The sequence below is a fragment of the Pinus tabuliformis genome, chromosome 1_1 (assembly GCF_031772625.1).
Source record: "Pinus tabuliformis cultivar Carrire ecotype Pingquan chromosome 1_1, CPIR1, whole genome shotgun sequence".
Classification (NCBI taxonomy): domain Eukaryota; kingdom Viridiplantae; phylum Streptophyta; class Pinopsida; order Pinales; family Pinaceae; genus Pinus; species Pinus tabuliformis.
The window spans coordinates 209,508,843-209,580,931 of record NC_142297.1 but is presented as its reverse complement, the minus strand read 5'-3'; the positions used below and the strand labels follow the sequence as shown (position 1 = coordinate 209,580,931).

Sequence of the window (72,089 nt, the reverse complement as noted above, 5' to 3'; positions counted from 1 at the left end):
ATTTGGGCCTCACACATACAACAAAATGAAGGTCCCTGAATCCCTCTTTTCTGTAGTTGGTCCCATGTGAGAGCTCGACCATGGAGGACCACCCAGAGGAAAAAAATCTATCTTCGGCTATAACTGTTCCTTCCATATTCGTCCCCATCTGGGTAAACCTTGCTACTGTTGGTGTTATGCTTTCAGGTAGTAGCCCTCCTATATTGTAAACATACCCTTAATTTTGTATCCCCACCTTATGATATCCATTCCTTCAGATATCCTTATTCTTCTGGAATTGACCTCTTTGGCATATGCTATCCATTGGAGAGAATCTGGTGTTGCTGGCTAGTGTTGTCTCCTTTTCCACTCTATCCATGTTTATCTTTCATCTAATTCCCAAAATTTATTCACAGTTCAATTTGCTGGTTGATTTGTGTAAAGGAAAATTTCCGCCAGGTCTTGTCGACTAAAGGGTTTTTCCCTCTGTTGTCAAGCATCTTGCCAAGACTTGGCCTTATCCCCTCCCTTGATCTCCCAAAATTCTATGGTTCCTTATCAAATCTTTGTTTTTTGCTGCTAAGTTCCATATGGTCGATCCCCTTGTATTCTCATGAGTTCTCAGTCTTCCTTCTGTTGTCCTTGACATTCTATATTTCCTTTCCCAGATTTCTTTCCATAAGTCATTACCTCCCTGTATCCATGTCCACCAAATCTTTTCCCCCATAACCTGGTTCAGAGTATAAGGGTCCCGAAGGCCCATACCCCCTGCTATTCTTGGCTTAGTTAACCAGTTCCAAGAGAGGAGAGCCCATTTCTTTGATGTTTGAGGTCCTTGCCATAAGAATTCGTTGAAGATATTTGTCATGTCATTGCATACTATTTTGGGCGCTACTAGACCTGAAAGCTGGTAAATAGGGATGGATTGTAGCATCGACTTTAGAAGGATGACTCTGCTAGCCATGTTAAGGGCTCAAAAGGTCCAGTTTTGAAGGCGACCTTGAATCTGATCCAAGAGAGCCTTCCAATTTTCCACTCTGAGAGGATTGAGGCTTAAGGGGATACCCAGGTATTTCGAGGGTAGGGTTCCTATTCAAAAGCCCATAATTCTTGCCAAGAAGGCTTGGGATTGAGAAACAATGTTGAAGAAAAAGATATCAGACTTATCTTTATTGATCTGGGTTCCTGAGGCATTCATGAAATCTTGAAGGATAGCCAAGAGAGATCTTGCTTCCCTGAGGGTGGCTTGGAAGAACATCATAATGTCATCAACAAACTGTTGATGAGTTAAAGGAAGGTCATTTCCCCACATGCGAAGGCCTTTGAATTTTCCTTCTTGGACTTTAGCTTTGACATATCTTCCAAGGCCTTCTGCTGCTAGGATGAACAAGAAAGGGGAAATCAGGTCACCTTGTCTTAGCCCCCTAGTTGTGTTGAAAGCCTCAGAGGGTGCTCCATTAAGAAGGATGGAGAACACAAGGGTCGATATAAAAGACGAGATCCAATGTATCCATTAGGAATCAAAGCCAAAGGCTTTCAGGATACTCAAAAGATAGGTCCAGCTTAGGTGGTCGTAGGCTTTTGACATGTCTAACTTGATCATCATACCTTTATATTTGAGACTCTTTAGGGAGTGGATGGCTTCTTGGGCTATTACTATTCCATCCAAAATTTGATAGCCTTTGACAAATCTAGTTTGTTCTTGGGAGATTAATGCCGGAAGGATCGGTTTGAGTCGATTTACCATTATAGTTGAGAGGATTTTATATATGACGTTGCACAATGATATAGGTCTGAACCCCTGAGACTCTTCTGAGTGATCTGATTTAGGAATAAGGGCTATGAAAATGGATTTTAGGGTAGGATGTACCTTTTTCGTTCTTCTGGATTCTTCAACTACCTCTAGAATGTCTTTACCTAGAATGGGCCAGGTTGCTTGAAAGAATTCTGTAGTAAATCCATCCGGTCCTGCCGCTTTTTTTTTTGCTAGTCCTTTGACCACCTCCTCCACATATTCCAAAGTGATAGCTCTCATGAGGGCCAGGTTCTAATCCTTGCTTACCAACTGAGGTATGTGCCTGGTTATCCGGTCTATGGCTTCTGATCTGTCGAGATTCGGTTCTGACATGATGTTTTGGAAGTGGCTCATCAGTAAATTTTCCATCTCATCATTTTGAACCAGCCAATTTCCTCCCAGATCTAGCAATGAGAATATTCGATTATACTGTCTATGTTGTATCATGGCTTTGTGGAAGAAGTGGGTGTTTCTTTCTCCCTCCCAGAGCCATTGGAATCTCGACTTTTGTTTCCATAAGATCTCTTCTTGTTTCCTTCTTTCCTCGATCTTGGTTAGAAGTCTGCCTTCTTCCTCCACTAAGGAGCCCAAGCAACCATTTTTTATCATTTGTTGTTGGACTTGTTGCATCCTAGCCTGAAGTTGTTCCTGATCATGCTGGATGTTGCCAAATTCCTCTTTGTTCCATTTCTTAATCTTGCCCTTGATCTCCTTTAGGCGTAGTTGGAATGTATGTATTATGTTGCTCCCCTATTCTGTACTCGATGTCCACCATTCCTTTATTTTGTCAAGGAAATCTGGATCCCATAGCCAAAAGGCTTCGAATCAGAATGGTCGTTTTTGTTGATCCTGTTTCAGGTCTACTTGCAACCAAATAGGTCAGTGGTCAAAGCACATGCAAAGCAAGATTGAAGCTTCGTAGTAGACATCTTGCTTATCAAGCCTTCAGTTGCAGGAAAACGATCCAAAAAATTCTTATATTTAAACCTTAATAAACAAAAATATAAATTACGCAAACGTTGAAGCTACACTCGGAAAACGAGAATTTCAAATAATTAAAAAAACTAAAACTAATTTAAAACTCTCCCAATTAGATATCATGTCACATGTATTTGATACCCATGCTTATGGTATGTTAAATTATACCAATAGCGTTTATAAAATATCATTATATTATTATAAAATGTAAAAACTGACATTTTTTTATGTCTAGAAATAAAACAACCAATTCAAAACTGGTCAAGCAGAAAATATTTATGATAAATTTATTTTTATTTGAATTTATAGGAAAAAATTTGAAAATAATTTTTAAATATAATGGCGAAGAAGAAAATTTTAATAAGAAATTATTTACTAACACGTTTACATAGAAAAAATGTGAAGTCAAATTGGTTCAACTAGAAACTTGTCATATTTGAATGCAAAGAAAAAGATAACTAGCAATTGCACCAAGAGGTGCAAAGGAATGCCAATGGGAAGTTGTTAGGATATTCCGACACATAGGAAATAGTTAAGTATAGTTTGATCTAGTGCAGAGTTAGGTAAAGTGTGTTTCTTTACTATGTACATTTGTAACTTACAATCCGATGGTAACGATATGTTCTAGACATGAAGTGATCTGATGGTTCATTCTCTCCTCGGTATTATCGACACTTGATTCGTGGCTTAACACCCGATTGGTCCATGATCTCTATTTAAATAACATGGAGGGTCATTTGTAGGGTGACTGTTCATGAGAGAATCTTAAGTAAATTTTCTTTCTTTTATTAATAAATTGCCTGAAGTGGTCACGTTGGCCCAAGCTGTGGATTGTTTCCCTCTTTGAGGGTTTTAACCACGTCAATAATATTGGTGTATTGATTTGTGATCTATTTCTGAGCAGTGTCCTTTGGTGTTCTATCTGAGGAACTTACCCTGTAAATTCCTACATGGTATCAGAGCTATTTGAGGGTCGCAACTATTGGTGATCCAAATCCGAAGCCGATACAACTGCATCCGACTGTCGTTTCCTAGATCTACTGTTTCTGACTGCTTCCGGGTCGAGAGGACTACTCTATTGTGTTAGGAGCATCTATTCCAATGAAGAACCCCTTTCATTTCACGCGAAAAAGGTTTCTGGTAGCCCTAGCTACGTCATTTTTAAGATCTGGAGGTATACAAACTTTATTTGCAGTTTTAGTTATTCATCTCTCTGTTTTTTTCGGTTTATTTAGCTCTTTGTTTTTGAATACCGGATCTATACCTTTCATGTTCGTGTATGCTCTTTGCCCCACAACTCTGTGCAATTTCGGCAAATTAGAAACATAAAGAAATGATTTTTCTCATGCGTATGCTCTTTTCCGCTGCGCCTAAGTGTGATCTTGGAAAATCAGAAACATTGAGGAGAATATCTAGTTTATGGCGAAAACTAATTTCAAGCCATAAGGTTTGGTTTCTTTTGCATGCATGTTGGGTTGTGTGGTTTTTTGTTTTGCAGACAAAAATAGCTTTTTCAAGTAAGCACACACCCCAAAGCTCCAGTGACAAAAAAAAACCCTTCCTCTTTTCCCAAAATTACTAACCCTTTAAACTAGCTCACTTGGTCCAAAGTTAATTTATGAGAATAGAGGTCTCAATGGGTTCAAGCCTTTCTTTTTGTTGAGTTACTTTTTCAAAAAGCACATGTAACTTATGTTTTAAAGTTACTTTATGTAAAAGTGTTCTCACCCATTATAAAAAGTGAGTCACTTATAATTCTAAAGTCTCTTTATCTTTTTTTTTTAAGTTACAATTTAGGGAGTAGCTCATAAAGTACCATTGTAAAAGTAACTTTCACTTATTTATAAAAGTGGGTCACATAAATCGTTTTTAAAATGAACTAATTAAATTAAGTTTGGAAAGAGGGGGGGATTTTTTTTAAAATTAACATTATCATTCATTTCCGTACATTCACGCACTTCGTCGGCATCTTCAACAACTTTTCTTCAAAAATCCATAACTTCTTTATCCGGAAGCGGTTTTCAGAGCCATTTTTTTTAATTGGCCTAATTTTTCGAGATCTTTCCATTGGAGCACTTAGTTTCAACATCTACATCTCCAACTTCTGTTAAAATGGAAAGTCCATTCCAAGGTATTTTTGACAACACCAACTACTTCCAATGGTGGTCTACATTGTGGATTTACTTAGAAGTAAAGGTCTTTACAGAATAGCCTCAGGTCAAGAAACTAAACCTAAAGATGAAGATAAGACAGCCAAATGGGAAAATAGGCAAGATCAAGCACGTGGGTTAATAGGGATGTCTATTTCTCCAGACATTAGATTCCATATCGCAAAACTTGATACCCCTAATGAAGCAACGAAACAACTCATTAAAGTTTTTGGAATTAAAAATAAAATTAGAGCCCATCAACTCGAAAATGAGTTGCTTACGTTGGACCCCAATAATTTTTCTTCCATTGCAATTTTTTTGTCCAAGCTCAAGACCCTTAGACTTCTCTTGGAAGGTGTTAAGGTTAAGAAAGAAGATGGTAGCCTTAGCTATTCCATTCTTACTAAGTTGGGACCAACCTACTTTGTGTTTGTTTCCACCTTCCATTCTACTAGAGAAGACTTCATTTCTCAAGGACAAGACTACAAGTCTCCCTCTTTTGATGCCTTTTGTGATTCTTTAATAAGAGAATAAGAAAAAATCTTACATCTTGGTCTTCTTAATCTTTGAAACTCTTCTAAGAAAGCCTTAGCCGCCGAGCAACAACCAAATTCAAAGAATCCTAAGAAGCAGTATCCTAAAAAGAATGGTCCTAAACCAAACAAGGGTCTTGAGCAATTTTAGTCTCAAAATGAAAAAGCAATTCAACAAAATGATAAGGCAAATAAAAACAAAGGAAGAAGACTGATAAACATTGTGACTTTTGTAATCGATATGGCCACTTAGAATCCAAATGCTTTAAGAAGATGGAAGCCTTGGAAGCAGCAATGAAGAAGCATAACATCTATTTGGAGCATTTTTCATCTTCAGGAATAACACTTTTTGCATGTGGTTTTCAAGTATCTCGATCTGGTTGTGCACTAAACTTATCTTCTTCTTCTCATTCTCATGATTGGCTCATTGATTCTGGAGCTTGTTATCACATGGCCAAAAATAAAGCCACGTTTTCTTCTTTAAATGATTGTAACACCAAAAATATATATGTTGGTGATGATAGATCTCTTAGTGGTGTAGGGATTGGAACTATTCATCTAAACAATGGTCAATTTAATGATGTATTATGTGTTCCAACCTTATCATGCAACCTTCTATCTGTATATCAAATAACTCATTCAGGTGAAGGTAAAATCATTGAATTTTCACCTCATGATGTTGTAATTAAGGAACTAAGAGATCCTAGACAAATTTTAGCCACTGGCATTGCTGATGATTCTACAAGGTTGCATAAGTTTAACAACTTTGGGTCATCAACTCTTCCCTCGGTATTTTTTGCTCATAATGATGAAGTGAACAAACTTTGGCATGAGCGATTTGGTTACTTAAACTATCGCTCCCTTCAAAATCTATGTAAAGAAAATATGGTGATAGGTCTTCCTATGGTAACTTGCAGAGATGGTGTTTTTTCCGGATGTGTACTTGGAAAACATCATCGTGATATTTTTGAAAAACATGCCTCTTGGCATACCTCAACCCCTTTACAACTTGTGCATAGTGATTTATGTGGTCCACTTCTAGTTGTTTCATTCTCTAGCTACAAGTATTTCTTAACTTTCATTGATGATTTCTCCAAACGTAGTTGGGTATACTTGTTAAAAGTCAAGAGTGAAATATTTAACATGTTCTTGGCCTTTAAGGTCTTTGTTGAGAAACAATCTAGACATCAAATTCTTAAGCTAAGATCTGATAATGGCGGAAAATATGTTAACAACGAATTCATCAAAATTTGCGCTGAGAATGGAATTCAAATGCAACATATTGTTCCATATACTCCACAACAAAATGGTGTAGCTGAAAGGAAGAATCACACCTTAAAGGAAATGGCTAATTGTATGCTTTAATCTAAAGGACTTAGTCTTAATTTTTGGGCAGAAGCAATTAACTGTGCAAATTACATAGTAAATCACACTCCTACTAAGGTTTTAAAGAATATCACTCCAGAAGAAGCATAAAGCTTAATTAAACGGGATGTAAGTCACTTTCGTGTTTTTGGAAGTGAAGCATGGGATTCCGGATGAGAAACATAAAGCCTTAGAACCTAAGAGTGAAAATGTATTTTTGTTGGATATTTTGAAGATGTCAAAGGATATAGACTTATTCCACTCAAGTCCAAAAATGTTATCATTAGAAGGTATGTAAATTTTGTTGAAAATATATCGTCCTATGAGCCTATTCGGTGGATGTGCCACTTCTCTCTATCACTTCTACTTCTGAAAATATTTCTTCTTCAGATGATGAAAACGAGGATGACAATCCTCCCCCACCTTCTTAGGATCCTCCTTTAGCTCATCAGCTTCCAAAATGGGTCTGTGCTACTCGGGATGCAGCAGGTGCTCTTGCAGGTGATCCTACAGATCAATGACGTACACGTTCTCAGTTCGATAGAGCCTCTTCTTTACTAGTTCGAGCTTCAATGAATTATGATCCTGACACCTTTGCAGAAGCTTCAGGCCATCTAGATTGGGACACAACTATGAATGAATAATATCGTTCATTATTGGAAAATGATACATGGGATCTTGTTTCTCTTCGAAAGAGACGAAAACTTGTTAGATGCAAATGGGTTTACAGAACCAAGTATGGTCCGGATGGAAAAGTTGATAAACATAAAGCTCGTCTTGTTGCTAAGGGTTTTTCACATGTTGAAGGCATTGACTATATTGAAACCTTCTCCCCTGTTGCAAAAATGAACTCTATCTGCCTTGTTCTTTCCCTTGTTGCCTCTTTCAAATGGGAAGTACATCAGATGGATGTTAAATCTGCTTTATTGCATGGGGACTTGCATGAATAAATCCATATGGAACAACCTCCTGGCTTTATACAAACATACTCCAGCCTTGTATGTCGACTTAAGAAATCTCTTTATGGTTTCAAGCAAGCCCCTAGGGCTTGGTATGACAAAATGGATAGCTTTCTTTTAAATACTGGCTTTTCTAGGCTTTATTATGACAATACTGTCTACACTAAGAAAGTGGGTACGTATCTTATCATTCTTGTTCTTTATGTTGATGATCTTATCCTTACTGGTAGTGATCCCAACCTTATAAATCATGTGAAGTCCAACCTTAAAAAGCAATTTGAAATGAAAGACTTAGGACACTTGCATTATTTTCTTGGTCTTCAAGTCTTGCAATCCAAAGAAGGTATTTCCCTTTCCCAGTCCAAGTATGCTTGTGATCTTGTACGCCACTTTCACATGGAAGACTGTATGCCAACACGTTCTCCCTTTCAGTCTGGAGCCAAACTTTTAGTCACTTGTACTTCCCCTGAAGTTGATGCTACCTTATACCGTCAACTTCTAGGAAAACTTTTGTATTTGACCCATACCCATCCCGACCTTTCCTTTGTTGTTGGCCTTATTGCTCGGTTTATGCAAAACCCACATGAAAGTAATTGGAAAACAGCTAAAAGAATAATTCGTTATGTTCGAGGTATAGTTCAGTTCGGGATTCATTACAGTGCATAAGCATCTCCTCTTTTGGTTGGTTTCAATGATTCCAATTGGGCTGGTGACCTTGATGATCAAAAGTCTAATGCAGGTTATGTCTTCACTCTTGGTTCTGGACCTATTACATGGGATTGCAAGAAACAAAGTGCCATTTCTCTTTCTTCAACAGAAGCAGAGTATCGTGGCGCCGTAGAAGCTAGTAAGGAAGCCCTGTGGCTTCGTTAGATCCTGTCAAAGTTTGGCTTTCAGGAGCAGCATCCGACTACAATTTGGTGTGATAATCAAAGTGCCATTCAACTATGCAAAGATCCAGTCGAACATCAGCGCATCAAACACATTCAACTAAACATGCACTTCATCAAAAATCTCATTCATGGCCATGTTCTTGAAGTGCAATATTGTTCAACTGATGATCAAGTTGCAGACATATTTACAAAGGCTTTCACAAAGGTGAAGTTTACTAAACTTTGATTTATGGTTGGAGTTCAGGAAGTTGTCACTAAGGGGGAATAGGTTCTAATACCTCATTCCTTCTCCTATTGCATCATATTTGTACATCCTTCAATCCTATCCCAAGTTGTTCTTAAGGGGGGATGTTAGGATATTCTGACACATAGGAAATAGTTAAGTATAACTTGGTCCAGTGTAGAGTTAGGTAAAGTGTGTTTTTTTTACTATGTACATTTGTAACTTACAATCCGACGGTCATGATATGTTCTAGACATGAAGTGATCCGACAATTCATTCTCTCCTCGGTATTATCGACACTTGTTTTGTGGCTTAGCACCCGATTGGTCCATGATCTCTATTTAAAGAGCATGGAGGGTCACTTGTAGGGCGACTGTTCATGAGAGAAACTTCTGTAAATTTTATTTCTTTTATTAATAAATTGCCTGAAGTGGTCGTGTTGGCTCAGGCCATGGACTGTTTCCCTCTTTGAAGGTTTTAACCACGTCAAGAATACTAGTGTATTGATCTGTGATCTGTTTGTGAGCGGTGTCCTTTGGTGTTCTATCTGAGGAAATTACCCTATAAATTCCTAAAGAAATATAAAAAATGTGGCAAACAAGAATAAAGCTAAATATATAGACAATGAAATACAATCGAAATTTGAGATTTTATATATCTACAAAAAAAGTATAACATGAGGAAGAAAGTTACACTAACACAAATGCCTCAAAACAAGCACAATTGTTGTAAACAGAAGATTTATTTTAAATGACATGAAATAAATTTTAAATGAGGAAATTATGATTTTTTTTTAAATAATAAATTTATTACTAACCAATAAATTTTTACTATTTTTTAAAAAGATAGACATTAATAATTAAAAACTAATCTACTAGCCACTATCATCTCTACCATTTATCTAGTAATACTATTTATAAATAATAAAATTATAGATAAAACATAAAAATAGTGATTAATTATTGACATATTAACAAAAGAAACTAATCTATCAATCACCATCATTGGTACCATTTATTTATTAATAAAATAAAAATTAAAAACATAAGAATACTCATAAACTATTAAATAAACATATTTAACAAATTTACTCAACTAAAATATTTAAACATCTCTACCATTTATCTCTTAATAAATTATGAATAAATACATAAAAATAATCATAAACCATTCAATGAACATCTCTAACAAATTTCTTCAAATAAAACATTTCAATAAAAAAAAAATTAACCTTTAAATAAATTATAACCAATATTAATAAAATATTCATCTATCCACACATTCCTCATAGGACAATTCTTGGCCATCCAGATTTTTTTTTGTCAAATTTGCATTCTTCTGAAATACATACTTAGTAGCTTACCCATTCTCTGTCTGGAAAATTTGTTTTTCCACGTATCAAGGAAAATTGAGGCATATACAGACTAGCAATTGTCCCAAAAGGTACAAAGAGAGGCCGATAGGATTATTAAATTGAAATTGTTGAATTTTTCTAGAAGAGTTAATTGGTTTGTGGAAAACCTTGTTTTCTTGGACTGGATCATTGTGCAATTACTTTTCTTTAGATGTTTTGTTTATATCTATATTACAAGGAACACATTGAAAAATCAAGAGGTTAAGTTAATTACCCAAAATCAAGAAACCTCTATAAATGGCCATTATAGGTGGATTTCTGGTGTCAGTGGCTTTCACAAGCTCAAATTCAAACGTCCACCACATATTCAAACGTCCCAAGCATTGACACATGCCAGTTGATTCTCGCAATTTAATTATAAAATCACGTCAAAACGTACGGGGGGATTAAGTCTGCAGAGATACAGCTAAAGAGTTGGCCGCAGGTAGTTTTAATTGGTGTATGGGGTATATAATTTAATACTAATCAGTGCTTGCCAAAAGCCAGGGAAGAAGAACAGCAACAACAATTGGCATACCAAAGAAACAATTAACTCTGAGGCCAAGAGTGACATAAAAGAATGGGAAAAGCAGTTAAAATATCTTCAAGAGTGACATAAAAGAATGGGAAAAAGCAGTAAAAATATCTTTCCATGCCATGGAGCGCACAATAGAACTCAGAGGTGAAAAGAAGGCAACTCAACCGATATTTGGAAACATGATCGTCCAGTGATCTGCAACTTGTATGGAAATGATAGAACAGTCTCAGATAGTTTCATAGGAGAGATTCCTACAATATCTCATAACAAAATATTCTTAAAACTCAAATAGTTCTTGACCTTTATTTATGTGATATTTCCTCCTGGATTTCTTCCAACATATGTCAATACAGACCATTAATGTTAAAGCGATCATCAAAGATCATCAAAGCTCCGAGTATCGTTATTCCAGGAATAATGTTCACTTTGGAATTTTTTAGATTTTGATTGAACGGTACATTCCCCTTTATGCATACAGAGGTAGCGATTACCAAAGAATCTGCAACGCATTGAAATAAAAGTATTTTCAATAAGCCTAAGATTATATGGCCCTTCAACTGTTTAGGTATTAGCATTGTCTGCAGAATACATTGCACTAGTTGGAAACAAAATACAACGAAAATTGCTGATGAATACCAAAATGAAATATCAGATTGCATGAGTTTCAGCGAAGGCTTGCGGAGAAGTTGTACTGGAATTGTTGTTCTCTATATATCTGCACCATAACGCTAAACACGATTGTTATACAATTTTGGTAATGGAAATCCATTTTATTTTGAATAATTGTCACAAAAAGTGCAAAGAGCAACATACAGCTCTTTAAGGTTTTTTAGTTCTGATAGCCAATCTGGAACTGTGCCATTCACGTTGTTGTTTTGTAGATGTCTACACAACCAGTGAACAAATAATCACAACTTTCTTTGTAATATTCGTGCTCTTTTTCCAAATATACATAATTGGCTAAAGATCAAATGACCTAGAAAGTGGAGGTTTATGTTTAAAGAAAATACTTACATTCTCTCCAATATGGTTAAATTGGAAAGGTCCAGTCAGATGGTTATTGTTAGGTGACCTGCTAATTTCAACACAGTAAAATATTCAAATGGAAGCGGCACAATCAGATTTTATTTTAACAACCAAATACTTTTAACCCAAAATTAAGAATCCTAATCAACACAATTTCTATTTTATTTTAACCCAAAATTAATACCATTGCTATGAATTTTTAGTTTGTACGCACAACCCTCCAGCCAAAAGTTGGATGTAGGCTAGTATATATGTATATCATAGACTGTATGTTGATAATATTATCTGCAGTTTCACCATGCATCAATATGGAATAATATATGCAAATTTAATAAACTCCACCGCGACACTTTATACTTGCAGTGCTGTTGGTATTTTTAAAATATGAACTTTTCAGAAAGCATTCTAACAGGTAAACAATAATAAAACGTGTTACATGCCTAAGCACTCCCTTCCCTGTGACAAATCTAAAGGTGACATTTAAATAGCTGGTCCATTATTTCATAACCAAGGGGTCTGATACACCAAATTTGGGGTAGAGTACGTATGCCTTGGTAAACTTAGCAGTCAAATTGCTCTGCAGAAGTGGATCTCTTGTCGCACAAACAAGGGATCTCATACACCAATTTAGTGTCTGGCTTTGCTGTGACCTTAAAATTACATTATTATTATTATATGTGTTTTCTCATCTAAGCAATTTTCCATTATAAGCAGACAACAATGATAATGATTATTATATATGTTTTCTCATCTAAGCAATTTTCCATTATAAGCAGACAGCAATGAAGAGTAGTTTCTCTCAAGTGGTTTGAATGTCGAAGCTGTGATATCCTTTTAAGATCGTGCTGCATTGAATACAAGAGCCGTCATCAACAGAAGGCAACCTATCAGCTTTCCATGGAAAATTCTTGTGATTAATCTGCGAGGTTTCTTTAATGGTGATTTATTCAATCCTGAATATGAAACCGAGTTAGTTTTGAAACGTCCATATGAAGAAATCAAACATAGAGTATTATCAAATTACTTCTTCCGACGGAAATTGGAAATCACAAAGGTTACTTTGTAGGCCTAGTCAGTTGATTGCAGGTAAATTAGTATTAAAAGACACTAAAGGCACTTAATTAGGTTAACCATTTTTAAGCAGATGCTTGAAGTCAAATCATTCTCAATGATTCTATAAATAGGAAAATTCAGAAAAAAGTATGAAAAAGAAAATCAGGAAGCTTGGTAGTAATCTTACAGGAATTTATCTGTGTGCTCAAGCTTTTGACTTCCTTCAATGACAGACTCCTTATCTTGAACTTCATAAAGACCAGACTTATCACGTGGAACAGGGATGTTCCATTTTCGAAATGATGCAACTAACACCTGGGCTATCCGGGTCAAGGGACTGCCCCCTGGCTTTTGATGTCGGTATAAACGGGTACCTGAAAAGAAGCTGCACACCGCTATTCCCATGGCCACAGTAGGAATTCCAAAACCCCACCCCCAACCAACATTCTCTTGGACCCAAACAAGAACACTAGCTACAACAAGAGCACCAATGTTAATTGAAAAATAAAACCAGTTGAAAAAAGAACTTTTCTTTTTCTTTTCTACATCATCTGTCTCATCAAACTGGTCTGCTCCTAACGATGATACGCATGGCTTGATACCACCAGTCCCTAGCGCAATAATGTAAATTGCCAAAAAGAAAACACCAGTTTGAGTCGTTGTTGCATGGCAATTAAGGTCTGAAGCTTTGCAGGGAGGCTTAAGATTAGGCACAGATGCAGATATAGTCAACAAGGCCATTCCCTGAAAATGGACAAAAATATTCTTCAACCAAAATGTGTTGCAAACAATGTCAAAACATGATAAATTGACAGAAAGGTGTTGAGAGAATTTGCTTCTAAATATGTTACTATTCATTTCTCAATTAACAGAAAAACTTGATAGAACAACAATGAACTTACAAAAAAATACACAATAGAAAATACAGCAATTGTTTTATAACGTCCCCAGTATGCATCAGCCATAAAAGCTCCAATCAAAGGAGTTATGTAACAAGTTCCAGACCAATTTGTGACATTATTGGCTGCAGTTGAATTGCCATGCTTGAACTTATCTGTCAAATAGTTCACCAGATTTGAACTGAATCCATAGTATGCCAATCTTTCGCAGCACTCATTCCCTGTAAAATAAATCCGTTATGGAGACCATTATCCAATTGAAGGTATATAAATATAAAATAAGAGTGTTTCCTTGCCCAAATTTCAAAACCAGTTCTGCAATTACTAGTTATTTTCTGGTTAGTTTGTCAATAAATATGTGTGCTAACTACTCGTTGAGAAAGATATTAGTATGCTGAAAAGAACATTTTGACGTTTAAAGGTCATCACATATACCCAAAATAAATGGACAAGCCTTCCAGTTCCCCGATTTGTTCTTGACTGAACGTTTTCCATGAATATCTACAGACCCATCTTGAGTGTACTCATCATCAAGATTCACTGAAGAGTTCATACTTCTTATTGGTCGAGTGTTGACCTATAACATAAAAACCAATAAAATGTTAGCAAAGAATGAAAGAACAGGAATTATATTTATTTATAATTACTGGATAAACAGTTCCATAAAAAAAACCATGACAACTCTGTATCATACATTTCACGTAGTTACACCAGGCATACAGATTTGGCAAGCACACACAATAGTTTAAGTCATTGTGCAAAACGTAGTATATACATAGTTTTTCCTTCATCTCCCATATTTCATAAATATCCCAAACCTCAGCCAAAATTGCTCCTAACAAATCAAAAACCATAAGCCCGTAGAAAATTGAAAATTGAGAAGAGGAGAAAAGCAGATTCTAAACAAATCAAAAACCCTAATCAGCAAAAAATTAACGAAGTATAATTGCCTTAGCAAACCCACATCGCCAGTAAATCTTCAAATAAATACTCTAGACATATTCATGGCTAAACCATTTCCTTTTTTAAAGGAGAAAACTTAGTGAAGCCGTCAGTTGGTGATGCATGTAAAATGGTCATCATGATTCAGAACAGTTCTATGAATGTATGTCCTCATCCGGCTTTGCAATATTAAAGTAAGAAACCTGTATGATGATGATAATGATGAACTGCGTGATGGCGCTTTGCTGTTGTGATACGAGCCGCCCATAATTCAGCGTCCATGGCGTCTGGAGCTTAACAATTTCTCGCCTGACACAAGACCAAAATGTATTCGGCCCCAAAAGACCATTTCCAGAGCTCATAGTCGAAAGTAAAGGGCTTTCCTTGAAAGCCACAACAAAAATGTAGCTTCTAGGAACTTTCAAGACCTTCAACAAAAATTCATGTGGACAAGTCACTTGCAGGTAAATACTTGCCTAAAGGGCTTTCCTTGAAAGCCATAACAAAAATGTAGCTTCTAGGCACTTTCAAGACCTTCAACTAAATTCATGTGGACAAGTCTCATGTGGACAAGTCACTTGCAGGTAAGTACTTGCCTTATTTGGGCAAGTATCGAAAGAACTACCCCGACTGAACTCTCTGTTCAAACATAAGAAAGAGCTCGATATTACAGAATCGAATAGATAAAATCTAAATGGTAAATGGTAATTACCAAAACAGAAAATTCCAATTGACCTTCGTCGAAACAATATAATGGCTAAAACACCTGGAACGAAAAAGCATATAAACAAATGAAAAACAACCCAACAAATCAAAAATTCTTACAACATGCAAAAAGTTTGAGAATAGTGTGAGATACATGTGATCAAATATTCATGTTACCATAGGAAAACGATGCTCGCTAGAAGCTCCAAAATATTTATGTCAGCAACAATCCTGATTAAAGAGGGCGAGGAGACCCCATCAGGGTCTTATACGCCTTGGAAAACCATTAAAACTGATAATACCCAATAAACAAAAGAACAAAAATGCACTTGCAAATGTTAAGGCGTTTCGAGAAACAATCAAGCAACAAGAACAGAAGATAAATTTGAGAAACAAAGGACATTTATATAGCTAGGGAAACCGTCAGCTGGTGATGCATGTTGAATCTTCAATATTATATGATCCATAACAGGTCTATGAATTCACTCCTCATCTGGTGCGCTGGCTATATACATAGTTTTTCCTTCATCTCCCATATTTCATAAATATCCCAAACCTCGGCCAAAATTGCTCCTAACAAATCAAAAACCATAAGCCCGTAGAAAATTGAAAATTGAGAAGAGGAGAAAAGCAGATTCTAAACAAATCAAAAACCCTAATCAGCAAAAAATAAACGAAGTATAATTGCCTTAGCAAACCCACATCGCCAGTAAATCCGCAAATAAATACTCTGGACATATTCATGGCTAAACCATTTCCTTTTTTAAAGCAAACCCACATCGCCAGTAAATCCGCAAATAAATACTCTGGACATATTCATGGCTAAACCATTTCCTTTTTTAAAGGAGAAAACTTAGTGAAGCCGTCAGTTGGTGATGCATGTAAAATGGTCATCATGATTCAGAACAGTTCTATGAATGTATGTCCTCATCCGGCTTTGCAATATTAAAGTTTCAATCCTGCAAAACCACAAAATGTATACAAAAGAACTATCACTGTAACCCTCAAATTACAAAACCCTGAAGAATCTCATGTATTTTAATAAAAAAGAGCCAGGAAAGAAAAGATGCAGAGAAACACCCGCCTTAGATGTGATAAGGTTCCGCATTTGTCAACAGATATTGGTTTTGTTTCCTTTCCCCATCTGAGCCGTCCTCCTCCGCTCCGCCCCTTGCAGCGAGGCCGATACGCAGGGGCTGACGTGTTGCTGAACAAGTACGAAAACGAATTGCCCACAAATTGCCCGCTCTATGCCCGACGCCAGGTGTCAGCTCTATGCCCGACGCCAGGTGTCAGCCTGAGAAACAAAAGGACGACGAAAGTCCCTTTCAAAGGAAAGCCTATCGGCCTAAAAATTGCTTCAAGCACATCAAGAAAATTATACCCTTTAGTTGGAAATCATGCCTTGCCACTTTTTAGATATGGGACAATGATAATCTTCGCAAAGACATAAGAATGGTTATTTTAATTATTATGGAAAGTTGTGGATGATGGACTATCAATGACAATAGGAAGATATCTTGAGAAGAGATTTGTATACAGTGGAACATTAAAATGAGTTTGCTTAATTAGCTTTTCATTATTTGGAGATGTAGAAAATCTTTTAAGGCGAAGCAAAACTATAATGATTCTAATTGAATGATTCTTTGACAATTGGAAATATAAACACTTCCCAAATTACTGGTTTCAACAATTTCGTCTACAAACAAAACCCTTCATATAATTAGTCACTGTGAAAGGCAAGCCTAAGGGGTAAGAAACTTGTGGATGCGGATATGTTAAAAATCGGAAATTTATGAAATAATAATTATTGGCATTGGTTTTCCTAGAAAGGAGAACCTTTGACTATGGTGGCCAACAATGCAATGTGACAAATCAAGATTTCAGGGAGCTGATCATTTTTCTTTGAAATCGTATTTATTCCCATAAATAGTTTTGAATGACGTAAGTGCTCAAAACAAGACAATGCTATCAATCTCACATTTATTTTTTGAAGAACCTTAGAAGATGATTTTCAAAAAAATGGTACCAATGAAAAGTTTATATAAATAATGAGTTATCAATTACAATTTATTTTATTAATATTGATTACAATTTATTTAAAGGTTACTTATTTTTTTTTATGAGGAAAATTGTTACTTATTTTTTTATGAGGAAAATTGTTATAGATGTTCATTGAATGGTTTATGATTATTTTTATATATCTATTAATAATTTATTAGGAGATAAATGATAGAGATGTTTAAATATTTTAGTTGAGTAAATTTGTTAGAAATGTTTATTTAATAGTTTACTATTGTTTTTATGTTTTTATTCTTAATTTGTTAAAGATAAATGGTAGAGATGTTTATTTAATGGTTTATGATTATTCTTATGTTTTTATTTTTTATTTTATTAATAGATAATGGTACTCATTGATAGATTAATTTTTTTTTTTTAATATGTCAATAATTAATCACTATTTTTATGTTTTTCTATAATTTTATTATTATATAAATAGTATTACTAGATAAATGGTAGAGATGATAGTGGTTGGTAGATTAGTTTTATTATTATTAATATGTGTATTATATTTATGTTTGAATATATATATATATAATTTGTAAAATTGTATATGTTAGTAATAGATTTATTATTTTAAAATAAGGTTTAATTATATTTCATAATTTCCTCATTTAAAATAAATACTATTGCTTTGATGCATTTATGTTATTGTAATTTTCTTCCTCCTGCTATCCTTTTTTTGTTTTGAAGATATATAAAATCTCAAATTCCAATTGTATTTCATTGGCTATATATTTAGCTTGATTCTTGCAAGCCACATTTCCCACATTTCCTATAGGGGTTCCTTGCACCTCTGATTGCAATTGCGAGTTTTAGTTATAAAAAGTTATGGTTGTATGTGAGAATAAGGTGGTAATCACAATACAAAAAAATTTACTTTGGTCCTTCGAAAATAATTCACTCTGAAACTATTCCACTTTTAACAAGGTTTATTTCGAGGCATAAAATATAATTCAAACTAAAATAGTGTGATATACAGTAATATGATAAGAGGTTATAGCCATGGACATGCGCATATAATTACTTAGCAATGCCCATAAGCTCTACCCAAACATATGCATATAATTACTTAGCAATGCCAATAAGCTCTACCCCTGTGCATATGTGGCTCATTTTTTCAAACTTAAATTCAATTTTTTCAATTGAATTAATATCGTTTATCCCCAGCAAAAATAAAAAAAATTTAGTATAGGTATTGAGTAGATTTTTATAGTTTACAATATATTATAAATATAAAAAAGCCATTATCTTTATAAAAAAAAATCATATTAAAAAGTATAAAAAGCAGAATCGTTATAAATTTAAAAAATAATTTTAAAAACATTCAATGAAAGAAATTTAAATTTCATATAACTGTGAAGGGAAGGAATGTGAATCATGTGAATGAAAGACTTTTAAATTTCATATAATTGTGAAGGGAAGGAATGTGAATTAATTGATTTAAGTTGGGTAAGTTTTTTGGGTTTTAGTTTCAAACTAAATGGGGAAGGGTTTAGGATGAAAGCCCCATAAAAAGGGATTAAACTATTTTAAAAGACATGCAAACTCAATTTTAAACTATCCAAAAAGACATTCAAATTCAACCTAACTTAATTGGATATTAATAAATAAAAAATAATCTCTCAAAACTTACTCTTGCACAATCTTGATAATAAAAAATAATGTCTTAAAGTTTACTTAGTTTTTCTAATAAGTAATAGTGACTTCACATCCAACCATGAACAAACAATTAAACGAACCAATCACACATAAATATAAACATGCATATAATTCCACTTCCACATAACCAACATATATATAAATATAAATATGAAGGTATAATTTTAATGTGAATAATTTTTTCCCGAATCAACAAATTCACAATATACCAAAAAAAAAATACATATAGAGATAAATATGCAACTTTATAGAGCAAATTTGTTTCAAAATAAACCTCACCATATACTAAAGGAATATAACTAAATTAACCACTTCAAAGCTAATAAACCTTAGATGAATTTTGTTAACAATATAACAAGAGGCATATAATTGAATGAACCACTTCAAATCTAAATGAGATTTTTACCTTCACATGAAAATGGACAGGCCTTGTGTTGTACTTGTTAAAGAAGGGCATTAAGCTAACCTTGTGCTGGCACTAGTTAAGAGAAAGCATTAAGCCTTGTGCTATAACTAGTTAAGAGAAAGCATTAAGCTTGTGCTTGTCCTAGTTGGAAGCAATATTGAGATTGGCTTTGTAGTACATTTTGTCTTAGTTGGAAGCAACATTGAGATTGGCTTTGTAGTGCATTTTATCTTATTTCATGCATTCTAGTTGTGCACATTAATAATCTTATTTAATTTCTTGTACCACTAAAGACCATGTCAGAACCAAAGAAAGAGACCTATTGATACTGGTTTAGAGATGTATTAAGATAGCATTGTGTTGATCCTAGTTAGAAGCATTGAGATAGGCTTTGCACTGCAATATATATTATGCATTCCAGTTATACACACATTAATAATCTAATTTTATTTTGTTGTCAGAACAAAAGAAACCTGCCTTCTACTGGTATTGGTTAAGAGAAGCATTAAAGTTGGCCTTATGCTGGTCCTAATTAAAGCTGGCCTTGTGCTAGTCCTATAGTTAGAAGCAAAATAAAAATGGGCTTTGTACTACAGTCAATGTTATGTATTCCAACGATATACATTATTAATATTATTTCTTCTCATTAAAACCAGAGACTTAAAATGATCCAAGATAACATACAACCAGACCAACATAGAGCCACACCGGTGGCTTGCCTGTTAGAAATAATAATCCCAACTACCGCAATAAACAGCATGACAGCAGCTATACCTGTCAGATGTATTTGCAGGTTGCGTCTCTGCTTGAAGATAGAAGGACGGAAGCCAGATGCGAACCATTCAAAAACTTAGCAAAGGCATTTAAAGAAGTTATGTAATTTGGTAAACAGATATGGGCAAGCATTCATTCAGCAACCTTTGCCCACACTCCAGAAACACCTGCGCGATTCTGAACACACTCAACAACAACATCATATTAATTATTTTGCTCTGTCATGAATTAAATGTAAAATTGTATGTTGAGTTAAATATGAATGTAAAATTCATTTTGACTGTGTAGAGAGGTTAGTGAGTAAGAGGGAAAAAAGAAAAAGAGCGCAAGTCTCTGTGGAGAAAATGGTGGAGCAAATTTTGGTGGGCGCCTGAAAACAACAGTTACTCTGTTTTACTGTGTGTTATTCCACGTAAGTTTAAATCACTGTAACTTTTATTTTACTTGATGAATGAGCGGCAGTCTCATCTAAATGTATTTCATGTTTTAGAATTCAATACTAAGTTTTTATTGTGTTGCTCCAAAACCTACTTCCTCATTTTTGTTGTGAGTAAATATTATTCATAAGTCTTTGAAATAGCTGGCCATGCGTGAAATCCAAGTCTGGAAAATAGTCTCGCGGTGCACGAAAGTAGCTCCGCGAAATCAGCCTCACGGTACACGAACCTAGTTTGGCAAAAATAGCTTCGCGAACGTCATAACTCTCTGCGTCTCCCCTCCACAAAAATGAAAATTAAATTCCTAAATTTTTCTAACATTGCCCTTCCATCCACAGATAACATATTTACAAAGATCGCAAATGACAATATTGACAAACTCCACTGCCCGCTGGAAACGGCCAAGCACGCTCACCTCTTGTGCTCACATAAAACCACTGACTGGGTGAAGAAACCCTGGAAAATAGTGAATACATCAAATTGTACAAAGACCTGTCACACAACCCCAAACTGACTACTGAATTTCTTTTGTCGCTGCATAGATACGGAATATGTGATGTTAATATAAAAGCATATTGCGAACAAAATGTAAACATGTATTGATAAAAACTTCCATATTTGAAAAGAAGACGAAATTTGAATGTGTGATTAGGCTTTGGAACTTACGTTTTACGAAAGGTTTTTCCTATTTTTAAACCTATTTGACGTGGATATAAAAATTTGTGAGGTAATCAGGATTGGAATTTAATGTTTTATAAAGGTTTGTCTTTTGTGTGTGTTTTTTTTAACATATTAGATGTAGAAAGACAAGTTTTCGGGTCCAGATGGATGGACCATTGATATTTTTTTACACTTTTTCGACCTGATGAAAAATGATATCCTAGGTATGATTGAGGAGACCAGAATAAGTGGCAATATAAATCATGTTATATCATCTACTTTCATTGCTTTGATTCCTAAGAAAAAGGACTCTCTTACCTTTGCTGATTATAGACCTATTTCCCTATGTAACACCATATATAAAATCATTTCAAAAATCATTGCAGGAAGAATCCGGAACACTTTGTCTAATTTTCTGTCCAATGAACAACATGGGTTCTTAGTAGGAAGAAATATCTTGGATGCGGTTGCCATTACTCAAGAATGTCTTCATTCTATTCACTCCAAGAATATTGAGGCGGCCATTCTCAAAATCGACCTAAAAAAAGCATATGACTGTCTTGACTGGGGCTTTTTGAGATGCCTCCTTATCAAAATAGGGCTCAATAGTCAATGCACCAACTGGATTATGGCCTGCGTGGAGAATGTCAATTATGTTGTTCTTGTAAATGGTATTCCATCTACCTTTTTCACTGCTGGCAGGGGGCTCCGACAGGGATGCTCCCTCTCGCCCCTCCTTTTCATTCTGGTTATGGATTCGCTCAGCCTTCATATTAAAAGAGCTATTAGTGAAGGTCATTGTCGTCCTCTCACTATCAACAGGGGTAGCAATTTTTCTCATAATCTATTCGTTGATGATATTCTGATATTTGCCATGCTATGTAGACAGACCTGGATTTATTTGCACATGATATTATTTTATTTTCAAAGGGCTACAGGTCTGCGTATTAATGAGGGGAAATCATCATTTTACCATGGAGAGATTAATATGACAGATATGGATTTCCTCACTCAACTCTTCAATATACAAGCCAAATCTATCTATGTGGGTATGAAATATTTGGGCTTTCACTTGAAGCCAATTGGTTATACTTCGTCAGATTGGTCATGGATCCCCAACAAATTTTATAAAAGGATCGCAGGATGGGAGTGTAAATGTCTCTCATTGGCTGGCAGAATGATTATATCACAATCGGTTCTCGCCCAACTTTTAGTCTATTGGGCTCACCTATTTTACATTCCTGCCAATATCATTCAAAAATTAAATAAAATGATGGCTTTCTTCATTTGGGGGGATGTAAGGAAAAAAGAAAATTCACCTGGCAAAGATCTCTTACCTTACCCTCCCAAAGAAGATGGGAGGTTGGGGTATAATGAATCTTCGAAATTTTGGTATGGCCCTACTGTGCAAATCCTTATGGAAAGCTGTTTTTGGTGACAGTTTATGGAGTAAGGCAGTCAATTTTAAATACTTGGGGAACAGAGACTTTTCTTTCTGGTACAGGCTCGGTTCATTTGGACCTGCTCGGGGATCCGCTATATGGAGGAGTTTTCATAAGATCCAAGTTTTCTTTTTCAAAAATCTCATATGGAAATTACAGTCGGGAAACAACATTCTTATTGGTATCGATCCATTTATTGGTGGAGAAGAAGTTTCACATTTTCCTCAACAACTTCTACAGGTGCTTCATCAAAAAGGCATCTTTTATTGGGCTCAGGTTATAAGTATTGGCAGGGTGCTATCCCAATATGGAAATCCGCTAATGATTTGGGTCTATATGGTCATGCCGCATCCCAATGGAATAGGATATTCTGGAAAATGAAGCTCTGTGGTTTTTACAGATCTGAAGCAGAAGACATTATAGTATGGTGGGGGAGAAATGGTAAGAATATGGTAATTGTTAAAGATATATATCTCTCGATCATTGAGGAGCAATTTTCATGTGCCGACATTTTTCCATTCACTTTCTGGAAAGCTGGTTGCCCAAACAAAATTATCTTATTCGGATGGCTTGTATTTCATAACAAAAATCTCACTTGGGTCAACCTTCAAAAGAGGAATTGGCACGACCCTACCATTTGCTCTATTTGCCTGTCTGAGACAGAAGATAACTCACACATCTTTCTCCATTGTTCTCTCACACAGGCTCTATGGAAGAGACTGGCCTCACATTTTGGTTTCTCGTTCTTCTCTCATACTTCTATAAAAGATGCTTTAGATTGGTGGAGTAAGCAGAAAGGGATATGGAGGCCTATCCCTCTTATAGTTTTCTGGTACATATGGAAATGGAGGAACCGGGTCATTTTCCAAAATTATAGGGAGGACTTTATGCTCATATTTGACCAAATTATCTCATTATACCTCTCGCTCTCTCCCTACATTCCTCAACAAAGGAATGGTTTATCTAAAGTGCCTTCCAATCCTCTATTATCTTTTCCGAGGGCATTCTTTGATGGCGCTGCTCAAGAAGGTAATTGCGGCTGTGGAGTGTACATAAATATTATGGAGGACCTGCACTACAAATTTTTTTGGAACGGGGTGCTGGAACTAACAATAAAGCTGAAGCAATGGCATTATATGGCCTTCTAAATTTCTGCACTTTCCTGGATATTGGTGGCCTTCAAATCTATGGAAACTCAATAATTATTATAAATCATGTGATTGGCAATCATTCCATTAAAAATGCCAACCTTTCCGGATGGCTGCAAAGAATCTCCTCACTCTGGATTTCTACAAAGGAGTTCTCCATTGCTCATATAAATCGCTCCCAGAACATGATTGCGGATGACTTATCAAAGAAGGGCCTATCCTCTCAATGCGGAATATGGTACATGTGCATCACTATGGGATCCGTCACGCATCATGTTCAGCGTTTCTCAATGCCTCGTATATAATGTCATAGCCCTGGTAGACCCTGTTTTATTTAACAGCTGCTACATGCACAGGTACCTTTTGCTCCATTTTCACTGAATATTATGTTTCCTAGTTAGAGCCTAATGCACATGTATCTTTGTATTAGTTTTCTCATGTAGTTGGCGGAACAATATTTTCCCTATTTCATATATTTTCTGTACCAGACCTCTGTTGCAGATTATATTAATATATACCGCGTTTTTTCGTACTGGGAAAAAATAAAAATTTGAAACGTAATTGATTAGTAAAAAAAATTTGACACGGTCAATTTGATGTTTAAATATCTAAATTGACGCTGATAAATTTTAATGAGTGATTTAGAAAACCCCTTTCGGCGTAAATATCGGATTCTGGATATGTATTATGACTTAATATCGTGATCAAGGGTTGAACACTACCTCTACGTTTATGAATTGGACAAGTCACAATGATCATATTGACTTTAAGTTAATTTGTAATTATATCTTTTTTTAAAGCTTGGCGGGGTGTACTAATATGTAATCATATCTACACATATGTTATGCCCTAGGCATATGAAGCTCATGCACCAACTTATTTGTGTGATTTCTCGAGCTTTTTACGACTTTTGGATCTACATGCCAGAATCATATTGGAATCCTGCGCAGGAAGAGCCTTGAAACAACGCACTCAGTGCAGATGTTGAGCCATATAAGCTATTATCCCTTGAAACATGCAAATTTTAACCAAACAACTGCAATCCTCGACCTGTTGGCCTTCATTGGTTGGCTTCTTGTGATCCAACCAACCGTGGCTGTAATTCCAGACCCCAAGCTCAATCTCATGGGCAACTGTTTTCAAGCCGTAAAGGCATCACAAACTATTGCAGCTACCGGAAGCCAGTAGAGGGAGCTTGCCGAGGCAGAGGTGCCTGAAGGCTAATGACCATACACTACAAATTGCAAATACGAGGAGCCTAAATCCCGATATCCCACAAAGAAGGGCTTGAAATCTGTAATTGGGTAACTTGGTTTGCTCTTGAAATTCCAGGATTTGGTTAGTAAATATTTTGAATTAGGTTTGATTTAGAGAAGATTACAGTTTGGGTAACTTGGTTTGCTCTTGAGATTCCAGGATTTGGTTAGTAAATATTTTGAATTAGGGTTGATTCAGAGAAGATTATGTTGAAAATTCTAGTTAGATAAGGTCGTTGGACCTACTTTCATGTAATGAAAAGGCAATGCAGAAACTTTGCAGTCATAAAATTCATCAATGAAGGGAAAAGGTTCTGAAGAATGAATTTATGGAGGCCCAGTCCCCTGATCAGAGAACGACCATTGCACCTCTGTCTTGAATTTGAGAATGTTCGATTTCACGAGGCATAATGTTTTATCGCTCTCTCTAACTACGAGAACGAAGGGAATTTTCTTAGGTTCTACCCGAGGTAGAGGTAGCGTGTTGCTTTCGGTTTCGATCCCTTATCAAGTACTGCGGGAGCTGCAAGTATCATCACAGGAAGCTCTTCGAAGGCGTTGGGAGGAGATGAAGAGGCTCAGACGCTGAGATGGCGTGGAGAGGAACTATAATAAATCTGGACGAACCACATATCGAAACCCCAAACCGACGTGGCCTGAAGAATTAAGGAATGGTGGCAGGCTGAAAGAATCTACACTTCATTATGGGTTCATAAATGTCTGCGAGGACGATGATTGACCAAAATTTTGCAAAACGTGGCAACATATAATTCGATTGAAGGGCGAAAATGAATCTCTAAGATTGGTGGGGCAAACAGTGTTGGCTTATCTAACCTCGTAAAAAAATGCCGTTCGGCATAATTATCCACGAAACATGGAATTTTACCATTGAAGGATGGGCCACCAGTCATTTCTATTTACCTAGGTTTTAGTGAATAAAGATAATAAATCAGCGTTGTAGTCATAGATAAAGTTCAACGTTCCATGTAACTCCACCTGTACAACCCACATTACAATTGATTGTTCAAACTGAAAATAATACATTTCATAAATTATTTTTAATAAATTAAAGAGACCGGCATATTTATGAAATTGAAAAATGATTGGCAAATTTTTCATATGGTTTATTGGATTATATATTAAAAATTAAATTCTAATATAAATCATATTTTAGCCTAATTAAAACACAAATATGGTTTTAAAAATAATTTTTTGGTAAAAGATTTTATTTCATAGAATAGTCGTTAAATGATTTTTTGGTTTTTATATGCACACTTTATTTAAGCATGTGTCATTATTTGCATCTTCTTCTGGTCTTGATCATTTTGATCATTAATTACACTAGCTGATTCTAAATAATTTTCTCCTATATAATTTGTACCGAAAAACTCATCTCAATGTAATATAAATAAAAAAAAATCCTCCATTTAAAAACAAATATAGCTTAATTAAAACACAAATAAATTACATAATGGAGGTTCCAATATAGACCACGTCTAGGCGTAATTGAGAGGCAAGTTTTAAAAAACGTACATGGTGCAGGAGGAATAGATTTTACTCGTTATACCTTTGACTCTAGGCATATCGAGAAGGTCATCCACATTACTCACTACATTAACAGCTTTTTCTAAAGAGGCGTGGGAAATTAAAACGCATAGTATACTACAAAATATATACTTTTTGATCCTCGCTATATCTAGAGGTTCATTCGCATTTCCATACATATTTATCTCCCCGATAACATTGATAACCTAAGCCTTGTTAAAGAGGTATAGAGACTTTAAACTTAAACTAGTAAACTAGTATTTGTACCAGATGTTGCAAAGGAAACGCCGTAAGGCATAAATTCAATAAGAATCATGACATAAAAAATAATTAAAGATAAAAATTAGTAAACAAAATGTCATTCAAAGCTAGAAGATAAAGAGAAATCACTTATGCTATGCCAAATTTGACAAATTCTATAACATTTTCGAACATAGATTGCCTCTTAATCTTCAAAGATGGTATTTCAAGTTCCAATAGCAAATATTTCATGGATTTTGAAAAAATACTAGTAGATGAGATAAACTAAATAAAATCATATTAATTCATGAACAATATGATAAATAATTAAACATGAATATCTGCACAAGGTGAATATATGCACAGGGTGATGATGAGAGTTAGCATGGAGGTATTGGTTAGTGTGAGTTTTTTTGTGATAAGCTTAAAAGGAAAGAGAGACGAGTAACAAGGACATCTAGGAAGGGTAGGGATGAGTGCTCTTCCAATTCCCTTGTAAATTGGATATGCAAGGAAACGTTGTTGAGGTGATGAAGAAAAGCTTGGAGGGATGGAAGCCCATGAGGCCACACTACGAATGTGTCATCAATAAAATTGTACCAACTTTTGGGTTTCTGATGCCAAGAATTAAGGACCATAGAATCGAAATGCTCCATAAAGATATTTGCCACAAGAAAATATAGGGATGACCCCATTGTTATTATTTATGTCTGTTCATAGAAAATACCATTGTAAGAGAAGAAGGTCGAGGATAGACAAATTTTAATAAAGTTAAGGGTTTCAAGGTCGACCAACTTGGATATTAATTCTAACTGGGATATTAATTCTAAAGCTTCAGGAACAAGGATTTTGGTAAAGAAGGAGACGACATCAAAGCTGACGAAGATGTCATTGAGGTCAAAATGAATGGATTTTGCCTTTTGGATGAAGTGGGGGAATATTTAATGAAAGAATAAGATGTGTCATTAAAGGGTTGAAGCTTGGTGGCTAAGAAGCCAAAGAGTGCTAAATATCCAAGAAGCGAGAGAGTGAAAAATATCCAACACAAGGTATCCAACACATGGTCAAAACCTTGAGAGAAATTAACTAGCCACTGAGGACATTATGTATTGTACAAATCGAATCTGCGACATGGTGGAGACACCAAAAAAACATATTATGCTAAACGAAATTAAGATTGTTAAACAGGGGCTAACTCCGGAGCAAAAATGAAATTGAATTCACATTCATATTAGTGCAACTCTGATATTCAGTACAAACTAATTCCTCTTCCATCACATCAAGCCTCATCTGAAAACAATGTTTTCTTGCCCTGCTCTCCTTTGTGGATTGGATTTATTGATAAATACTCTATGTCCATTTTTTCAAGTGGGTTGAGAGCCCGAGTTTTGGGTTTCAGCTTATAAATGTGACCAAATTAACTACTTGTAATTATCTTCAGTAGTAGTCCCTGCCCGTAGAAATAACAAGCACGCACTTCATAGATGAAGAGAAATTATGCTCGTTTAAAATTTGTATTTATAAATGTACAACCCAGGTCTTTCTCTTACATTGGCTTTTGGAGATTCTTGGCTGTGTTTTCTTGCTGTCATCAAGCTTTGCAGAAAATCTACTGCTCATTATCCTCAGAATTAGCAATACCATCATAGAAGCTAGTTTTGAATGTAGGAATTTACAGGGTAAGTTCCTCAGAAAGAACACCAAAAGGACACCGCTCACAACCAGATCTCAAATCAATACACCAGTATTTTTGACGTGGTTAAAACCCTCAAAGTGCAAGGAGGGAAACAGTCCACGGCCTGTCCCAACATGGGTACTACAGGCAATTTATTAATCAAAGAATGAAATTTTACATAAGCTTCTCTCATGCACAGATTACCCGAACAATGACCCTCCATGCGCTTTAAATAGAACTCATGGACCAATCGGGTGTCAAGCCACGGATCAAGTGTCGGTAATACCGAGGTGAGAGTGAACCGTCGGATCACTACATATCGTGACCGTCGGATTGTAAGTTACAAAATGTACAACGGTAAAGAAAGACACTTTACCTAACTCTATACCTAACTCTATACTAGACCAAGTTGAACTTAACTATATCCTATGTGTCGGAATATCCTAACATCCCCCCTTAAGAACAACTTGGGATAGGATTGAAGGATTTACAAATATGACACAATAGGAGAAGGAAGGAGGCACTAGAGCCTATCCCCCCTTAGTGACAACTTCCTGAACTCCAAGCATATATCGAAGTTTAGTGAACTTCGCCTCTGTGAGAGCCTTGGTGAAGATGTCTGCAACCTGATCATCTGTTGGACAATATTGCACTTCAAGAACATGTCATGAATGAGCTTTCTGATGAAGTGCATGTGTAGTTCAATGTGTTTGTTGCGCTGATGCTGGACTGGATCTTTGCATAGCTGAATGGCACTTTGATTATCACACCAAAGTGTGGTTGGATGCTGTTGCTCAAAGCCAAACTCTGATAGGATCTGACGAAGCCACAAGGCTCCCTTACTAGCTTCCACGGCACCACGATACTCTGCTTCTGCTGACGAAAGAGAAATGGCAGCCTGTTTCTTACAAGCCCATGTAATAGGTCCTGAACCAAGAGTGAAGACATAACCGGCAGTAGACTTCCGATCATCAGGGTCACCAGCCCAATCAGAATCAGTGAAACCAACTAACAGAGGAGCTGCTTTGGCACTGTAATGAATCCCAAACTGTACTGTACCTCGAACATAACGAAGTATTCTTTTAGCTGCTTTCCAATGACTTTCACGGGGGTTTTGCATAAAACGAGCAACAAGGCCAACAGCAAAGGAAAGATCAAGACGAGTATGGGTTAAATACAAGAGTTTTCCTACAAGTTGACGGTATAAGGTAGCATCAACTTCAGGAGAAGTACAAGAAACTGAAAGTTTGACTCCAGACTGAAAGGGAGAAGGGGCTGGCTTACAGTCTTCCATGTGAAAATGACGAAGAATATCACAAGCATACTTGGACTGGGAAAGGAAAATACCCTCCTTGGATTGCAAGACTTGAAGACCGAGAAAATAGTGTAAGTGTCCTAAGTCTGTCATTTCAAATTTTTTTTAAGGCTGGACTTCACATGGTTTATAAGGTTGGGATCACTACCAGTAAGAATAAGATCATCAACATAAAGAACAAGGATGATAAGAGAGTTGCCCACTTTCTTGGTGTAGACAGTATTGTCAGAATGACACCTAGAAAAGCCAGATTCTAAAAGAAAGCTATCCATTTTGGCATACCAAGCCCGAGGAGCTTGCTTGAGGCCATAAAGGGATTTCTTAAGTCGACAAACAAGGCTGGAGTCTGTTTGTATGAAGCCAATGGGTTGTTCCATATAGATTTCTTCCTGCAAGTCCCCATGCAAGAAGGCAGATTTAACATCCATCTGATGGACTTCCCATTTTAAAGAGGCAGCAAGGGAAAGAACAAGGCGGATAGAGTTCATTTTGGCAACAGGGGAGAAGGTTTCAGTGTAGTCAATGCCTTCAACCTGTGAAAAGCCCTTAGCAACGAGACGAGCTTTATGTTTATCAACTTTCCCATCTGGTCCATACTTGGTTCTGTAAACCCATTTACATCTAACAAGTTTGCGTCCCTTTGGTAGAGGAACAAGATCCCATGTATCATTTGTCATCAATGAATGATATTCTTCATTCATAGCTGCTTTCCAATGTGGATGGCCTGAAGCTTCTGCAAAAGTGTCAGGATCATGATTTACTGGAGCTTGAGCCAGTAAAGAAGAGGCTCTTTCAAACTGAGAACGTGTACGTCGCTGATCTGTAGGATCACCGGCAAGATCACCTGCTGCATCCCGAGTAGCACGGACCCATCTTGGAAGTTGAGGATCCTGAGAAGGTGGGGGAGGATTATCATCCTCGCTTTCATCATCTGAAGAAGAAATGTTTTCAAAAGTAGAAGAGATAGGAAGAGGTGGCACATCCGCCGGACTAGGCTCGCAGGCCGATTTATTTTCATCAAATTTTACATCTCTTCTAATGATAACATTTTTGGACTTAAATGGAATAAGTCTATAGCCTTTTACATCTTCAGAATATCCAACAAAAGTACATTTCTCACTCTTAGGTTCTAAAGCTTTATGCTTTTCATCTGGAATATGGGCCCATGCTTCACTTCCAAACACACGAAAGTGACTTACATTTGGTTTAATGGAACTCCAAGCTTCTTCTGGAGTGATATTCTCTAGAACCTTAGTAGGAGTGCGATTGATTATATAATTTGCACAATTAATTGCTTCTGCCCAAAAACTAAGACTGAGTCCTTTAGATTGCAGCATACAATTAGCCATTTCCTTTAAGGTGCGATTTTTCCTTTCAGCTACACCATTTTGTTGTGGAGTGTATGGAACAGTATGTTGCATTTGAATTCCATTTTCGGTGCAAAAGTTGATGAATATGTTTTTAACATATTCTCCACCATTATCAGTTCTTAGCTTAAGAATTTGATGTCCAGATTGTTTTTCAACAAAGGCTTTGAAGGCCAAAAATGTGTTAAATACTTCGCTCTTGAGTTTTAAGAAGTATACCCAAGTGCGTCTGGAGAAATCATCAATGAAAGTTAAGAAGTACTTGCAGCCAGAGAATGAAGCAACAGGAAGAGGACCACATAAATCACTGTGCACAAGCTGTAAAGGGGCTGAGGCGTGCCAAGAGGCACGTTTGTCAAAACTGTCCCGATGATGTTTTCCGAGTACACATCCGGAACAAACACCATCTCTGCAAGATACCATAGGAAGACCTGTCACCATATTTTCTTTACATAGATGCTGAAGGGAGCGATAGTTTAAGTGACCAAATCGCTCATGCCAAAGTTTGCTCACTTCATCATTATGAGCAACAAATACTGAGGGAAGATTTGATGACCCAAAGTTGTGAAACTTATACAACCTTGTGGAATCATCAGCAAGACCAGTAGCTAGAATCTGTTTAGGATCTTTTAGATCCTTGATTACAACATCATGAGGTGAAAATTCAACAATTTTACCTTCACCTGAATGAGTTATCTGATAGACAGATAGAAGGTTGCAGGATAAGGTTGGAACACATAATACATCATTGAACTGACCATTGTCTAGATGAACAGTTCCAGTCCCTACAACATTAAGAGATCTATCATCACCAACATATATATTTTTGGTGTTACAATCATTTAAAGAAGAAAACATGGCTTGGTTTTTGGCCATGTGATAAGAGGCTCCAGAATCAATGAGCCACTCATGAGAATGAGAAGAAGAAGAAGATACATTTAATGCATAACCAGACTGAGATGATTGACAACGACATGCAGAAAGTGCCATTCCGGAAGTTGAAGTTGAAGTAGGCTCCACATGGATGTTATGTTTCTTCATTGCGGCTTCCAAGGCTTCCATCTTCTTAAAGCATTTAGATTCTAAGTGGCCATCTCGATTACAAAAGTTACAATGTCCATCAGTCTTCTTCCATTTGTTTTTATTGGTCTTATCATTTTGCTGAAATGATCTTTCATTTTGAGGCTGAGTTGGTTTAGGACCATTCTTTTGAGGATATGACTTCTTAGGATTCTTTGAATTTGGTTGCTGCTGGGCGGCTAACGCTTTCGTGGAAGAGTTTCCAAGATTAAGAAGACCAAGGTGTAAGAGTTTTTCTTGTTCTCTTATTAAGGAATCACAAAAGGAGTCAAAGGAAGGGGCCTTGTAGTCTTTTCCTTGACAAATGAAAGCTTCCCTTGTAGAATGGAAAGTGGAAACAAATACAGAGTAGGCTGGTCCCAACTTAGTAAGGATGGAATAAATAAGGTTACCATCTTCTTTCTTAACTTTAACACCTTCCAAGAGATATCTAAGGGTCTTGAATTTGGACAAGAAATCTTCAATGCAAGAAAAATTATTAGGATCCAAAGTAAGCAACTCATTTTCAAGTTGATGGGCTCTAATTTCATTTTTAATCCCAAAAACTTTAGCGAGTTTTTCTAATGCTTCATGAGGAGTCTCAAGTTCTGCAATGTGGAATCTAAGATCAGGAGAAATAGACATCTCTATCAAACCACGTGCTTGATCTTGTCTATTTTCCCATTTTGCAGCCTTGTCTTCATCTTTTGGTTTCTTCTCTTGGTCTGTGGCTATTCTGAAGAGACCTTTACTTCTAAGTAAATCTTCCATGTAGGCTACCCATTGGAAGTAGTTAGTGCTGTCAAGAATGACTTGGCATGGACTTTCCATTTTTTAAAAAAAACTGAAGCTGAAGATGCTGAAAGTAAGTGTTCCAATGGATAGATCTCGAAAAAATAGGCGGTTTTAAAAAAAACGGCTCTGAAAAAGGCTTCCGGATGAAGAAGTTATGGCTTTTTGAAAAAAAAAATTGTTGACGTTGCCGGCAAAGTGCGCGAATGTTCGGGAATGAAAAAATCCGCCCCCACAAAATGGAGACTTGAACCCAAGACCTCTACTCTCTTAAAATAGCTTTGAACCAATTGATCTATACAAAAAATTTGAGAGAGAGAGAGAGAGAGAGAGAGAGAGGGGGGGGGGCTTGGTTTGCGTGCTTGCCTTGAGAAAGCTCTTTTTCCCTACAAAACACAAAACACAAAACCCAACACGAATATGCAAAGAAAAACGAACCTTGCGGCTCGAAGTTAGCTTTAGCCAAAAAACTAGAAATTTTTAAAAAAAATCTCAAAGTTAGCTTTAGCCGAAAAACTAAATATTTTTCTCAATGTTTCTGATTTTCCGAGATCACACTAAGGTGCAGGGAAAAGAGCATACGCATGAGAAAAATCCTTCCTTTCTGTTTCTGATTTGCCCAGATCGCACAGAGTCGCAGGGCAAAGAGCATACGCAGAAATGAAAGGTATAGATCCGTTTAAAAAAAAAGGCTAAATAAACCGAAACCGAAATAAGCAGAGAGAAAATAACAGTAAACTGCAAAAAAACACTGTATACCTCCCGATCTAAAAAATGACGCAGCTAGGGCTACCGGAAACCTTTTCGCGTGAAACGAAAGGGGTTCCTCACTGGAACAGATGCTCCGAACGCAACAGAGCAGTCCTTTCGGCCCGAAAGCAGTCAGAAACAGCAGATCTAGGAAACGATAGCCGCATGCAGTTCTACCGGCTTCAGATTTGGATCACCAACGGACGCGGCCCTCAAATAGCTCTGATACCATGTAGGAATTTACAGGGTAAGTTCCTCAGAAAGAACACCAAAAGGACACCGCTCACAACCAGATCTCAAATCAATACACCAGTATTTTTGACGTGGTTAAAACCCTCAAAGTGCAAGGAGGGAAACAGTCCACGGCCTGTCCCAACGTGGGTACTACAGGCAATTTATTAATCAAAGAATGAAATTTTACATAAGCTTCTCTCATGCACAGATTACCCGAACATTGACCCTCCATGCGCTTTAAATAGAACTCATGGACCAATCGGGTGTCAAGCCACGGATCAAGTGTCGGTAATACCGAGGTGAGAGTGAACCGTCGGATCACTACATATCGTGACCGTCGGATTGTAAGTTACAAAATGTACAACGGTAAAGAAAGACACTTTACCTAACTCTATACTAGACCAAGTTGAACTTAACTATATCCTATGTGTCGGAATATCCTAACACTGAAACCACGGTAGCCTGCAACAGTCAAGAGTACATGATGGTTATGTGCCAATGGCATCACAGCAAAGCAATTCGCAACCGTACAAATTTCACATTAGCAACAAGATGTTGCAATAATCTAATAAGTTAATCAAAGCCTGAATTCTAGAGAACTCTGGATCTGAGCTGGATCATGGTAAATATTGTCTCTGAAATTGACATGGAAGTGTAGAAGAACAAAAGATTCTCTAGTAGAAAGCTGTGAGGTCTCCAGATCTAGACCATGCTTTTCAAATTCCTCCAGAATCTTCCACATATATCTCGGCCTTCTTTGGCTGGTAATTATGATAACTGCTTCCTTGTCATAAATTTCCAAGACTACCTTCAAGTCTGTGTTCTTGTCCAGATTGGATTTCCAGCAAGCGGTCTCTCTTTCTCTTCCATTGATGGAGATCCTCCTCGAGCTTTCTAATGTAATTAATGGCTTCCTCGTACAATCCACATCTATCAAGCTATATGAAGAATTCAAATATATAATTTAGGCCTATAAAAATCTTAAAGCAATCACCTGCGATGTTATAGTTTGATATAGATACAGTATGAGTCGTGGAAGGCATCTAATGTTGTAATTACATTGGGAGGAGTAGTGGGCAAGAGAGACTCCAGTTGTGTACACAAGTATTTCATTTGTTCCATACATAACTGTTCTGTGACTATTTGGCTTTTTTTGGTCTTAAAATTCGTCATTTGATCCACATCTCGCCATACTATTTAAATAGGAAATAAAAAAATTCAGTCAAGGTTTGTGTGGCCACCAATTCAGGCTGTCCCAGTTGCCACGACTAATGCCTTCTCTGGAAATGCCACGATGGCAACACCATGCAGTCTTCCCAGTGCTTGTTCTCTGTGGAGACAGAAAAGGGACATCATTTGGAGCTGCCTTGCCACGATGGGTAGACCATGCAGGCTACTCCAGCACTGATTCATTGGACGTGGCTTATGAACATGATTGAGAGAGCTAGGCCACCATTTGGACCAGCCTTCAATTGCCGCGAATGATCACTTTTCCGGGTAACCCCACAATGGTTAGACCATGCAAGTTTTCCTCGCACCGCTTCTATTTATTTTCTTCTGAATAACTGACGAGCAAATGTGGTCGAACGTCTGTGTCCAAAATGGTGAAGAAAGCGAGACTTGTACGTTGCAAAATATCCAACAGGTTTACATGAGATGCTCAAACATTTTGAAGATGGATCACGCTGGAAAGGAAGGCAGGGATTTCAAAATCTAGAGGATAAGAGTCTTGTAGAAGTGGACAGTCTAAATAACATACATATGCATAACCAACTTAGGGATATGGGGAGAGATCTTACTGAGGATTCAAGGTTGCCACGTCGTCTTTGGTGTTAGACAGAGAAAGTAATCGATGATTTCTCACCGCTATCATCTGTAAGTGCTCAATCATCCATTCCTTTTGTAAGTTATTCAATAAAAATATGGGTTCAGTTTCTAGTTAGTTAATAGCTATTGCATATCGTTTTTCAGAATCGACAAATAAGAACCGCTTCCTCTATCGTTATTGGCTATACTGCATTAATATACAAAAACTACAGATGCTTCTCCTGCCTTAGCCTCTGCTGGCTCTGCCCTAGCTGTTGGCTTTGCGAGGTGCGAGGAACGAGCAACTTTATGTAATAGAGGTGCAGGCTCAGATTTGCATATTTGAAGCGTTCAGTGGGACGGGTAGGATTCGCTATACTGTGATTTGATGGATCAGTATCAGCATCAATAGGTGTTGGTCCTCTGCATGAACTTAGTTCACGGTAAATTCCTCTATGTTATATGCTTCCTTTGTCCATGATGCTGCTACTGGCTGTGCTCCTGCCTTTCCCACGAGAGCACCCTTGCTTCTGTCTCTGTAGGTGCTTGTGCTCTCTCTGTTGCCCTTTTGCAGGGCTCGTCACATTACCTGGTAATATGCCTTGCTATGGACCATTAGTGATCCCTTCCTCTTGCGCAGTTCACACATGACAAAATTGCCAGGAAAAATCTGCGATCTCCAGTAACTGAAGGCCTTGGTATTAAGAAACTGCTCAGAAATAAGAAATCATTTCAATACTAGACTGTTTTGAACATTTATCAAATTGAAGAGGATTCCAAATTCATTCAGAAATTTAACTAAGCTTACATATCTACATATCTTGATTTGAGTGGTTGCAACGGATTAACTATCTGGAGCGTTTCTTGCAACAGATTAACTATCTAGAGCGAAACACTGGGAAAAATAAACACGTTGAGTCACAAGCCAGACTCGTTTGTGTGGTTGGGAAACCGAGTAGTAATCATTCTCCAATATTCAAATTCAAATCAACGGATAGTAATAACTCAATCGTCTAACAAAATATCCAATGGCACAGATTATGACACAAAGGCAGTTAGGAAAGTTATTTTCAGAGGGGAACGCCTTTTGGCACCAGATGTTGCAAAGGAAACGCCGTAAGTTTTTGTACCCGAAGGTGTTCCCCTCAAAAGTGCAGCATATGAGTCCTTGAGGGTCAATATTCTATTCAAACATATTCACGCATCTACCCATATTCTGAAGTAACAATACTCAGACAATTGTCTTTTTGTTGGCTCTTCCCTTAGAGGATACATTTAAAGTAGCATATTCTGAAGTAACAATACTCAGACAATTGTCTTTTCATTGGCTTTGCCCTTAGAGGATACATTTACAATAGGATTATTGTTGATATTCTTTGGTCAAAATTGGTTGGTTGCAGGGCATGCTATCAAATGAAACTACTGTAATTGCTGAAATTGGCGACTCTTGGTTTAGGTTTAACTGCAAGAAAATTGTGCGTAAGTTGAACATCATTTCACTCGAGTGGAAACACCTTTAAATATAGGAGCCTGCTTGTTGAACATCATTTCTCTGGAGTGGAAACACCTTTGTAATTTAGGAGCTTGATCGTTGAACATTATTTCTCTAGAGTGATCCTATATATTACTTAGACTTTGCACCTCAATTGCTAAGGTAAGAATTTTCAGCTCGATCACTCAATATATTTGCACTTTGCTCTGTTGCTTGCTTTCCCTCTGAATTGTGTTCATTGATATTACTTTGCTACTCTCAGGACTATAGTACAATCTTATCCCAACTCAACTCCTGAAATTGTGTTCATTGATGTTATATAATTACTTTGCTAGTCTCAAGACTATAGTAGAAGCTTATCCCAACTCAACTCCTGAAAAGTGAATTAAATTGTCCTCCCTGATCATGATTTCCTCAATTAGTTCTCGGTTGTACAAAGTTGAAGCATTTTCTCCCCTAGTTACAAGAGCTCCATTCAATTCCATCAAAATTAGCATGCTCAATGGCAAGTATTACAAAATTAGCAAACAACTCTTCTGGAAATTATAAATTAACTATCTGTTTAGAAATAATCTTATGCTCCTTCATCCTCATCTTCTCTTTCTCAGCTGTCTCAATCTAGGCTACTTTTTCCATCGAACTTTTTCCACTTTATCCTCATTTTCTCTTTCTATGGTGTCTCAATCTATGCTACTTTTTCCATCAAACTTTTGCCATCTAATCTACCCGTACATGAGCTCCATAAATTTTGATCTTATCACTATTCATGGCAGAATTTTCCACCAAAATTATTGGTTGGCCAACACCAATTTTCTTGTCCAAAATAGATATGCATCATCAAATGCACAAGATTCTTGACAACGGACAAGATGAAATCCATCTAAAGTGAGAAAACAAACTCTAAATTTGTCCATTATCTAATCAGAATTTGTGTCTAGGAAAAATAGGCCAATAAATAAATAAAAATCCATCCTAGACCTGTTGAATTTTTACATTAGCTTAAATATATCTCATTGCACTAACATCTTAAGCCTTTGTAATGGAAACAAACATTCATGTATAATGGAATTTGGAATCAGTGTCTTATTAGCGGTAGCCAAAATCTTCCAACCACTTAAAAGAGATTTAGGTATATATATATATATATATATTATGCTTTATACCATTTACTAAGATCAAAAAATGGTAACACCTTATGCTTGAGATATGGAAAAGACCCATAATGTTCATCTTGGAAGTTTGCTATTCTATCAAGGTTCTCATGTTGTTTTAACTAAAAAAAATAAATTGAATGAAAATAAATAATTATAGTATAAATGTATTTTAATAGATTTATTAAATAATGCAAGGGATCCCATTTTTTTTAATATAAAAGAACTAATACATGAAATTAAAAGATAAAAGAACTATTCTTTAAAATATTTAAATTTAGATTAAGACTTAAGGTAATCTTATAGCATTGATTAATTTCCATGATATTCAAAGCATTACTTAAAAAAATATAAAATTTGTTTAGGCTATTAATATAAAACATAGTGAAATGAAAAGGTGATATGAATGTATACTCAGTTGGAACAATGAATTATATTTTTTCATTTACAATCAAAAGGTGAGATGAATGATGAATTATATTTTTTAATTTACAATCAAAAGGTGAGATATATTTTTTCATTTACAATCAAAAGGTGAGATGAATGATGAATTATATTTTTTCATTTACAATCAAAAGGTGAGATGAATGCATACTCAGTTGGAACAATGAAATAATTTTTTCTTTTACATTTAGGTCATGGAGGCCTTGATATCTTTAATAAAAAACTATGAGCTTGATAACCTCTACTCATGGATGTATTCATACTCGATTGGAGCGATGAATTGTTTTTTGAATTATTTGCAGGCCTTGATATCTTTAAAATAAAAATCCATCCTAGACCTATTGAATTTTTACATTAGCTTAAATATATCTCGTTGCACCAACATCTTAAGCCTTTATCATGGAAAAAAACATTGCACTAACATCTTAAGCCTTTGTAATGGAAAAACAACATTCATATATAATGGAAGTTGGAATGAGCATCTTATTGATAAGGTAGCTAAAACAAAAAAGGGTAACACCTTATGCTTGAGATATAGAAAAGACCCATAATGTTCATTTTGGAAGTTTTTTCTTTTCTATCAAGGTTCTCATGTTGTTGTAACTCGAAAAATTAAATTGAATGAAAATAAATAATTATAGTATAAATTTATTTTAATAGATTTATTAAATAATGCAAGGGATCCCATTTTTTTTAATATAAAAGAACTAATACATGAAATTAAAAGATAAAATAACCACTCTTTAAAATATTTAAATTTAGGTTAAGGCTTAAGATAATCTTATAGCATTGATTAATCTCCATGATATTCAAAGCATTACTTAAAAAAATATTAAATTTGTTCAAGCTATTAATATAAAACATAGTGAAATCAAAAGGTGAGATGAATGCACACTCAGTTGGAACAATGAATTATATTTTTTCTTTTACAATCAAAAGGTGAGATGAATGCATACTGAGTTGGAACAATGAAATAATTTTTGCTTCTACATTTAGGTCATGCAGGCCTTGATATCTTTAATCAGAAACTATGAGCTTGATAACCTCTACTCATGGATGTATTCATACTCGATTGGAGCCATGAATTATTTTTTGAATTATTTGAATTATTTGGAGGCCTTGATATCTTTAAAATAAAAATCCATCCTAGACCTGTTGAATTTTTATATTAGCTTAAATATATCTCATTGCACTAACATCTTAAGCCTTTGTAATGGAAAAAAACATTGCACTAATATCTTAAGCCTTTGTAATGGAAAAAAGCATTAATATATAATGGAATTTGGAATGAGTGTCTTATTGATAAGGTAGCTAAAATCTTCCAACCACTTAAAAGAGATTTAAGTAGCCAAAATTTTATTCCAACCACTTAAAAGAGATTTAAGTAGCCAAAATTTTCCAACCACTTAAAAGAGATTTAGGTAAAACCCAGAAAGTTAAAAAAAAAAAAACAACAACAACAACAACTTATGTTTTATACCATTTACTAAGATAAAAAAATGGCAACACCTTATGCTTGAGATATAGTTTTAATGCAAGGGATCTCATGTATTATGAGTTATCCAAAATATTCATATGCTAATGTTCTCGTGCGTTGTTTTAACTGGAAAAATTAAATTGAATGAAAATAAATAATTATAGTATAAATTTATTTTAATAGATTTATTAAATGGGATCTCATTTTTATTTTTTAATATAAAAGAAATAATACATGAAATTAAAAGATAAAAGAACTACTCTTTAAAATATTTAAATTTAGATTAAGACTTAAGATAATTTGATAGCATTGATTAATTCCCAACCACTTAAAAAATATTTAGGTAAAATTCAAAAAGTTAAAAAAAAAAAAAAAAAAAAAAAAAAAAAAAAAAACTTATGCTTTATACCATTTACTAAGATAAAAAATGGAAATGCTACGCACTCTGACACCGTCTTTCCTATCTATAATTCTGTAGAAACAATTGTAACCAAAAAAAAGTCACTATGTTTAGATATAGTTTTATATAGATAAGATGCGGGACATTGGTTTCACCGATAGAGACTTTGGCCCACTCTACGAGGAACTAATTTCTAACATTATGAAAAGCTATAAAGTCCACTGCAGAAACATAATCCATTAATATTTTAATTAGGAAATACTGCGTGATTGCAAGGCAGATTTTAAACAACTGGAACAATGGAGCCTTCAAGGATTGCACCATAGAGAACTTTTAAGATAAACAAGGGCTACAACAATATGTCTGAAAACAATGATAAAGGGGAACCTAAACCATCGGTTTTACCAAAAAGCATCTTTTTGCAATAGAGAACTTTGTCGTCTGAAAAAAATACCTGCGAAATTGCTGCCTGCCTTCTACCGCTTGACTCACTGCCCTCATCAACCTTGTGAACTGGAGACCTGCCTTCTTCGACCTTGCTGCTTGCCCAAGTTATTCTCTTGTTGCCCGTGCCCTGGAGATGATGAACTTGCCACGGAGGTAGTAAATAACTGTTGATCAAAAGGCAACGTTGTTGGTAACAGTAAAAGTAAGTAGGCAGCTGAGTAAAGGTAAATAGTCAGCACTAACTTAGCTAACAACTAACACAGCCGAACAATCGTAGCCATTTTTCATTGAGCACCTCAAACCTTCTGCAGGTTTTCAAATCCTTGGCTAGTTATGTTAGTTTTTGGTTGCTCCGAAAGTGTTTTCACACTTGCTAGGAGAGTGCTTTATGGGATGTGAAAGGCATTTTGTTCAATAGCAACTACCTGAAAATTGAAATACCTGAAAACACTGAAAAATAACCACAAATGAGCCTGTGAACAACAGATGTATTTCTAGTTTTTAGGCTTTAGCAGAGATAGCAGGAATCATTATCATTATCATATGCCCACCTGAAACCTGGTTCATAAGACATTTATTTCCAACTTCGTCAAAGTGTGAAAGGAATTGAAAACAATGCGTTCAAATGGAAGAAAATATCTTTAAAATGTTACCAGATCCCGTCTTTAACCAGAGTGCTATAGTGGAATTGTTCTGGCGTTCCCTTCGATCAAAAGTTGTCGCTTTTCATCCGTGGAAGAAATAAGAAGGGTGACTGTTTCCTGCAAAAGAAAGATCCCGTCTTTAACCAGGGAGCTGTTGCGCAGGAACAATTCCATTGTTCTGGCGTTCCCTTTGATCAAAACTTTTCATCCATGTGGAAGAAATAAGAAGGGTGGATGTTTCCTGCAAAAGAAAGAGAGAAGCATGCTCTTCAATCTCAACACTGCCAGCGTCTTTTTCCACCAATGTCTCCTCTGGATGAAGAATCTGTATACTAAAGCAAGCCGGCTCGAACCCTTGTTCAGTTCAAATGGACAATAACTGTTCGTTAACCTTTAGTTTTCAGAGGCATCCCCGGTCTTTGGAATTCAATTAGGTTATGAAATTAATCAGCGAGTTAGTTGAGCGGTGGTAACCGAGTTAGTTATGAGATTAACAAAGGAAATTGTTTCAATCGTCTAACACCTAATCTGATGGTGTATAGCCAGGACAACAAGGATTAGAGGAGAGTTCATTTCAAAGAAAAGCGCCTTATGACGTAATTATATAAATATTTGCTTATTTACTTCTGAAAAGCAATATTATTTTTGAAATGTCATAAAGTTGTTGTTTAAAGTATTATAAAGAAAAAAATATTTAAATATGAAATTATTTTTTCTCATTTTTATCAAGTCTAAGTCTAGTACGGGAAGAAAAATAAATTCCACTTATCTGCTCAGATGATGTGTATTCTTTCTAGGTTGAAAAAATGATTTTAATATTTTGTAATAAAATATATAATACGATTAATATTGATAAAAATAAAGTTTTGATTATATATATAAAAAACTAAGATAGGAATATTTGTTGTTTTTATTATTACTTTATTAAAAGGAAGGTGTTAGTATTTCAAAATGTCTTTATTTCTATTTCTTATTATCATCTTGGTTCCACAGGGTATTAGAATTTCAGTTTTGGATGAATCATGAGCTTTCACATTCCAACGATGGTTAGAAACATTCTCAAACCTTTGGCCTCTTTCATGATAGAATTTATAAACATGTTGTGACATCTTTACCTATCTTATGACAATAAGAAGCACCAATCACCTACAACCTATTAATTCCCTTTTACTCTCAAACCTTTGGCCTCTTTCATGATAGAATTTATAAACATGTTGTGACATCTTTACCCATCTTATGACAATCTGAGAAGCACCAATCACCTACAACCTATTAATTCCCTTTTCATTTGCCAACAACAGTGCACGTTTTAATGTCATCAATTTTGCATAATTATTAATCGTCCTCCAATCTTGCTCTAATTTGAATGAAATAATTATTTGCAAAGAATATAATCCCTCCCCCTCCACATACAATAGGGGATCCCTTGTGAGGCCCCATAAAAATAAAATAAAACAAAAACCATGAAAAACTTTTATCAATTTATTTTTCAACCACAACCCTCACTCAGTTATATTCCTTATCCCATGGGAAATGATTAATACATTAAGCCCATTTGTTGCACACTTAATTAAAGTGTATGTATTTTTCTTTAGAAGTTAAGAGATTTCTAGCCAACCATATCCCCTAGACCACTATTAATGGAAGAGCCTTAAAATCCTTCATTTGTGGATTCATTGACCAATTCCTCAAACCAACTTCAATAGATTCCCCTAACCATACATTTTTCAATCTTGTTAGTTCCTCCACTTCAATCACACCTGTTTTGAACAGTCACAATCCATGATCAAATGACCATTGGTCTTCTCACTAAGTTTCGAAAGAGTACATCTACAAGACACTCCTCTTTAATATATCCCCATGTTAACAGTTTGTTTATCAATAAACACAACATAAAAAAACTTCACCTTAAAAGGACATTTCAACTTCCAAAGATTATTCCACCACCATCGAATTTCTCTTCTTCCTTCATCTATACTACAAGACATAAATCCAAGCCTAGGTGTGTAAACCCTTGAAGGAAGAAAAGACCAAGCTAGCTCATCATGATTCCCTTGAATTTGAACACGGCTCTTTCCTAAACATGCCAAAAAACCATTCCATAAACTTGCTTCAATGCATAGTTGTAAACCATCCTTGCCTCCATATAGAAGTTTTGAGTGGATGTATAAAATGTGTAAAAACAAGTAAAAACCTATTTCCCTTGGTGATTGTATCATTTGTCGTAGCAATAGGTGGTCTCTCCCACTCCCAACCTATACATCCTCCCCAATTTGAATATAAATATTGGTGTAGTCTAATTATTAGATGTTTTTTCCCCTTTTCACTGCAATATGAAGATACATTTTTTGAAAATATTATGAATTTTAGTTGTTTAAAAGTGTGTTTTTGAATAAGTAAATGGATTCAACACATTGAAAAATCTTTGTGGCACTCAAATTTTGCAGATTACACAGCTGAAAATTCTATTCCAAGAAATTTGTCTTGTACTTCAAGTAAAACTCACTAAAAAAGATACTCAAAATAAACTGGAAAACACATCTAATAATTAAACTATGCTATAAATATTTGTCCTCCATGTAAAGACTATAGTCTTTAGACACATTTACCAAAAAATTAAAATTTCCTATATCTTAAACCCATAAAACTAAAAAATTAGGTTCAAACTAAAAATGGAGAAACAAATTAATGGTAAGACATGAAAAGTTGTATATGCGCATTAATAAAAAGTTGGAATATACTACAATATAATAGAAAATTAGTTTGAAATAATTTATAAAAAAGACGATATACTAGAAATTATATTTTAAAATAGAAGAACTTTGGAAATTAGTACTATGGACGAGGAGTGTATTTTGTATGGACTCTTCAGGATTATGCAACATTGGGATGAAACAAATTAATGATCAGGATGAGATTGAATTATTTTAACTCTCAATTAAGTTATGAGTAATTTTGTGTTTGTGAAAGATTTGTATTAGTGATATTACATACACTTTTTAGTTACTAAAGATTAATGGAATGGAATTTATATATAGCAATTTTATTAAAGATTAATGGAATGGAATTTCAGATATAGCAATTTTATTATTAGCATTAAGAGGACATTCCATAAGTACATCTATGAGTTTTACTTATCTTATTTCTCTAAATTCACCATTATTTATTTTATTTCTCTAAATTCATTATCATGATACATTAGTTTAGTATATAAAATATATGACCAATAATTTGTATTCTCTTATTTTTAAGTAAAAATAAACTTCATTTATTCAGCAGAGCGGAAAAGAGACAACGTTGTTCTCTCGCCATATAGGTATCCAGAGAAGTGCTCTAGTACTGGCCCTTTCGAATAGCACGAATACGGGGCTTGACGCCTTCTCCCCTGGAGAAGTGCTCTCTTACTGCCTCACCCTAATAGTAGCAATTCAGGGGTGTGTGTGTGATCGCCATATAGCGTACTCCCTAGCCTAGATGAGTGCTTTCTTATTACCTCTTCCCAATAGCACCAAACCAGGGAGGATATAAAGCCCACTACACTAGAGGAAGGAGAGAGTGGGTGACTGGGTTGGTGACTGGGTGACTGGGTTTTTGTTCCACAAGAGACCTATATTTTGACCCTTTCCTAACCCTAACCCTAACACTAACACTAGCTCCAGCCCTAACACCTTCACTTCCCCAAACCCTCCACCTCCAGCACGTCATTCACCTAGCCCCAGCCCTCAACCTCCTTCTTGTCGTCCTCCACGATGGTGCCACTATCACAAGACCCAAACACATGATGCTGCCGAATGTTTCTTCTTACAGCGGCAAGCCACATCCAGAACCTTCTATTCTGATGAGCAAACCAGTGACTTTGTCACAGCCCCTTCCTCTCCCGGGGGTCGAGCGACTAAAGTTCCTCTCCTGAACCTTATCCTCCTGCTAAAAGAGTCTATCTTCCCAACCCTACTACCACCGACCCCTCTTGACTGTTGATGACAAATGCCAATTTTCCCTCAGTTGCAGCACTCCTTTTCACTCACAACTGCCAAATGAAGGACCAATTAGCTACTATGATCCTTGACAAAGTAAGCCAAAAGAACCTCATCTCTCAGACCTTCGTCAATCTTAAGCAACGTACTTAAGGCTTGGGACAACTAGGCCTGCTTTCCGTATTGAATGAATGAGCCATTCCTTCGAATGAAGGAGTCATGCGGAACTCGATAGCCAGCCACCAGCTAAATGAGAACTGTCGGGCTGATGTGTGGATGGATGAGTGCCCTTCAGCAAGGGGACATCCTGCGAGCAACCAGGAGCACGGTGCGAGTAGAGGGTCCTTCGGTAATCACGTTAAGTGCCTCCTTCGCGGGGCTCGTGGGGGATTTGTTTTTGAGAGGAAGGGAAGAAGTTCACAATTCGATCTCTCAAAATAGCATAATGACATATATAATATATGCTTTGGCGGAGGTTTTCACATCTTTCCCTCTTATTATAGCCACTATTTACCCACCCACCCCAATCCCCGAAGGTTTTCACATATTTCGATGGCGGCCAGTCGAGCATGCTTACGCATCCTAATAATTAGGCCCCACGAGGACCCTTTAGGGGGCTCGACTGATAAGGACCCTTTAGGGGGCTCGAATGATAAGGACCCTTTAGGGTGCGTTAGCACACTCGACTAATAAGGACCGGAGGCGCTCGACCATAGGGAGAGGACCCTCACCATATGAATAGTGAGTGACTCCGTCCCTTTAGGGTGCTCGACCATGTGTCAATTTCATTATTTTTTTACTTGTAAATTTATTTTTAGTCTAAATCCATTAGGTTGAAATTCAACTACGATTTCACAATTTCTCTCCATTTACAAAACACTAATCATAGCCTTGAAACCATAACATGAAATGTTGTCTATTCGCAGCAAAGAATTTCTTAGATTTCCCTTCTTTGACTATTGATTATCTATAACCAAGTTGGAGAGCTTGGGCTGACGGTGCGCTCTCTCTTTATATAGCTGGAGTAACTGTAAAATCGAGTAACAATCATATCAAACATGCATATTTATAATTATGATTATGTTAAAGGTAAGTCTCGCCTAATAAAAAATTACTTGAGGAATTCGATAAACATGGTGACTAACAGGAATAATAAATCGCTATCATTTCATTTCATTACCTGTGTTTATGCATCCATATGATTGTCCCTTTAGTATTTCTTCTCGTCTATTCGACTCTCTGTAGTTACATTCTCCTACCGAACGATTTGTCATACCATCCCTGCTTATGTAAAGTTTACAAAGAGTTTTAGATAAATACAAGGGTACATCCAATCACAAATGATTCAGTATGGCACCCATACGGTAAATATACTCGGTTGCACTATCAACGCAGTAATAACATAAACTTTTTTCTTCAAAGGAAAAAAATTGCCAACTTTTTATTAAATATAAAAAGAAAGTACAATATTCAGAGTTATGCTTCGTAGTTTCTTTCAGTTTTGTCAAAACAAAATTGTCATTCTTTACATATTTTAAACTATATGGTGTATCTATAAGCATATCCTTGTGCTTTCTTCTTCTTACAAAGTGTTGTGTTTCAAAAAGAAACTACTTCACTGTAATGGTTCTAGAGTTGTGTAATTTTCGGTAGTTACAAAAAAAAACACAAAAGTTCACCATTTTGCATGTACAGGGATCTCCAACATTAATGAGGACCTCCTATTCATAGGCTGCACAATATAACTTACCCGGAACCTTTGAGATGGCCTTTTTAGAGAGGATATCAATGACCACCTGGTTCTTTTCTTTATAGATGTGCTGAAAAGTAATGTCTTGAAAAGAGCTTACCAGCATCCTAATGCGCCTCATCTAGTTGGATAAAATAGGAGGGTTGAAGCCCGTGAAATCCTTTACCCAGTCAATGATGCCCTTTGCATCTCCAAAAATATGAAGGTGGTCCAAACCCATCCAATTGGAAAATAATAGGACGCCCAAAGGGAAATAATTTGTTCCCTGCTATTAGTCCCATTGCCACCCTTCCACCATAATTGATAATAGCTTTCGGGTTCAAGAACGATGAAGGCACCACAACCACACTTTCTTTGTTGGCAGGCCCCATCAAAGAATATGATAGGGAAAACCTCCCAAATGTTCTTAAATTTTGGATTCATCTTCTTAATGGACTTTGTCCTAATCCCAATCTCTTCGTAGAATGCCACAGCTTTGAGCGTGACCTCCCTAACCACAGACACCTTCTGTTCGAATATCATAGAAATTTTTCTTTGCCCAAATAGCCCAAATGATAAAGAAGAGAAGAATACAATGGGAGTTCTGGTACTTGAACCAAATCCCCATACATGATGTCAGGGATTGATATTCCCTCAAGGGGCTAATGTTAAGAGTATCCAAAACACCATCCCATACCGCCCTGGCAAAGCATCTCAACAGTGAATGATTGACATTGTCAAAATCTTTTCTTCACATAGGGAAAATGTTGGGACCATAGAAACCCCTTCATTGTAGGTTATCCCATGTGAGAACTCGACCATGAACAATGAACCAACATAAACATTCGAGTTTTTGTGGCATCTCTCACTTCCAAGTTGCTTGTAACCATTTATAGGATGTGTTTACCCTTACTTCTCTTGGGATTCTTTGATAGATTTCTTTAACCATTGGTCGTTTATTCTTGTGCAAACCATCCCAGATCATCCTATCATCATTCTTAGAAATGCTAATGCCTACGACTTGTAACTTATAAATGTATGTTTCCCATTCCATAACATGATTTCTAGATAACCCCAAATCCACCGCCTTGAACCATTTTTGTAGGAAGGGTAGATTGTTGTGCTCCTCATTGATCTCGGCAAAATACTTTATGTCCCGATCATGAAGGAAGTGAATGAGATCTTCCGACATAGAGTGGTTTCCAGTGAAACCTTTAATGGCGTCCAAATCAATCTCTACATGTGTCCCATTCCCAACGTCCCATCTTAGAAAGCCCATGATCCATTGACTATTCTTTAGCTCACTTCTCCATATATAAGAAGTGCCATTTCACCCCTTGGCTCCTCCTCTGATCCATATAGAAAAATGTTGTCCACCCATATATTTTTCTCTGATGATTCTGGACCACAAACATTCACTAGACATCGCCCTCCACATATTCTTAATGATCAAGGCTCGATTAAAATTATGTGAGTCCAAAATGCCCCATCCCCTTTGCTCCACTAGCCCAACAATGGTATCACATCTTACCAAATGAAATTTCCCCTTTTGATAGAGACTCGACCATAAAAAGCGGGCCATGATTGAATCCATCTTCTTCGTAATTTCCATCGACACCATGAACAAATGCATCCAGTGAATAGTTATGCTTTGTAAAACAAACTTAACGAGAGTCAAGCGACCACCCATTGTCATCCATTTGAGAGTCCATCCTAGAAATTTCTTTTCAAACCGATCAATTAGCGAGACCCGTTCCTTATTTCCATACTTGTTAGGTTTAAGTCGGAACCCTAAATAGGTGAGTCCTTCATCTAGATGTACGGTAGATATACCATAAAAAGCACATATCCCCGCATGTCTCGACCTCAAGGTCTTCAGAAACCAGAATAGACTTAGACTTTCTCATGACTAATCCCAAAGCCTCCCCAAAATCTGATAAAATCTGGTGCAAGTGCTCCCATTCTTGGATATTTGTTTTCCCCCCAAATAACAAGTCATCGACAAAAATCAAATGGGTGACATTAATGTGTCTTGTTACCTGTACACCCGAAATCATGCTCTTGTTTCTCGCATCCCATACCCTGCAACTCAAAATGTCCATAACAAGAAGAAGAAGCGTGGATAAAGCACATCTATGTCGCAAGCCCTTGTACACCCGAAAGAATTTAGTTGGGGGCTGTTGATGATAACTACTTGAAAGTTAGTAGTTGTGATACATGCCATAATCTAGCTGATATTCTTTGTTGTAATACCAACCTTATGAAGCACCAGTCTCAAGTATTCCTAGTCTACACAATCATAGGCTTTTACCAGATCGACCTTAAGCATGTGAGCATCCATCTTCCGTGTCTTCATTGAGCGCAAACATTCTTGCGCTATGGCTATGGCATCCCGTATCTATCCCCCTTCCAAGAAACCAAACTGTTATGGAGTGATGTCAATAGACATGGACCTTTTTAACCTAGAGGCAATTACTTTTGAGATCATCTTATAAACTGAATTACACAACGAGATGGGTCTATAATCAACAAATGTGGAAGGCAACTCCCTTTTAGAAATCATAGCAATAAAGGTAGCATTCATGGCCCATGAGATGTGCCTTATGTTCCTTGATTCCTTCGTCATTGCCATCAGGTTCGACAACATCAGCTCTAGAAACATAAAATAATTCCACCCCCCACCCGTCGGGTCTAGGAATTTTATCCTTTGCACATTTTTTCAAATGGTTGTCAACTCCTCTCTTGGAATCAACCTTCCAGGAAATCATTTTCCTCCCCAAAAAACATGGTGGGCATAAGAGAGATGAATTCTATTTGGAAGGCAAATTTTTGTTCCTGCTCTTTGTATTGACTGCTGAAATGCATGATAAATTCTTGTTCTATATCCATTTGTGATTGAAAGATATTGCCATTCTCTTCCCTAATGCTTTTGATAGTGTTTGCTAGTTTCCTTTGCTAGCATACATATGAAAAAAATCGTTCTTTGTCCCCAACTTTCACCCACAATGTACGACTTTTAATCGCCATCCTTCCTCCTCATCCATGAGAATCCTTCTCTTTTTACCCTCAAGCTCCATAATTTTTCCCTTGTATATCTCAGAGAAGAATAATGGATCTGATGGATCATTAAAATATGCCAGGGTTGTTTCAATGTCCATCATTGCTTTTTTTTTTTTTTGACCTCCTTTGATGTCTTGGCCCACAAGCTGACTTGTTTCTTAAGAGCCCAAAGCTTTCCACATATGGAACTCATTTGATCAAATGGGGGAGGGGAAACTTTCCGTTTCCATACTTAAGAGACAAGTGACACGAAATACAAGGATTTTAAAAGGAAATGGTCGTTTGTCTTTTGACCCCTACCAAGACAGCAGGATCAACATGTGATCAGAGACGAAGGAAGGAATGATCTTAGAAGAAACCCAGAAATGACACCACAAATAGACTGACTAATGATGAAGCGATCCAGTCTCTTGGAAATTCCCTCACCTCCAAAGCGACCATTTCGCTAGGTGGGAGCAATAGGGTTCAGTTCCATGTCTCTCAGCGCATGAGAATCCATCAACTCCTTAAAGAAAGGAGATAGGGGATCAATGATAACCTTTTCTCCCTAGATTCCCCCTTCCCAAAAGAAAATTTAAGATCTCCAACGATGAAAAGAGAGTCCAGACTAAGGATACTGATTCCAGACACATGTTCCCAGAATCTTCTTTTCCCTGCATATGGAGTGTATATATTAAGAATGTGAGATTTGTGATTCGTCCCCAACAAGTGACTATGAGGATGATACCAGCGTAAGTGAGGAAGGCATTTAAAGAAATGGCCTTGGGGTTCCACATGGAACCTAGGCAAATGGAAAGCAAAACATCCCATGTCTTCTCACATGAACACATAGTCTCCTGTAAGAGAATGACAAATGGGTTATGCACCTTAATAAATCCTCTAAGAGAGCTGATTTTGAGGGTCATTCCTAGGCCCTAATATTCATGGACATCACTATCATGAAGGTCCTTGAGTTTTGGAAAATTCCCCTCTAAGGGCCCAAGAGGCAATAAACTCATTGATAGACATATTCCCACACATGTAATCCAAATCATCCAGATTCCCATTCCCACACATGTAATCCAAATCATCCAGATTCCCATTCCCAGTGCCAGATGTTGTACCAGGCACCATAAGGTCGGGCATGTTACATACACAGATCTTTTTGTACTTAGAATTTTTCTTTTTCTAATGGGAGACAACTTTTGGAGGACGAAGCTTTTCCTTGGCTATAGAGGAATGTAAAAATGCTGAAAATAATGGCAGAGATTGTAGGAAGAATGGCAAGAAAAAGGGAGAAGACCAAGAAATATAAAACTGAATTTGTATCTGCTTTTATTCAAGAATGAATTTTCCTCTACATGAACATTCGATATATTCATGTGAATAACTACCGTTACATAACTAAATTACTCGTTACAAAACTGTTTAACTACATTTACCCAAATTCGTTGTCAAACTAACAAACTCCACCTGGACAACAATTTTCCCATTCATCATCTCTCCTGCAAGCCAAGAGAAGCTAAACACCACCACAACTTCTCTACTGTAACTGGCTTTGTGAATATGTCTGCACAATTTTCTCGTGTGTGGACCTTTTTAAGAGCTACTTTTCCACCATCGATCACATGTCTCAAAAAATGATATCTCACATCAATGTGCTTGGTTCTGCTGTGATAGGCAGGGTTTGTGGCCAAGTGAATAGCACTTTGACTGTCACAAAGTACACTCACTTTCTCCTGCGTTCTTCCAATTTCATCGAGCAAACCCTTTAACCAGATTGCTTCTTTACTGGCATCTGAAGCAGCTATATATTCAGCTTCGGTAGTGGACAATGCAACCGTGTCTTGAAGCTTTGACATCCAACTAATTGCTCCACCTGCAAGAGTAAAGACGTAACCTGTAGTAGATCTTCTTTTGTCCAAATCACCTGCATAGTCAGCATCTACATATCCGCAGACTGATCCTTCACTACCATTAAAGACGATGCAATGATCTCTTGTGCCTCTTAGATATCGAAGCACCCATTTCACTGCTTGCCAATGTTCTTTACCTGGATTTGCCATGAACCTGCTGACAACTCCAACTGCATGTGAAATGTCAGGTCTTGTAGATACCATCGCATACATTAAGTTGCCTACCGCATTTGCATATGGTACATGAGACATATACTGCTTTTCTTCATCAGCTGTAGGACTCAAAACCGAAGAAAGCTTAAAATGGGAAGCTAGGGGAACATTAACAGGTTTCACATTATTCATAGAGAACTTTTCAAGTACCTTCTCCACATACTTCTGCTGTGATAACCAAAGGTTACCATTTTTCCTGTCTCTGTGTATCTCCATGCCCAAGATATGTTTTGCTGCTCCAAGATCCTTCATATCAAACGCCCTAGAGAGTTGAGCCTTTAACCTGTTGATCTCTTCCATGCTTTTGCTTGCAATAAGCATATCGTCAACATACAAAGCTAAGATAATGAATATGCCATTGAAACTTTTGAAGTACACACAATGATCATACTCACTTCTTATAAAGTTCTGGCTCACCATGAAGGAATCAAACTTCTTGTACCATTGTCTGGGAGACTGCCTCAGACCATACAATGATTTCCTAAGCTTGCAAACTAATCTTCTGCTGCGACCTCGTACAAAACCTTCTGGTTGTTCCATATATATCTCTTCGTTCAAATCACCATGTAGAAAAGCTGTTTTAACATCTAACTGTTCTAACTCAAGATTAAGCAACGCAGTTAGTGCCAACACAGTACGTATAGAAACAAGTTTTACAACTGGAGAAAAAATCTCATGAAAGTCTATACCTTCAACCTGAGAATACCCTTTTGCTACCAGTCTCGCCTTATATCTTTCGATACTACCATCAACTTTTTTTTCAGCTTGAAGACCCATTTACATCCAACAACACTTCTCCCTTCAGGAAGCTCTACAAGATCCCAGGTATTGTTCTTGGCTAAGGAGTCCATTTCTTCTTCCATAGCCTTTTTCCATTTCTCGCTATCTGTATCATCTATCGCTTCCTGATAACAAGACGGTTCCCCATCTTCAGTAACCAAAGCAAAAGATGAAGCAGAATCTTCATACCTTTTGGGAGTTTTCCTTTCCCTTGTAGACCTTCTCAGAGTGACTGGTTGCTGAACTGGTTCAGAAACTTGCACTGGTTCAGAAGCTTCAACGGCTTCCTTTGTGTCTTCAACACCTTTGTCTCCAGAAGTCTCTCCTTCCTTTCGACTGTCACCGAAAGATCTAGCCTCCAACTGAACTCGTTGACTCGGCGATACCTGTTCCTGTTCCATTCTTTCAACATTTGATTTTAACAAAGAGGATTCATCAAATGTTACATCTCTACTAATGACTATCTTCCGCAATGTAGGATCCCACAACCTATATCCTTTCACTGCATAGTCATACCCAACAAAGACATAACATTTCGACTTTGGATCTAATTTTGAACGCTGATTTTTCGGAATAAGAGAATAAGCATCACAGCCAAATATCCTCAAATGAGAATAGTCACAAGACTGACCTGTCCAAACTTCTTCAGGAATTTTACAATCAATCGCTACTGAAGGTGATCTGTTAACTAAATAACAAACAGTAGATACTGCTTCTGCCCACAACTCCTTTTGCAAGTTAGCATTGCTGATCATGCTTCTGGCTCTTTCCATAAGAGTCCGATTCATACGCTCAGCAACACCATTTTGCTGAGGAGTATAAACAGCAGTTTTGTGTCTAACAATGCCCTCATCCTTACAGTATTGTTCAAACTCAACAGAAGTGAACTCACCACCATTGTCAGTTCTTAGACATTTAATAGATTTGCCTGTTCTTTTCTCTACCATTACTTTAAATTGTTTAAAGACATTGAATACATCAGCTTTCCTTTTTAGCATATAGACCCAAACTCTACGAGAGTAATCATCAATGAACGTTAAAAAATACAATGCACCTCCATATGACATAACAGGGGAAGGCCCTCACAGATCAGAATTAATGTAGTCTAAAACATCTTTACTATTATGATTGCCAACTTTAAATCTCTGTTTACACTGTTTTCCATACACACAATGTTTACAGAAATCTAAATTCAAGGATTTCAGACCGGGAAGAGATTTACGTTTCATCAGTATGTGAAGACCTTTCTCGCTCATATGACCCAAACGCTGATGCCACAGACGAGTACCTGCTTCTTCCTTTTCTGACGCAACCGCTGCTTCACCGACCTGAGTACTTCCTTTTAACCTGTAAAGATTTCCGACCTTTTCTGCCTTCATAACCATAAGAGCACCTTTGAAGACCTTCAAGACGCCATCCTGACCTGTAAACTTATAACCATCTGAATCCAACACTCCCAAAGAGATTAAATTTTTCTTCAAATCAGGTACATGTCTAACACTAGTTAATGTCCTAACTGTGTTATCATACATTTTAATCCTGATATCTCCCATCCCAACAGTCTGACATGACATATTGTTACCCATAAACACAGAACTACCGTTTACATTTTCATACGAAGTAAACCAGTTTCTATGTGGGCACATATGATGCGAAGCACCAGAGTCTAATAGCCAGCTATCAAAACTCTGAGAGACATTACATTCAGGTGAAGTTTCATCTATCATACACAATTCTTCAGCAGATAAAACTTCGTCTACCATACCTGAATCAGCCTGATTCGCTTCGTTCTTCAGGTTTTCGGATTCCTTCCGTTTCTAACAGTCCTTCTTCAAGTGTCCAACCTTACCGCAGTTCCAACATTTTGCCTTACACTTCTTGCCTTTCGATTTCGACCTGGAAGACCCCCTTGGTTTGTCTCCTCTTTCCTTTGAGCGTCCTCTAGCGACCATGGCTTCTGACGCAGTTGTATCAGTGTTGGATTTCCTTCGTACTTCTTCAAACAGAAGAGCTCCCACGGCTGATTCAAACTTCAAAGAATCAGCAAAGCTGAAGCTGATTGAGGTTACGAAGTGATCCCATGATTCAGGCAGAGAACACAGCAAGGTTATGGCTTTATCTTCTTCCTGTATTTTGACTTCCATATCTGTTAATTGACAAATTAGTGTATTAAAAACATTCAAATGGTCTGCAACGCTTGAACCTTCTTTCATTCGAAGACTGTATAACTGTCGTTTCAGATAAATTCTGTTGGTTAATGATTTTGTCATATAAAGGTTTTCAAGTTTTTCCCACAAACCTGATGCCGTAGTCTCTTCAACGATGTTGAAGAGAACTTCATCCGCTAGACATAACCGGATGGTACTGAGAGCTCGGGCATCCAAGTCCTCCCAGTCTGAAGTAGTCATGGTTGTAGGTTTCTTAGTAACCTCATCCAATGCCTTGTGCAACCCTTGTTGCACAAGCAGATCCTTAACCTTCAGTTTCCAAAGAGCAAAATTGCTCTTTCCGGTGAATTTCTCCACCTCGAATCTTGCATTCGACATCTTGGCCATTTTTCCTCCTTCCTAGGGTTTCAGTCTTTCTAAGAAAAAAAAACAAATAACCTCCCCAATTCAAACAGAAAGACAAGTTTCAAATCCTTTGTTTCTTGCAAACCCTTTTGTTTTTCTAGTTTCAAAACATTCTTGCAAATCTCTTGCAAACTTTTTCTTCTACAATATTTGTAAAAAACAACATCCTTTTCAATCTCTGTTGTCTTTAAAAAAATTTCTGAACAACCTTTTCAATCTGCTGTTCTACAATATTTGAAAAAAAAACAACAACCTTTTCAATCTCTGCTGTCTTAAAATTTCTGCAAACCCTTCCTTTTTTTTTCAATATTTTTATAAAAACCACAACTTTTCAATCTTCAGCCTTTGTTTTTTTTTTTTTTTTTTTAAATTCTGCTAGAAAAAAAAAAACAAGTCTGGAAACTCCGATCAATACCCGGATTTCACGCTCTGTCACAAATCCTCTGCAACTTTATGCAGGCCAGCAGACAGATAACGCAGGCTCTCCTTTTTAAAAAAAAAAAATACGCAGCAGTCTGGTTCTTCTGGTTCTTCACAAAATATGCAGCAGTCTGGCTCTTCTGGCTCTTCACGCAGGGACAGCACGTCTACAGGGTCTTAAAAAAAAACGCCTCACACTACACAGCAATCTCCCTCACGCACAGCAGCAATCTCCCTCACGCACAACCTCACAGCAATGCACAACAGCAATCTCCCTCACGCACAGCCTCACAGCAGCAATCTCCCTTACACGCTTCACCACAGCAGAATTCTTCACGCCGTCCACAACAGAATTCGTCAGACTCCAGGGGGTTCAAATCACGCCGTCCACAGCGATTCTTCAAGCGATTCTGCAAGAAGGTTCAAGCGATTCTTCTACAGCGTTAACAATGGTGGGTTTGATCACAGGTTCGCACAGCAGGGGTTCGTCCAGGCTCCGATACCACTTGCTGAAATAATGGCAGAGATTGTAGGAAGAATGGCAAGAAAAAGGGAGAAGACCAAGAAATATAAAACTGAATTTGTATCTGCTTTATTCAAGAATGAATTTTCCTCTACATGAGCATTCGATATATTCATGTGAATAACTACCGTTACATAACTAAATTACTCGTTACAAAACTGTTTAACTACATTTACCCAAATTCGTTGTCAAACTAACAAAAAATACTTGTGAGAGAACGAAATTTGGGAGAAGGCCAATAGATCCTTATCTGGAAAAATTGACATATCATCCACAACCAAGGAGGGTTTATTTAGTCGATGGCCGTTCAAATGAGCATCGGGACTAGAACACTCCTTCCCCCAGGGATTGGCCCTAATAGGAGAAATGTGTTTGTCCCTAGATTCCCTTATTATGTAGCCCCTTTGAGTAGTGGACCGAGCAGAAATTTAAAGGCCCTCGTTTCTCCCAGGGGAGACACCAGTCTATGGTGAATTGGAAATCACAATCTGATTTCGGTTCCCGGAAGGGCTTTTCGGCCCCAGAGTTCCACACCCAAAGGAATTAAATTTCGTAAAGAGAGGTGAGGGTGTGAGGGAGTTACAGAATAACATAAACTACTTCAGTCAGGAATTGAAACCCTTCATATCTGGATTTTAATCAGTTTATCAAAATACAAAGAATCATTTCTGTACGATCCTGTGGAAATAAACCTCTCAGGCCAAACAGTTGATTTAAGGTAACCTCCAAAAAGAAGAATGCCGCGTGTTCGAATCTACTGGAATGACTAAACCAATACAAAAATATAAATTACGTTGCCGACAATGCTAGGGTTTCAATGGTTTTCATTTTGAATTCAGACCATTGAAATTGGACAAACACAAACGGAATAAAGATTAAAGGCCAGGAATATTATGACTTGTACATACCTGTGCACAGGCTCCCACTGAGATTATACACAAGAAACAAACACAGAGCAGTCCGACTTCTACAGTTACCACTGTAAAAGTCGAACTCAAGTGTCTCTGTTTATTTTTCTCGCTAAAGACCTCGTTCCTTTGAATAGTGAAGGAGGAGCGTCCTATCGATTTTGATCAGAAAAATAATATTTGGCCATGTGCAGGAAAAAAAACATGACATAACTAGCACACAGGAACATTATGCACTAGGTAGCCTTGATTTCTGGATGAACGAGTTTTTCTCTCTGCTACACAATTTGCATACCATGTGTTCAACTGAGCTTCAATCTGTATATCATTATCCATTTACATACCAGAGTTCTGTTCATCCAAAATCACAGGGCATAAAAGAGACAAATGACAAGTGTCTAAAAGGAGCATTCTATTTTTATGGCTATTGCAACATAGCAGAAAAGAAGAAAAGATATATAAGAGATGCTAAAGCTAAAACTAGACCAAAAAAGAGTCACTAGCTTTCAACAATCCAAAATGGCATCAGCGCCTTTGGAGCTATCATTCACATGCATGTTTCATACGAAATCAGATTTGGAATTAAAGGAAAGTGGAAATACATGTTGTACATCAAATAATACATCTGGAAAACTCTGAGATTGAGAATAATGTCTATCTAAGCCAAGAAACTTTCAACATCTTTAATTCACGAAATTATGGCTTCTCAGTTTGTATAGAAAAATATCGTATAATTAATGGAGACAAACACACCAAATAAAGGAAGCCTGATGAAGGAATCCAATTTTCATTAGAATTTCTGTCAATAAATGATCAATGAAACCTTAAGCACTCAGAGGCAGAACAATGCAGTCCAAAACTAGGATAAAACAAGAGTTACATAAAGAATGGGGCAACTGGAAGGATGGAACCCCATTAAAAACTTGCAAAAGGTAAACTAGCTATGTTTTCTTACAATCTTAGTTTAACTAATTTTCTTTAATTCTACCTTGAACTCCACATACAGTTATAGTGTTGATTATTCAAGGGAGGCAGGGCCCTATTGGCCTTCTTAATCCTGCAATGACTTCCTGCCATAGAAACCGATTCACCACCGCCACATTTTCACAGACACAGACGTCGCTACCCTTAAATTCCTCTTTTATGGTAGAAGCAGCTGCAGCCTGCTCGTCAAAAAATTCTCATTCTCATTACTTCTCAATCCTATTCTCTCTCAACGGAAGGAAATGGCGATTGATGAGATAAGCAAAGGAAAGAAGGAGCTCTTACCTGAAGATGAAGGTGGAGTTTTCCAACCAGAAGAACTCCCCGCAGTAGCTGCTGAAAGAAAGAATGCATGAGAAGAAAAATTAAAAGAGTGAAAAACCAGGGGAGGGGAAAGACTTACTTGTGCAGCATTGGTTGGTGGTAACATTCTAGCCAAACTTGACAGGCAGCTCCATGGTTTAGGTGACGTTGATGCCAAGCTGGTTAAGGTTGTTGCTGTTGAGGAGATTACAATCAATCAATCTAACTGAAAATGAAGATCATTATATAATTCAGGATAAGGAAAGAAATATGCCACAAACTGCTTGGTATCAGGGAAAGCTACTTTAGGAAACTCTTTTGCAGCAATCCACCAATTGTTTCCTTCCTCCGAGCCTTCTCTCCCCTTTCGGAATTGAAGTAATTTGTACCAGTTCTGAGCTCCTCAAGAGAACACCCTATGTGGAAGAGAATCAGGGTCAGGATTGTATCCATTTTCTGTGACAGAAACAAACATTACATAATTCTTTAAAATAGCGGGAAAAGTATCTATTTCAAAAGCAACAGTCCAGTATCAAAAAGTCGTACGAATGTAATCTTGTTATGTAGCAGGTGATTTGATGCACCAATTTAGGCGCTAACCCACAATGGCTAAGGCAAATTAGTGTGCAAATATATTTGCAAAAGCCTTAGTATTACTCGGAAGGATGCAGGGGCCAAGAAATATTTCGTATAAAGATTTAGAATTTGAAAATTAAGAACGAAATCCTCGACGAATCAGGGTTTTGAGCTCTAGGAATTTTAGCTAAAGAAAAAAATGAAAGGGAGCTGTTTTGAGGCTGTGAGTGTCAAATATACACCGTAGACCATTCGTTGCAAACTCTTGGACTTCATTATGGTGCGTCGTTGGTTGTAGCTTCGTTATGGGGAACGGCCGCGTTTATCCACCCGGTTACGCAGGTCTTCATTATGGGGATGGCAGGAAGGTACAGATGCAGGCTAGAGGGTAGTGATGTCTTTTTTCAGTAAGAAAAAATAAATTCATTTCATTAAAAAAAAAATACAAATACAAATATCTTGTTATTTTCTACCAATCCTATTTACAATAACATGTTTCATAAAAAACAATATAATTTTTAACTTTTTTTTATTATCAATAACTAAATTATAAGATTTAAATACTTTATTAACTTTTCATTAACTTCTCAGCTCAATCATTTTGATGATTAAAAATATTCTGTTATTAATAATAAAATATATTTTGCTATATTTCTTATCAATAAAAAATACAGTTCCAATGGCCTTTTTCCATTCCTACATGTACCACTGAATTAAATGATTAAAAATATGATTAAAAATATTCTGTTATTAATAATAAAATATATTTTGCTATATTTCTCATCAATAAAAAATACAGTTCCAATGGCCTTTTTCCATTCCTACATGTACCACTGAATTTTATTTTTAGTTGAATTTTAGAACAACACTTTAATTATTCATTAAATATCAAAATATAAAATTATAGAACGAAATTTGGTAAAAAAATTCCGCAAATATTCAAATAAATAGTAGTTGTTAGCTTTTTATAAAACTACAATGTATACCTAATGTAAACAACTTTAGACATACCTTAGGATATTGAGTGCCTCCGCCTGTGAAAATGTGTTTTTTCAATGTATAAATTAAATATAAATACCAAACCATTTTTATTTTTATCTTTTACATTACCCCTTCTTCACAATAGAAGTAAAAGTAACTTTTAATATTCATAATGCAAAACCTCGGTTTCAAATAACAAACATATTAGTGAGCAGCATCTTTTTATCGAAATGGCCAAAGAGAATGGAGATAATTGCAAAGTATACCTTAATTGGAAAACTCACCTTCATTACAAAACTGGTTTTAGATATGTCAAGCTAGTCAATCCTGCTAATCGTCATATTCCGGATCATGGTTTTCCGATAATGCTCATCAGCCGAACCAATGCTGCAATCCTCCACTTGTTGCTGCAGTTGCTCCAATGTTCCTTCACCCCATTGCAGTTTGGGACAATTCCATATGTAAAGCTCCCTTAACATCATACACTGTTCAACGCCTTCCAACTGTTCTAGCTTATCGCAGTTAAAAACATAGAATGCTATAAGCCTTCTCAATTGAGCCAACCCCCGTATGCATTTCTCTTCTACACAACCAGATATCCACAATTTCTTCAGAGATACATATGATTCCATGCTTGGCAGCGTCTCAATTTTTGGGCACCCGTCAAAAACTAGCCTTTCAAGTTTTGCCAGACCCCAAAGCCCCTTTATTTTCCTTAGATTGGAAGAGAAAATAAATTCCAATTCGATGAGAGTGTGTGGCAACGTTCCAACGTTCACAAGATCATTGCACCCTAAGATGTGAAGAATTTCAAGGTTGGGGAAACCCCCCTGAGTGAACGGTACCTCTGATATTTTTGTGTTCTCCAGTGATAACTCTCGGAGCCGAGGCATGCTTTTCAAGAACAGTTTTTGTATCGGACATTCATATACTGCAAGCTTAGTCAACTGACTCAGCCGTCCAACGGAAGCCGGCAAACATTTCAGTTGCTGGCAAGAGCTGATTAGTAATATTTCCAAGTTCCTTAAGTCACCCAGGGAAGACGGTAGACATTTCAATTCCTCGCAGCCCCATATTTCTAATGTCTTCAAGTTACATAAGTCGCCCAAAGAAGGCGGTAAACATTTCAATCCCTTGCAGTTCCATAGAGTCAATTCCTTCAAGTTCCTTAAGTCGACCAACGAAGGCGGCAACCTGTCCAGCAAAGAGCTGCTACCTAATTCCAGAACTTCCAAATTGCTTAGCTCTCCAACTGCACTTGGCAATTCTTTTAAGTCCGTACCCTTTAACTTTAGTGTCAGCAGGGACCTTTGATGCGCCACTTGCTGCGGCAATATTTCAATTTTCTCACAATTTGAAAGATCCATGTGCTGAAGTGTGCTTATGTTTCCAAGTGTTTCGCTCTGGAAAGTTACTTGATTGCAACCACTCAAATCAAGATATTTAAGCTTAGTTAAATTTCCAAAGGACTTTGGAATCCTATGCAATTTCTCGCAACCAGACAGATCAATATATTGGAGGTTTGATAAATTACCAAAGGAATTTGGCAATGACATCATTTCCGTGCAGTTTCTCAACACCAAGGTCTCCAACGATTGCAGATCACAGAATTCTTTTGGCAATTTTGTTATCTGCACATTAACACGCTCAAAGGAAGAATTGCCATCAATCACAATTCGTTCAAGATACTTCAGTTGCCCTATGGACTTTGGGATATTCAACAGGGGTGCAGAAATCTCTAACTCCAACAACTGCAAAGGTGCCTGCATAGAGATATATGGTATGATAATCATGTTTGTTCCAAATATAAATATAATATGATAATAATATTTGTTCAAGCAGATTCTAAATTGATCAGATTGAAGTATGGGACATCTTTTTGTATAATCAAATCATCGAGTTGAAGTACAAGTACGGAACATCTTTGTCTGTGAGTAGAGGTTCCTCTTTTATCCAACAATTTGAAATTTAAATTTATAAAAATCTACAAACTATAATCCTCCAGATTTTAGGATATAACTTTTAAATAAAATACATCTACAATATAATATCATATTAATATCCAGAACAACTAGATGCCATATTAATATCAATAACAACGATACACAAACGTTAATAAAACGAATTTTACCTGTGATTCATCTTGCCATAATGTTCTTAATTGGCTGCCGGACACCTGTAGAACCCTCAAATTCTTCATTGGAATTGAGGAAGGCAGAGAGGAGCTGGGACACATGTTCCAACGGAGCCATAACAGATTTGGGAACTCCACCATACTCAAAACGGGATCCAAGAGAGCACCCTCAATATCAAGAAGTTGCAACCTTCTCATAACAATAGCGCCATATGGATATTCGGGATCATATTCATTCATAACCATCCTAACTCCCCGCACGGTTATTCCCTGTCCATTTTTCAAAACGAAGGCCATTAACTGTTCCTCTTGCAAAATGAAAGAATTAAAAGAATTGAGCCAGTTGAACCAGTTTTTTTATTAAATAATCCATAAAAGAATGAAAGATTGAGGACTTACAGATGATCGCCACACCAAATCATCAATGACATTTTCTGTCCAACGCCAGAGACGACGAGGCAATTTTGAATCCTTAGCGATATCTCTCCCCATGTCTCTTAGGTGGTCATGCATATGTATGCGATTTGAACTGTCTACTTCTAGAAGACTCTTGTTCTGGAGATTTTGAAACCCTCGCCTTCCATTCCATCGTGATGCGTCCCAGATTCTGATGGCGGTATCCCTGGTTTGCCCTATCAGAAAACATGCAATGTCCAGGAATATTTGTTTTTCCTCCTCATTGAGACCGTCATAACTAATTTTGAGACTTTCCTTTATCTCACTGGGAGGTATTTTTTGAAGACTCCTCAATTCGTCCTCCCAGTCATCTATCTCTCCTCCATAAAGACTTGCCCCAAGTACTTTCAAGGACAATGGCAACCCATTACAAGAATCTAAAAACTTATCTACCAGAGATTCAAAACCTGGCTTTGGATCTGCTTGGCTGAAGGCATAAGAGCAGAAAAGCTCTCGGGAGTGTTGTGGGTTAAGCCCAGTTAACGCATAAATGGATGAATTTTCAACCCTTGAGCTTCTGAGAACACGCTTATCTCTAGCTGTAATCAATATTAAGCTACTTGAGCGGAGATCATGATTTTGAATTGGCAAAAGTGCATCGACCTGATTCACATCGTCTACATCGTCTAAGATTATTAAGGCGTTAGAAGATTTGAGAGGTTCTATGAGCATCCCTTTACCTTCATCAACACTGTCTATTGGCTTGTCAACTCGAGACAACGCCTTTAAAAGTTTTCTCTGCAACGAAGTTAAAGAGCCTTTTGCTGCATTATCTCTAATGTCGGATAGAAAGCAGGTTTTCTGATAATCTGAAATCCTCCGATTGAAGAACTCTTTTGCCAACGTTGTTTTCCCAACGCCACCTAATCCCACGATCCCCAAGATCCCAGGTTTCCCACCCTGCTGCTGCTGCAAAAGGACTGTATCTTCGAAATCTTTCAGCTTCTCATCCAAACCTGTTGGATATTTTGCCACGTGCAAGCCTGCCCTTTTCACCATTTTTGATAGACATTCAACAAGCTTATCTAGCAGTTCGAGCTCCAACTCCTCGCTAGTTATTCAAAAGAAAATAGATAGAATTAGTGAGAAACAACAGTCTACATAAAATACTAGCATATGGAGAGTGAATGTTTGAGATCTCACCCATTGCGCACCTCCAACTCGAACCCATTGTTATCTGCGACACGAGAAAGTGCATTTCTCCAGTTTTCGATAGTTTTGGAGTCGTATCGCCGTTTCATTTTATGGGTACGAGGGTCCTTGGTTTTCTTTTTTGCCATCTGTTTTAGGGCTTGAGCATAATTTCCATCTTTTCCCTGCGTCCACCGAACCTCAGCTGGCGTTACACGATAAAACACTGGAATTATAGGAGCCTTTGACTCCGACATCAGCAGGAGCTCATTTAGGCACCAGTAAGATTCAGCGTATCTGGGAGAGAAGATCGCTACATGAACCGATGCGGTTTTAATGGCGTGTTCTATTTGACAAGGAAAATTGTATCCGGGCTGCATCTCATCTTTATCCAGGAAGGCTCTCAATCCATTTGATAGAAGGCGAAGGTAGAGAGGCCTCGCGAAGGTTTCCTTAACATCAGGGCCCCGATGGTTTAGAAACACATCGAACCACTGATGGTTGTTAGACTGAGCAGCGGTGGAAGAGGATGCAGCCATTGCCAGTTTGGTAAATAGAAAATATAATTAGGTATGGAGGAACTGGAAGGATGGTAGACGCTATGGACGCGATTTCAAGGTGAAGATGATCAGAAAAGCTCCAATAAATCGCGGGGAAGCTGCAATGAAAAGAGCAGATGGTTTGCACTGTGCAGAGCTCAGAATTGGATTTGAAGATTGCAATAAATGAGTAATAAGCGATGGTATGTAAGCCCTCCACTGCGCACTTATAGAGAAAGCATCCAATAAGATAAGATGTTCTCTCCACTGGGCCCTTTCTCTTTATCGTGTTTCTACGCGTTTTCTCGTGTGGTAGTGCCCGACCAGAAACCAGGCCCAGCCTAACTCATTTGTATAGGTGGGCCAGTCCTCAACCGCGCCAAGTCTATCCCCCAACGCAACGGGGGAGATGATCATAAAAGCTCCAGTAAATCGCAGGAAGCTGCAATGAAAGGAGGAGATGGTTAGCAGAGCTCTATACAGACATTCAAACGTTTGGAATTACAGTGATATGGGGTTTAATGGTAAGTTTCGCTGGGTCAAATCCAGGAGATGAGGGTTCAAATTTCATTGACATGTTGTGTTTTGGCTAGAAGAGTAGGCGATCTCATAAGGGACATCTCGACTCTTATTGAGATATGTGCGGTTTGCAAGCAATTGCACATAACCTAGGTTTATAATCTCACCATTAACTTTTATCAATTACCAAGTTATCAATTATCCTAGATTTAAAAAAAAAAAAAGAGAGAAAAAAGGTGAAGGTATGTAATTTATACACTGCGCACTTATAGCGAAAACATCCAATAAAGTAAGATATTCCCTGGGCTGCCTCTGTGGCATCCGGTTTCTACGCGTTTTCTCATTAGTTAGTGGCCGACCATCAATTACACCCAGCCTAACTCATCAGGCAAGTTGTAAAGGTGGGCCAATCCTCAAGCGCGCTAATTCTATCTCCTCGTGCAAGGCTGGTCGACAATGAAGCTGAGTTAGATTTGTAAACAATAATTTGATGAGGGTTTCCACGTGTATAAAGTTAAATAACCTTAAACAATAAACCAGCTTGTTATTAATGTAGGTAGAATCTTGATGTTTTGGAAAGTATTCTAAAAGAGATAGTTATAACAAAAACACACCGATGCTTAAACCATGTTATAAAAGATAAGTGGACTTTTTATGTCCTGGAGAGTTTCAATCTCTCTATTGCATTAAAGCTTCTAAAACAAATATTGAACCCAAAACACGTTGATGCTTAAAGCTTGATCTTTCTTCATATGAACTGTATACACATTGCAATTGTAAACTCAATTGTATGTTGTCCATAGCTTGACATGCACTCTAAAGAGCAATGTCTACAATGAAAGAGCTTTAGGAAAGGCTATATAATGCATGTGGAGTATTGCTAAATAAATACGAATCGATTGGTTGATTTTAATGATGTCCATGAGGTTGAATAGCCGAATGGATAAAGAGAATAATATCCCTGGCTCATCATCATATTTCTTTGCATGTTTGATTTTCTATTATGGATTTTGATTAGAAGATTAAAAATTTGGTTGATCTTATTCTCATCAAATACACAATGCATACACAATGCATGTTGTCGATCTTTAAATTGTTTTCATACTAAATGTGAGTATTTTTGTAAGGTTGCACATTCCATGACCAAGTGCCATTTTGTCTCCACCATATCCTTATTGCAAAATGCAAGTTCTCTCTTCCCAAATTTTCTTGGGTACCCTCCACTTATCAGTCTCATATCTAAGGTGAAGTGAGCTCGTCTGCAATTATGCAACTAACAACCTTGCTTTTCCTTTAATAGCTCTCTGAAATGACAAAAGTGGTCATTGTTGATATCTGTACCAACGGAAAACTAATGGAGTGGCCACCACTCTAGATAGATGCTCACCCAATATAAGCTATCAAGAAAGGTAAAAATGGATATCATTAACACAAACATTGAATGAAAGATGCTAATTGCACATAAGTTGTGTAAAATGGAAAAGAAATAATTGATTAGAAGTTAAACACTACTCACTTATATATTCTTCATTAAAATGTTTTAAAAGACAAAACCTTAGTTTTGCACTTTATATTCCTCATTAATATGCTCTGAGAGACAAAAACCTAATTTTCCAAATTCATGTAGAATTATTGAATTGAATTTTTTAATTTAAAGTATTTTATGATATTAAATCAAATAAGGCAAAAGTATCAAGTTGGTAGACATTTTAAATGCAACTTCAAATATAAAAATATGTAAATGTTATTAGAATTCAAGCTTCTGTGATCCATAACTTGTTAATATAAGAAGATTTTCGGAAAAAAATCACATTGCAAATACTTGTTGATGTGTTTCGAACCAGCCAGTGTGGTTCATCTTTAGGACAAGATGAAGAGATAGATCTCAGGGGAAGGCTAAATAAGAAGACATGCCATCTTAACCACTAGAAGAAAACAACTATTTTTGACTAGAGAAGGGAAATATTTAGATTGTTTAAAAAATTAATAAATAATAATTATGTATTTATTTAATTTACTTATTATTATTATTTATTTAAATATAGGTTTATTATTATTATTATACTATAACTAAATGAATATATTTGATATTTAAAAAAAAATTAAAATAATGATTATTTATTTATTTTATTATAAATAATTTATTTATTCAGTTATTTGTTTACATATTATTAATATTTATATGTTTATCCGACTTGGAAAAAATAACAATGATTAAATAAATAAATAAAAATAAATCAAATAAATAATAATAAATAAATAAAAAATAAAAAAATAGATACATAAAAATAAAAATAAATAAAATAAATTATTTTAAAAATGAATAAATAATAATACCAAATGAAAAGAGAGGGGTTCTTCTCTTTAAAAAATAATAATATTACTAAATAAATAAATACGAATAATGAATAAATAAATAAATAACATTACTAATAAAAATTAAGAAAATAAATAAAAAAGAGAGGGTAATCCTCAAAAGCACAGAAAAACATGGAGAAAAATAAGAAGAGAGGGCGGGAATCCAACATCTACTAATTTTTTAGCCGTCATCCTATTAATATTTTTAGAAGACTTCTCAATTTCAATGGCTTCCCTAAACTCGCGGTGATGAAAATGAGAAATCTTTGCGACGACCTTAGTCTCCTCAATGCATATATGATGCTTGGTCTTCATCACATGTTCTGTTAGAGCTGAATATTTGGTCCTCCCATGTTTGATATCAGCAGTGTGTTCCTTAATCCTTTGGTTAATAGACCAACCCGTTTCGCTAATGTATGAGGTCCCACACAAGCACAGGATGATGTAAACACCTTTCAAATCCATAGGGTTCACCTGGTCTTTAACAGACTTAAGGGAGCTTCTAATGGTGTTGAGGGGCCTAAAGGTTGAGGGAACATTATGCTTCTTCAGGATTCTCACAATCTTGTCTATCATCCATTGGATGAAGGGGAGGTGAACTCCTGAACAACAATCAATTGTATCAGTCTTAACATTAGGACCCTTACTAGGTTTGAGGAAATCTTTAACACCTTGTTGCCTACTATAACCATTATGGATGAAGACATTAAGGAGATGGGAATTTTCTTTTGAAAGTGGTCTTCATTTGAAATCCTTAGAACCGGAGTGGCTAACGTGTTGAGAACACCTATCTTCTGGGCAGAAAAATGATGGGAACTCGCATGAAGATACTGCTCAATATGAGTCTTTTTTTTATACACTTGATGGGAGAAAGATCCATCAGCGTTCCTTGAAATGAGGACATAAAGAAAAGGAAGGCAACCCTCAACTTCTCACTCCATGGTGAACTTTATGGAGTTAGACTGATCATTAAGATGATCGAAGAAGCGATCTAGCTTATTAGGTCTATGTTTCCAAATGGAGCAGGTGTCATCAACAAATATTTTCCAAATTTTAGGTTTAAATGTAGCTGAGGATAAGGCTTTGGCTTCAAAGTCTTTCATGAACAGGTTTGCAACAATAGGGGACATGGGGGAACCCATTGCCACCTCACGGGTTTGTTCAAAGAACTCACCTTCAAAACAGAAAAAAGTAGAAGTGAGGCAAATCTCAACTAATCTAGCAGTGTCGGGATTAGTAAGACGAAAGACGACATCAAGGGATTCCTTGATGGGGATGTTAGTGTACAGGGAAACAACACCAAAACTGAAAAGACTATCACCCAGATGAAATTTCATATTCTTTAATTCACTAACAAATGAAGCTGAGTCTTCAACAAAGGACTCCTTCCGACCCACCAGGGGCTTAAGCTTCGTGGCCAAATATTTAGCTAACAGATAGGTATGCCCACCTATGGTGTTTACAATGGGTCTAAGGGGGACCCCTTCTTTGTGAATTTTAGGGAGCCCATAGATCCTGGGAGTGATAGGGTTACTCTCAATAAGCTTATGGCTAAAGGAGCCAACAATGCTACTGGATTTTATAGCAAGAGCAACCGTCCTAGAAATATTTTTCAAGGGATTCTTGTCAAGCTTTTTGTAGCTTCCGCTGTTGATCACGTGATCCAGCATCTTCTTACGATAATATTCCTTATCAAGGATGACAACAACCCCACCTTTGTCTGCTTTTAAAATGATGATGTCAGGGTTCCTATTCAGGGATTTTAGGGCTTCGAACTCATCCTTGTTGATGTTATGCTTAGGGGGATTTGCTTTCCTAAGGATAACAACACAATCTTGTCAAACAATATCTTTAATACTATCTAGTAAGCCCTTTATCCCATATTCTACATCACACATAATATTTGCCACCAGAATTTTCTTGGGAGCAAGGGCAAAATTTAATCCCTTCTCCAAAAGTCTAAAGACCGGAGGAGGAAAAGAAAAACTCGATAGATTAACTACTTTATTATTAGGATGATTAATAATATTATTATTACTGGGACAAACATTATTATTATTATTATTATTACAATCGTCATTAATATACCTAAGTCCTTTCTTATTATTGTTATTATAGCTAGATTTAATAAATTCTTTATTATTATTTTTAAAACTTTATCTAATATTATTATTATCACTATCTATATTATCTTCTTTACTATTATTTATAGGGATATAGGTGTTATTATTATTAATATTAATTTCTTTACTATTATGATTAAAATGAGATCTAATTTCTTTATTATCATTATTTATGTTTTTTTCATTATTATTATTACAACCGAATTCCGGTACTGAAACAAATATTAGGGTCATAAATTAGGTTGGGAGAGGAAAGGGTTAGACGACACGAGGAAGAGGGATCCAAGGGAGCCAAAGGACAGGTAAGGTAGGACATACAATTGTGGTAATGGGAGGAAACTAGTGGGGATGAACAGGGCTGAAGGTCGATAGCATTGCCCATGGAATCATTCATGTGATTGGGTTGAGATGAAGGGTGAGAGGGGGCAGCGACGAGGTTTATGGCAACTCGATGAGATGAAGGGTGAGAATGCGGGCTGGAGAGGGGAAGAAAAGATGAGCACAACGACGGTTTAGCAAAGCTACCGAGGGCTGAGGGAGGAAAATTGAGTAGAGAAGATTCGGTGGAGGAGAGATCAGGATGGGAAATGATGTTTTGCGAAATATTGACCGGATAGAACTCCAAGCCGAAAGATGAATCAACATCCATCGACTCTAGGTTATTAGGGGAGACAGAGGGGAGCAAAGAAGAATGGGGATGCTTGAGCAGGGAACAACAGTCAACAACGGAACTAACTATCGGGTTGGAAGGAGGACCTTCGTTAGATCAGGAGGCTGCTACCGCTTTCTCATCAATTGTATTGCCTTCCACCCAAGATCTGATGGCAAACAATTGGCTGCGTTCAATTCTTCTATTCGAGGAGAAGCCATACGAAATTGAGGAACCTTCGAAGGATGAGGATCTATTGGAGAGTTTGGAGAATTTTCTATGTTGATTATCTATCAAGATCTCCTCAATCCGATGAGATTTTAATGCTGAGCGAGCTTCAATTTTGTTCCATAGCTCTATGTACAACAAGCTAGACAACTCCAAATGTAACAAGAGCAACTTCCTAGAAAGAAAATCGAGCTTTTCCTAATTCTGGAAATCTCAAAATGAACTAAGGCAAGACTGACATTCAGAAAAATAGGATGAGTACCTGATTTGTTAAGGCAATGCTTAATCTGAGCAAAGAGAGGAACGACCGAAGAATCTCTACATCTCTTAAGGAAACCAAGACCTGTTTTCATCTTAGAAACCTGCAAGCAGGCTCGTTCAAAAGTATGAACCTTGATAGTAATGGCCCTCCCGTGCAAGTTAGTGATATTCGAATTCAAGCTTCTGTGATCCATAACTTGTTAATATAAGAAGATTTTTGGAAAAAATCACATTGCAAATATTTGGTCGACGCATTTTGAACCAATCAGTGTGGTTCATCTTCTGGACAAGATGAAGAGACAGATCTTAGAGGAAGGCTAGATAAGAAGATAGGCCATCTTAACGGCTAGAAGAAAATGACTATATTTGACTAGAGAGGGAAAATTATATTGTTTATTTATTTATTTATTTACATATATTATTATTATAATTTAACTCAACAACTATATTTGACTAGGGGAGGGAAATATTTAGATTGTTTAAAAAATTAATAATTATGTATTTATTTAATTTACTTAATATTAATATTTATTTAAATATATGTTGTTTATTATTATTATTATTATTATAATACAACTAAACGACTATATTTGATATTTAAAAAAAAATTATGATTATTTATTTATTTAATTATAAATAACTTATTTATTCACTTAT

General features: G+C 36.6%; 2 protein-coding genes and 1 pseudogene across 6 annotated transcripts; all 3 read right to left on the bottom strand.

Annotated features, from left to right (window-relative positions):
- Nucleotides 1-11,512: 11,512 nt before the first annotated feature.
- Nucleotides 11,513-15,340, bottom strand: LOC149212275 (protein NRT1/ PTR FAMILY 8.1-like). The gene is made up of 6 exons (XM_089390584.1): nt 14,930-15,340; nt 14,220-14,361; nt 13,788-14,005; nt 13,073-13,629; nt 11,821-11,878; nt 11,513-11,691 (listed from the first exon to the last, which is right to left on the bottom strand). Exons 1-6 carry the CDS (start codon nt 15,086-15,088, stop codon nt 11,626-11,628), a joined length of 1,200 nt encoding a protein of 399 aa, XP_089246710.1. The 5' UTR covers nt 15,089-15,340; the 3' UTR covers nt 11,513-11,625.
- Nucleotides 15,341-34,819: 19,479 nt separating this feature from the next.
- LOC149212274 (uncharacterized) lies at nt 34,820-52,003 on the bottom strand (annotated as a pseudogene).
- A 6,945-nt stretch (nt 52,004-58,948) lies between these two features.
- On the bottom strand, nt 58,949-65,689 carry LOC149212273 (disease resistance protein Roq1-like). Of its 5 annotated transcripts, none has more exons than XM_089391801.1 (8): nt 64,768-65,689; nt 63,568-64,675; nt 63,166-63,438; nt 61,319-62,797; nt 59,782-59,933; nt 59,578-59,672; nt 59,460-59,510; nt 58,949-59,353 (listed from the first exon to the last, which is right to left on the bottom strand). In XM_089391801.1, the coding sequence occupies exons 1-4, from the start codon at nt 65,292-65,294 to the stop codon at nt 61,352-61,354; spliced, it is 3,354 nt and encodes a 1,117-aa protein (XP_089247927.1). In that variant the 5' UTR covers nt 65,295-65,689; the 3' UTR covers nt 58,949-59,353; nt 59,460-59,510; nt 59,578-59,672; nt 59,782-59,933; nt 61,319-61,351. The 5 variants fall into 5 exon arrangements, with proteins under 5 accessions (XP_089247927.1, XP_089247925.1, XP_089247924.1 ...); XM_089391799.1 differs by having other exon boundaries at nt 59,460-59,507; XM_089391798.1 differs by having other exon boundaries at nt 59,460-59,672.
- Between the last annotated feature and the right edge of the window lie 6,400 nt (nt 65,690-72,089).

Excerpts from the sequence above, each read along its gene's own strand:
- LOC149212273 (XM_089391798.1), bottom strand. The coding sequence starts at position 65,294 with ATGGCTGCATCCTCTTCCACCGCTGCTCAGTCTAACAACCATCAGTGG. Across the intron at positions 63,439-63,567 it reads ATTTGGTGTGGCGATCATCT|GGAATAACCGTGCGGGGAGT; the intron begins GTAAGTCCTCAA and ends AAAAATGGACAG. Across the intron at positions 62,798-63,165 it reads TATGGCAAGATGAATCACAG|GCACCTTTGCAGTTGTTGGA; the intron begins GTAAAATTCGTT and ends ATCTCTATGCAG.
- LOC149212275 (XM_089390584.1), bottom strand. The coding sequence starts at position 15,088 with ATGAGCTCTGGAAATGGTCTTTTGGGGCCGAATACATTTTGGTCTTGT. Across the intron at positions 14,006-14,219 it reads GGCTTGTCCATTTATTTTGG|GGAATGAGTGCTGCGAAAGA; the intron begins GTATATGTGATG and ends TTTATTTTACAG. Across the intron at positions 13,630-13,787 it reads TTTCTATTGTGTATTTTTTT|GGAATGGCCTTGTTGACTAT; the intron begins GTAAGTTCATTG and ends GTCCATTTTCAG.